This window comes from Brachypodium distachyon, chromosome 2, assembly GCF_000005505.3.
Source record: "Brachypodium distachyon strain Bd21 chromosome 2, Brachypodium_distachyon_v3.0, whole genome shotgun sequence".
NCBI classification, from domain to species: domain Eukaryota; kingdom Viridiplantae; phylum Streptophyta; class Magnoliopsida; order Poales; family Poaceae; genus Brachypodium; species Brachypodium distachyon.
In genome coordinates, this window is record NC_016132.3 from 26,441,817 (window position 1) to 26,502,764 (window position 60,948).

Here is a 60,948-nt window from a genome sequence, read left to right on the forward strand (position 1 = left end):
GAGCCGACCGACGGGTTGTTACCCGTCCGATCAAAGGAACAGTGGCTGTCCGATCCTACTCTAGGGGTTTTAGACCCCTAGCGGCGGAGGTGGCATCCATGCACGCCACCAGCTCACCGGGGGGAGTTGTATGCCTCCCCGCCCGACACTTGTAGCTCATGCACCGTGGCGCCTGTGGCATCCCCTTGAGTATAAAAGGAGGACCCATGCCAACGGTCAAAGGGTTCCGCGTGAGCTGAGTTCAGAGGAGGAGAAGGTGGTTCGGCAGAGGATCAGTTGGCTCCAGTAGACAGTGGGGCTAAGTTCGACCGGCTCGTAGTTAACTTCCTGCACTAGCGAAGAGTAGTGAGGAGTACCTATTCAGTGAGAGAAAGCCTGGGAACTTGCCCGGCAACTTGTAAACACCAGATTCTAAGCTAATACCAGCTCAGACAAGCAGGACGTAGGGTTTTACACCTCCGGGTGGCCCGAACCTGGGTAAAAAACGTGCCTGTGTCTGTTCTTTGGTTAGCGTGCACCCACCAGCACTCCATCGCGCCGGCCCAGTAGGGCCCCATCGGCCGCCCCGGCGATCGCCGGGGCTCTACCCCGATGCCCCTACCGAACCTAAAAGGGGGCCGTGGCCGCACACCCCCGGTGTCGGAGCACCGTGCGACGACACCTCAGAAGGATTGGCCGCTGAGGCTCCTTCGGTGTGAGCTGCCTTTTCCTTAGTCGGTTGGTCCGACCCATTCGAGTCCTGACCAGTCGATTGAGTCTTGGGAGCCGTTTTGCCCTTGACTGAGCCACCAGTATGGCTAAGCAAGAAGTTTTTAAAGGTTTAGATAAAATCTCTAGAATGCTGAAATAAGATTGCCAAAGTATTCACCTGGCACGGTTGAATCGAGCAAAATTGCCAAAGCGACAAGCCGTGACTGGTCCGTTAGACTTAGTCCTCTTGAACGCGGGTACAGACACCGACGGCTCGACATTCGAGTCCCTCGAGCCTATTGGTCGGGTCTGTACCGGCGGGTCATCATCCTCTCTGCCGCGCTTCTTTGCCGGTGGAGAAACGCTGCTCAACTCATTGTCGGTTCCCTGAAATAAAAGCTACAATCAGAAATAATTCATGTCAAAGACGGGAGGGTTTGTCGGATGATTCGATGATCACCTTTTCTCGGGGCCTGTCGGGTCTATAGGGAGCCACTGGAGGGTCAATCTCGCATGGCTCCAACTCGCCCAAGTCAGTAAGCCGCCAAACTCGTCGACACACTTCAGTCGAACGAAATTCCACGGTACTAATCCGGGTCGGGTCACGAACCCCCTGGTACGCCCACATGTGATGAGCTCGAGCCTGCAGAGGCTGAATTCTTCTCCGGATAAAAGAGGCGATGAGGTGAATTCCAGTCACCTTGAGCTGAGGAGTCTCCATGAGAGACAGGACTCGGGCCAACAGAGTCTCGGCCTCTTCGCCCTCTGTTCCTCCCAACTTATGACTCCAGGCCGTCGTCTTCTTCACAGATGCGGTTGCGGAGAATTCGGGAAGACTGAAGCCACGCCCTTCGGCCGGCACATCCATGACATAGAACCACCTTGATTTCCATCGAGAAGATGATTCCATCTCTCGGAGGTTGAAGAATTTGGCATCCGCCTGAGTTTGAATATCCACACATCCAATCACGTCCTTTCCCTGGCATTTGATTGTGAGCATTCTTTTGTACAGACCTATGTGGGGATTTATTCCAAGAAAGCATTCACACAGCATCACGAAGCACACGATGTGGAGGTAGGAGTTTGGAGAAAGATTATGAAGTTGGAGCCCGTAGGCCAAAAGTAAGCTACGAAGGAAATGATGGACTGGGAATGCTAAACCACGAGTGATGAAATCATAATGCACCACTCGCTCTCCATGCATGGGGCGAGGGATTACCTCCTCGCTGGGAAAATGCACATGCCCCGGCCGCGGGGACAACAGCCCTTCCTCTTGCATGCCGGCCACCCTCTCGCGATCCACGGAGGACAGCGGCCAAGCTTCCGTGCTTTTCCTGCTCTTCCCCATCTCGCTGGGTCGAAGGACGTGATTAGCAGGGAACACGAAGGGTTTTTGGCTATGGAAGCTAAAGTCTTGGGCGCCTGAGCTCTGGGTGCGAGGAGGAAGAAGGGTTAAAACTAATTTACCCCACCTCCATTTTTATCCTTACCTTGGCGAAAAATCCGGGACGCACGATCTCAGTCATGGCCATGTGTTCAGCATCAACCGGAATACGAAACGGCAAGGAAGAAAGTGATTGCTTATTTCATGGGTGCAAGAACCAATGAGATCATCATTGTGTCTCGTTTACAGCACGAAGTGTGATCGATTCTCCACTGACGCACGCCTACAGTGTGCCTAGCTGTCGGGCTAGGCTGTACATCTAGTCACATCGGCTGACCAAAACGGCTCTTCACCTCCAGCAGGTACGTCATTAATGACAAAGTCTAACTCGAATATCATGACTCGAAATTATCTTTTATACAGGATAACGGAGTTTACCATAAAAATGTTGAGACTCGTCTTGAGTCTCAATTATGAATACTAGGACTCTCATTCGAGTCGCTAACTAACGAACTGTTGCTTTATATTGCCTAAAGACTTCATACAGTCAGCTATTGTTTATTCTTTACATCATGACACAAAATAGTCGATTTCATATAGTTGACTCAATTTAGTCGCACCAGCTACATCACCTCGGTTGTTTATGCTCATTCGCATAACAGTAAGCATCTTGGATTTCGTCAAAAGAGCCTGGAGCCGCACCAGCTGTGTTTCTCTAGTTAATCCATGCTCATTGCATGAAGATAAGTCTCATGGATCGTTCCGAGCTGAAATCGTATCAGCTGCGTTATTTCAGCAAACCCATGCTCATTGCATGAAGATAAGACCCGAAAGTTCTCTATCGAGCCTGGAATCATACCAGCTACGTTATTCCAGTCGAATCCATACTCATTGTATGAAGATAAGTCCTAAAAATTAGGCCTGAATATGCATCGACTGCATCCCTCTAGTAATAATTCTCACTTCCCTCCAATAATAATTCTCACTTAAGGGTCACTCCCTACAACCATGTTCATTACATGAAGATAAGACACGTAGGCTCCTATAGGGCCTGGAAGCATACCAGCTGCGTATTTCCAGTACAAACAATGTTGACGAACGATTTGAGTACTTAAAAACTAGAATTCAACTCTACAAGACCCTAGCAGGCTAAGTCGAAATTTGCCAGTTGCCAGGTTCGAGCTTGTGGACTCGAATACTGATCAAAGCTAGTGTTGTATTCGCCCTAGGGCGATTAACTGGACTCAACTTCTTAAGTATCTAGGCACATTAAGTATATATCCCTATGACTCCTTCTTATTGGATATTGATTTGACCTGCTATCAAAATCATATGGTGAAACTGTTACTTAACAGTTGAACAACAAAACTTCGGCTCAGACATTCTTTGAGTCAAAACGCTTCTAATTTGAAGTCCATCTCGCTGAAATACCGAGTTTGCAGCACTATGCAACTGGCTCAACAGCAAAATGAGTTCACTCTTTACGGGGTAAGTCCCTACTCGAGTCTTCGAATCAACCAGGCACTTGGGGGCTACTGACGTGGTTATAACTAACCACGTACTCGACTCGAGTATACCCGGTACAGCCCAGCTAGGGCCCCACAAGGAAGCCTACTTCGACTCCAGGAGTCTACATACCAAATCTTGCGACTCAAGACTAGGAGGGGGAGCCAAGAGGACACCCCCCCCCCCAAACTTCAATACAAGTCGCCTAGACGCACTCGACGACTTGGTGCATATATACTCTACGGCACCCCATTGTAATCGACTCATCAATATAGATCCGACAAGCAGGACGTAGGGGTATTACCTCATCGAGGGCCCTGAACCTGGGTAAATCGTGTTCCCTATGTCCTTGTTAGCCGACGAGTTTGCCAACACACACTCGAAATCTTTCCTTGATACAAGTCCATCAATATGGACATTGTCGAAGTTACATCTTCGTCAGCTGGCATGCTCCTCCTTGTTCTCCTCCGGCTACCAATCATTGAACATGGTCTCGAAGGGGAACTCCGCGCTTGGTGGACCCACGGCAGGATGGTGCCGGCAACTTGAGACGCGGCAACGCTCACTTGCCGGTCCCCGAAGCTGCGGATGCGGTCCTCCACGGCTGTCAACCATCCCACAAACTCCGTGAAGAAGGGGATGAGGGTGCTGACGTCGCTTTCTCTGAGTTTTCCTCGTCAAGCTGTCAAAGATCATTCTGCGCGAAGTCCAGCTCGCCCTTGAGGGCCGCGTTGGCATCGGTCGTAGCCTTGAGCTGCTCCTGGAACTCGCGTTCCCGGGCTTGGAGCTGCTCCTGCAACTCCTTCTCTCGGACGCGGCTTCTGTCGCCGCAGCCTGGGTTGCCGTGGCCTGCTCCCCGAGTTGCTGTCGCAACTGCTAGATCTCGGTGGAGTAGCTGGAAATGAGCCTGCTTTTCTCGTCAAGGCGTTCCTGGAAGCCCCTTAACGCTTCCTGGTGCTCCCCCTCGGCTCGAAGGCGTGCCGCTTCCAATGACGTGAGCACTTGTTGGTGCTCCGTGCACATCTCTTGTAGCTGGCGCTGGATGAGCGCTTCCGGGACCAAGGGCTCGGACGCCTCGGCCCGAGCTTGCTGCGCCACCCGGATCTCCTCCTGAAGGCGCGCCCGCTCCTGCTGGCCCTGGGCCCCACCCGTACTTCCTCCCGCGCGCTATCTAGACGGCCCTGGGCTGCCGTGAGCTGTTGGCGCACCCAATTATAGCAGCTGACGAACCCCAGCTATTGCCGCTTGATGCCCTCAATGATCTCGTGCCCCTGGTCGAAGACGCTAGGGTCCCAATTCAGCGGACCCCAACCTGCCCCCACGATCGCCCCGGTACTTGAGGAGGCTCCCGCGGCCAGAGTCTATGACCGCACCACCTCCTCACGTGTCTCCGCTTGGGGGATGGGCGGCTGCTTGCGGCTGGCCTTTGTTGCGGCACGGTTGGGGGACTCGGACCCGGTGGCCGCCGCCTCCTCGGTCTGCACTGGGTCGGTGGTTTGGCCGCCGGAGGAGTCCACTCGGCCCCCGCTCTGCCCGGTGGAGAGTTGCTCCACCGTCACCTCAGGGGTGGCTTCCGCATCGGCTACGGGGCCACTTGGGGTGAGTTTCGCGGTCCCCTCTCCCGCAGTGGCGGTAACAGAAGGGGCTGCAAGAGGGGTCGTTAGAAAAGATGAAGTGCAAAATGGGAAAATGGAATGGGGAGGAGTACTGGGGCGAGTGTGGCATACCTTTCTCCGTGTCCCCTCCATCTGCGTGGGTCGCCTCCTGGCGCCCGCCATCGTCCGTTGCCAGGTCGGCCCCGGCAACACTTCCCGGTCCTGGATAACGAAGCGCGGAAGGAATATTAGACGCTGAAAGGAAGAAAAAGAAAGGAGTGGTAGATGACGAGGATGTCGGGCGCACCTGCTCCCGGGGCCCTTGCCTTGCTTACGGTGTGGGCGGCGCCGCCCACACCCACTGTCGCCGTCGCTGCCACACACCCCGTCCCGACTTGGGGGCTTCCCCCGCTCATGCCGCGGGCTGTGCGCGGCTTCTTGCTCAAGGTCGCCGGTGGCGAGCTCACCGGTCCCCTTTTCCCTGCCGGCCTGAGGAAAGAAGGGTTATTCATCGAGATGTTACTAGGAAAAACAGGAAATATAGTTCAAGGAAAAGAGCTTACTTCGCCGGATTCAGAACTAGACGGCAGTCGGCAATGATGCCTCCTGCAGGAGGTGCCTTCCGCGCTGATGGAGCATTCTCGCTTCCGCCAGAGCTCCCCACCGCGCTGGGGGTTGAGCCCCGGGCAGGTGAACTGCCCCCGTGCTGGCTTCGTTGCGTGGCGGGCAGGTGGGATAGCGGCACGACGTCATCGTCGTTGCTGTCCCCTTCGACGGAGCTGTCAGCAGCCAAGGACCCCCTTGTCCCCAGATGTGTTGACAACCTCACGGGAGACGTCGTAGCCGGCGGAGGCGACCGCCGGCTCCTCGCAATCCCCGTCCGAGTCGTCCTCCCCCTCGCTCTTGGCCACCGGTTGCTTCCCGGTCCGAGTCCTTGGTTGTGGGGGAGGGCTGCTTGACGGCGTCCCTGCCATGACTCCCCACTCGTTGTAGGGTGGGTACTTGCTAGCCCCCGGGTTGGCGACACCCACGTGGAGTGCCGTCACACCCGGCGGAAGCCCGGCAAAGGGGGAGTCATCGCCGGTGATCCCCCTGAGCCATGTTCGGATCTGCTCCATCGTCAGCCCACCTGGCGATGAAGCTCCAGGCCACATCTAGATCCATGAGCCCCGCGCGCTTCAGCACAACGATCTTGTCACAGATCGGCGCGAGCTTGGCGTCCCTGGCGTTACGGTCCCGACAGTCGTGGGATTTCTTTTGCAGTGCGGTGGGCTTGGTGTAGGCCTCGCCGTGCTCCTCGATGTAGAGCCAGCATCAGTCTGCACGCCACTCTGACTCGATCTTCCGGTCCTCTGTGACGATGAACTCCGACTTGAGCCCGTCTCGGAACCGGAACGAGACCCCAGAAGACATCGCCTCGCCCTTCTCGACGCAAGGGTAGTAGTAGTGGCGGAATAACGTCACGGATGGCATCACCCCCACGAACACCTCACGGAGATACTGGAAGACGGCCAGCTTGAAGAAGGAGGTGGGGTGGATCTACGCCAGTTGGAGACGGTAGGCGGAGAGGATGGCATGGAGAAAAAGAGAGTGAGGCGGCACGAACCCGAAGAGGATGAACCACATGAACACCCGGTAGTAGTGCTCGCCGGGGTCCGACCCGACGGGCAGGATGCGCATGGGCCGTGCTCGTTGTGCTTGGTGGCCACCGCCAAGAGTAGTTTCTCCACGGCCTCGCCATTGTAGCTGGGCTTGAAGAACGCATACTGGGCCCTATTCTCCTTGTCCTTGTGCTCTCGCTCGGACATCTCTTTCTTGCCGCTCTTCACCCCTTTGCCGTTGGCACCCTTGGGACGTGCTAGACCTTTGGGTGCCACTAGTGGAGGGAGGGGAAGGGAGGAGAGGGGAGGCTTCTCGGGAGCTGGAGCGCAAGGGGCTTGGGGGAGGCAATGGCAAGGGTAGTGGCGGAGGGGAGTCCATGTGACGCCGCCCCTGGGTATTTATACCCTGCAGGCGGAATTGCAACGGGCGCCCCCCACGATCTGCAATCAAGCACCCTAAAGTTTTGAAGGAATCAAGACAGTTTGCGCGACGTGGCCATAACTCCCCGTTTCGCAGGGGGGTAGTGGGGCCAGAAATCGTGCACCTGCTCCTCCCGTTCTGACGGGAGGAGGCGTAACAGCGGCCTACGTGGCCAGGTTCCCAGCTTGGCCTAGGGACCCACACATCGGTAGGGCGTCGCCCGGCAATCGACCTAGGATGACACTACCCGGGAGCTCAAGGTTGCCGGCCCACACCCGGGGGCTACTGTCGCACCAGTGGCCCACGGGGTCCCACTCGTACGGGACGCGTGGGTCGCAACTAACGAGACCCCACTAGGCCGGCTCCCCGGGAAGGGCGAACCCAGGAAGCTACCAGCTCGCTCCCCCGCAACTAGCCAGGAAGCGGTATTGGGTACCTCCCGGGTACTGGGCTTGAGGGGTTGCAGGTGGGGCCGAAGGAACAGTGGAGACAAGACGAGACAGCGGGCGCAGTGCAATTAATGCGTCGGCAGGAGTCACATCGGCAGGACTAGTCTTGCCCAGCAAGTCTAGAGCGGCTACCCTAAGAAAGATTTTATTTAAGATACATAGTGGCTTGAGCGCTGCATGAAGCGTGGATCTATAGTAGTGTAAGTTTTGTGGCAATGACACGCGCACCATCAACGTGTCGCGCTACATGCATTGGCACTTGTGATATCCCCTTGTCTATAAAAGGAGGACCAAGGGCACCGGTCAAAGGGTTCCAACCCTAGTCAGTAACAAGCAACATTGTGCTCACCCATAATAGAGTTCCTTAGAGGGACAAATAGCCAACCCGGGAACCCCCTGGGCGATCTGTAAAGCATACTTATTCGTGAATACAACCAAGAGCAGGACGAAGGGAGTTACACCTCTGGGTGGCCCGAACCTGGGTAAATCTAACTGTCCACACTACGTGTCTTTCTTCATGCCGGCGATCGCCAGAGCAATCTCCTCGCCCTCCACTGAACAACAAGGGGGTGTCCAGCATCCCCGGTGCTGGAGACGCGTGCTCCGACACTGGATGATGCCGCTCCAAGGTAGCATCGGTACGCTTGGCACGCTCCTGGAGATCCTGGGTGTTGGTGGTGAGCGTCGACAGGTTGGTGGTGACCTCGGCCAAACGTGTGGCCGTGTCCTTCAAAATGTCCTTGATGCTGGCGAGGTCTGCCTCCGCCATCACCATTCTCTCCGATAGAGTAGGTTTGTTGGATCGCCCTGTTGCTCCCACTTAGCTAGGGTACACGCGAGTGCGCAGAATCACCGAAGCAATTCCACACCCGTTGCCAAAGTTTGTCGGTGTGAATCAAGAGAATTGTGGAGACAAACGAAGAACAACCGAACATTTTGGGGATTTTTTGAGAAATTGGGATCGAAACGAAGCTCTGATACCATATGCTACAGACCAGGTAGCACTCCTCGTGTCACGCTGAGGATCGGACCAGGAAGAATCGCAAGATCTGAGAATTTGGGGAACAGAGAGCAGAGGAAAGTAGATAGGAGTCACGCCGTTTAGTGTTTGTACATTCATCGATAATCCTCACGCACGCACGTGCCGGAGATATGCGCCCAGCAGGTCGCACACACACGCCAACTTGGGCTCACAACACAATCGGCCCACTAGCAAAAGGCCCAACACGTAATTAGTCAGGATACTCCATCGTGCTGCTGCCTGTGTAGATCATTGCAGGGATAGAGAGCGAGTAGCGTTCCGAGGGGAAATCGGGAGTTTGTGACTCAGGAACTATCGATGGCAGACAGAACGCAACCCAACGGCCCAGATAAGAGCATCTTCAATGGGATCTTCCAAATTTCTCTCCCAAATGTCTTTTTTTTGTCCGTTTGTGGAGCAAGTGGACATGTGTCCGCCCAGTGTCCGCCCCAACGGCGACCCCAAACGGACATGTGTCCGCCCTCACCATCACCCAACAGCATCCCCCAAACGGACATCTACATGTCCGAAAATGATTTTTTTTTCATTTTCTGTTATTTGCACACATGCATACCTTGTTTAAATTTAAAAACATACAGATTTGAAGACAGATAGCATTGGGCGCTGGCGTTGAGACGCCCGAGTTGCAGAAGTATCTTTTTTTTTACGGAAAGCTTTAGGTCATAAGACCTATTGGCTATTGCTATAATTTTATTAATGAAAATATGTACAGATGGTCAAAATATATACAAGTGAAAGAGAGCTATCTAAAGCTATCAATCCATGTTTGAAAAAGCATGGTAATTCTTTCTTTTCGCTCTATGGAAAACCAAATTGAGCTCTACCTTAAAAAGTCTTCTACTTCTTTAGAGTGATGGAGTGATCCCATTGAAGATGCAATCATTGCGAACCTTCCAAATGCTCCATGCGGCAGCAGTTGTGATCTCCATGTGAAATGGCACGTGCAGTTCTTGCTTGATGGTTCTAATGTTGTCATGGATAGATTGTCCAGGATTGAAATTGGGACATATGTACCTCCAACAAGTCTTGGCAAATTGGCAGTGGAAGAAGAGGTGATCTCTGGTCTCCATAGTGTTCTGATTGCATAGAATGCATGAGTATGACTGAAGGTGGAAGTTCCTCTTGAGTAGCATTGCTTTGGTGTTTAGTCTGTCAACCATGAGGAGCCACATGAAAACTTTGTGCTTGAGTTGACAACAGGAGGACCAGATCCATGTGAGAGTGGTGGGGATGTCAATGTGTGTGACCAGCTTCTTGTAAAAAATTTATGCAGAGTATCCAGAGGAGGTCCATGGGAATCCCCAAACATCAAGATCTTCTGATCTGTCCATGTCTTCAAGTAAGTGGAGAAGATCCTGGAATTGGTTATGGGCTTCAACAGATAATGGGAGGTGGAATAGTTCTGTTGGGTCAGGGCAATTGACCATATCTTAGAGAGAAAGGTTCTGCTCAGTAGCAAATGAGTAGAGCTGAGACCAAGCATCAACTAATGGGTTTTCAAGCCATGTGTCTTGCCAGAAGAGGATGGTGTTGCCTTGATGAGGATTGCAAATGACCATATCTTTATATGTTCGCACAAGTTTAATTGTGTCTCTCCACCAGAATGATGCATCTGAATTACAATGAGGAGGCAATCCTTGGGCATAGTGTTGCTCCGATACCAGATTGACCCATGGCAAGTTGACTTTGTTGTAGAATTTATGAAGATTCTTCAGGATGAGTGCTTGATTCTGTAGTTCTAGGTTAATGATTCCAAGGCCACCTTCATCTTTGGGTCTGCAGATCATTTCCCATGCACCCAATGGAGGGTTTTTCTTAGTGAGGTCCTGACCACGCCAGAGACAATGCCTCCTGTATTTATTAATCTGAGTGATAACCCCTTTGGGAAGGACAAATGTGCTCATTTGAAATGTGGGAAGAGCAGAAAGGACTGAATTTACAAGCTAAAGCTTTCCACCGTATGATAGCATGCTAGAGAAGCAGGTCAGCCTATTTTCAATCCTCTTGATCATAGACATGAATTCAATAATTTTTGGCTTAGTGGTTCCCAATGGTAGCCCCAGATACGTAAAAGGAAGTGTTCCAAGCTGACAGCCAAGGAGTTCAGCAAAGTGCTGCCCTCTCTCAGTGGACATGTTTAGTGGGATCAAATTTGATTTCTGGAAGTTAACTTTCAGACCAGTAGTGCCATGAAACTGCTGCAGAATGTTCTGGAGAATTTGTATCTGTGCATCCTCAGCTTTCATGTTAATCAGAGTGTCATCTGCATATTGAATTATGGGAAAATCTGGGCATGCAGTGCTTTCAATTGGTCTTTCAATCATGCCTCTGTGCATAGCATCATTAAGTGTGGTTTGGAGGAGGTCGGCCACAATGACAAAAAGCAGGGGTGAGAGGGGGTCACCCTGCCTAACCCCTCTCTTGCAATGGATCAATTTATCAGGAACACCATTGAGGAGGATTTGTGATGTAGCAGAGTGAAGAATCTTGCTGATCAATTTATCAGGGCCTTGTATTCCACTTTATCAAATGCCTTTTCAAAGTCCAATTTCAGTAAGATATTTCTTCTTTAGATTTGTGGCAAGCATGAATGTATTCAAATGCCCATGCAAGGCAATCTTGTATGGTTCTAGTCTTGATAAATCCATATTGGTTATGGTGGATCAGCTGCATAATGACTGCTTGAAGTCTGTTAGCCAGCAACTTGGTTAGGATTTTCAGAGTACAGTTGAGGAGGGATATGGGCCTGGAATCATTGACCTTGTCTGCAGAGTCAATTTTTGGAATGAGTGCAGTGTAACAGGTATTGATGCAGGTCAGGTTGCGCTTGCCCTCATGAAATTGGTGCCATAAGTCATAGAAATCCTCCTTGATGATGGGCCAACATTTCTTAATGAAATTAGTGTTGAAACCATCTAGCCCAGGAGATTTACTTGAGGGCAGGTTCTTAACAACATCATCAATTTCTTCATTAGTAAATGGAGCTTCAAGGTTTGACAGATTAGTGTTGCTGTGGAATAATTCCTGGCCCGGGAGAATCAAATTCTCCCCCTGTGATGTACCTAGCCTATCCTTGAAGGCTAGCCAAAACATATTAGCTTTAATGTTATGATAATAAACCAGTGATCCATCTTCCCTCTTCAGACAAGCAATTTTATTTTTCCTGTGCTGGATAGTGGCAAGTGAGTGGAAAAACTCGGAGTTTTCATCTCCCAATTTGACCCATTTAATCTTTCCTCTTTGTCTCCAGTATGCATTTTGATTATTGAGACATTCCTGAAGTTTTGTTTTCACTTCTTTCCTGAGATTATTTTTAGCTTGTGTGAGGCCTCTGTTATCTTCAACACCACCTAGCAGTAGGATGAGTGCATTGAGATCATCAATTATTGAATCCATATCTCCTTTAACTTTCAGCCACTTTTTCATGTTGCCCTTGAGTTTCTTGAGTTTAAATGCAATTCTTTTGTCAGCTTGGTCAATACATGTGCTGCTCTGCCATGCAGCTTTAACCAAGTCAAGGAATCCTTACCGATTCATCCAGTGATTTTCAAATCTAAAAATTTGAGCCTTGGGGATATCAATGGCAATGTTAACATAGGGGATATGATCTGAGATGGGTTTAGCCAGTGGGAAAGCTTCGGTCTTAGGGAAGTTGATGGTCCAGCTAAGTGATGTAAAACACCAGTCAAGTTTTTCCAATAGGGGGGAATCCTGCATATTGCTCCAGGTATACTTACGACCTTTAAGTGGAAGTTCAATCCACCCAAACTGACTAATAATGTCATTAAATTTGAGCATATCATTTAAGTTGCCACCTGGTTTATTCCTGTCATCCGGTGATTGCAGTGTGTTGAAATCCCATGTGACCAGCCAGTTCATGTCCTCAGGCATGTCAATGTTTTGTAGCCATTTAAGGAAGTCACCTCTTTTCTCGTCCTGGCAGGGACCATAAATATTGCTAAGAAGCCATTGCTTGTGTCAAGTGAGGCAGGTGAACTCAACAGTGAGAGAGTACTCATTGTTGAATGCAAGATTGCCATCATATGCAAAACCAATCCATATAATTAAGAGGCCACCAGATCGACCTATAGATGGCAAGTATTGGAACTTGTTGAAACACCTTGGACAGAAGTTCTGGATGAATGACGAGTCACTTTCGGTTCTCTTAGTTTCTTGCAGGCAAATGATGGAGCAGCCACACTCCTGAATTTTCTTTCTCAGTTGTGTCCATTTATCTTTGCCATTCAGACCTCTGATATTCCAGGACAGAATTTTTCATTCTTTGCAACTCATTGGGAAACCATGGATATGAGAAAGGCAAATGATGCAAACATAGTAAATGTAACATCACATGACCAAATAAAAGTTTTAGAGGTAAGGTGTTCATAGAGCAGAGAGGACCTCTTATTACAAATATAGACGCAAACAAAATAACTGCAAGTGTGACAGGATTGTAGGCACCTCTGATCACCATCTCTACTTCTTCTTCTGCTTCGTTGTTGGTGTAGCGTCATTGGTCTTCTTCTTGTTCTTCTTGCTTGGATCGGTTGCATTTGAAGTGTTATCACCTGCAACTAATCCAAATCTCTCACTAAGACTTCTGACAATCTTGTTGTTGATTTTAGGAGCTTTGGCAGCACATGCAAGACAGTGTTTATTAATGCAGGTCTTGTGCTTATATCCGCCATACTTGTCAGCCAGCCTAGGAGTTCTCCTAACCTCAGTGATAACCAAGGGAGGTTTTCTAGCTCTCTTGACTCTGGCAGCAGATGTAGACTTGCGGTGACCCTCATCCATGCAAACTATGCCCTTAGGTGCTTGGGGAGTAGAGAAGCCCAGACTTGCTTCAATGGCCCTAGCAGTATGCTTACAAATAGGAGCCATCTTAGATGGGCAAGAGTCAGAAAGGACAAAAGGCCTGGAGTAATCATTGGTAGCTGCAAAGATACTCCACATATTTGACATGAGCACCTTCCTAGCCCTGTCAAAGTTATCCGGTGATGCAAGCATAGCAGTAAAGAAATCAATCCATGGGCCAAGGATTGTCACAGAATGAGTGTGCATGTCTGATGGCCTAAAGTGCTTCAGCCATATGTCCTAAAGTGCTTCAGCCATATGTCAGTGCCCTCTCCAGTAATGTGAATCTTCTCCATCTGAGGTTGGTGTATGTCTGACTCCATCTGGGGTTGGTGTATGTCTGACTCCATCAGGGCAGGGAATTCTTGAACACTATGATTAAACTGTGGAATGATTGCTCTCCCAACAATCATATTGTGCAGACCAACATCTTCATTACCCTAAATCACAGGGTGGATTTCATTTGCAGCATCATTGACTTCCATCTCAGGCATGACAGGCTGAAGAGCAGGGAAATGCTGGAGCTGATTAATAGATCCTTCTGATGCTTGTTCAGGAGCATTACTGCTGAGTGAGAGGGTGATAGCACTCTCATCATCTTGGTCAGGTGCCTGATCAGGAGTATGGTTAATCTCCTGCCCATCAGCCTGATTCTGCACCTCATTAAACAATTCCATGAGGTTCTGTGCCAAAAGTGATTCTTCAGGGATATTCTGCTGAGCATTGTTAATAGGTGGAGCTGGCCATGGCTGCCATTCCATCACATTATCATTCAGATCAGGCAGAACAGGGGCATGCTGACCATGGTCCTGATGAAATGGCAAAGCTGGCAGGGGATGAGGGGTATCACCATTATCAGGAGGGACATCCTCTTCAGGTGGTTCCATGCTCATTAGTCTTTGACTAAGAATGAAAATGTGCACATACCATGATTCACCAGTGAAACCATTGCCATGAGAAACTTGGATACTGAATGGGATATCTATGAGGGATTCAACCCTAACTTTGATGATAGCCCTGGTAAGGTTGCTACCAGTTTTATCCCAGCTAATAAGCTTTCCCCATTTGGCCACAACAGCATTAAACATGAGCAGTCTCCCACAGCATTAAACCTCTCGATTATATGAAAATGCCCTCCAATAATACCCCTATTATGCTCTGTGAAGACATATTGAGTACCATTATGTTGGTGTGGACCATGAAGAACAAGCCAATCTCTATCACTAGTAGCAGTGAATCGAATAATGGCACGACCTAAAGTTGAGCGCTGCATGTAATCGACTCAGATGCCCAGATGACCATCTAATAATGCAAGAAGATTATCTCTAGTAGCATGGAAAGGAGCATTCGGGTTGGGGGGTGGGAACATGGTAAAAATGGCGACATCCTCATTTTTGGAGGGAAGATTACCGGTGACGTGGTACCGGCATTGCTGAGGACGGCCTGGAACCTCGAAGATGTCAAAGCGGCCTGGGAGGAAGGGCGCTGGGTCGACGGGGAAGTTGGCCATCGCCCCGACCGTACCGTCATCGTGGGTGGTGAGCTTCGCTGCTACAGTAGACTGGGCTTTTGACAGCTACGGAGAGACAGAGGAAGGGGAAGGGTCTCCCTGTTTCTTCGATAAAAAAATCCCGTACTGAGTGAAGGAGGAGAAAATTGGTGGTGTCCCTCGGGCAGGTTCATTCTTAGCCGTAGATCTAAACCACGTGGCAATCTCCCCAGGTTTCCAATGCGTGATAGGAATGCTCGGAAATTTTGGCCGAAAAGCAAATCCCTGATCTTTCTTAAATTGTTCAGGATTGCCGCCAAGACAAACATTGAGGAGATTGCCAACCGATTCCTCGGTGAGTCGGAATTTGCTTCTCCCAAATGATGCAACCATGAAAACGTCCGGTTTTGGAGAGGCCGGAACAGTGATGGGCAGGTTCCATCGTCGCCACAGTGATTGGCGAAGCTGTTCTCCCGGACAACGGTCAATGGAGATGTCCATACCTTTGATCAAATCCTTTGATGACGGCACGATCCCTTCTTCTGGGTTTGGGCGAGTCACCTTCTTCGGAGCATCCTTGCTCGCTGGTCTTCGCTCCATGGTGGAGAGGTCGACATGAACCCTTGGCGGTGAGTAGTGCACGGGTCGTGGGGGAGGACGGGGAGAAGGGGGTCGCCGCTCCATGGTGGAGAGGTCCATGGCAGCCTCCATGTGGATCGCCGGCCGGCGAATCCTAGTCCGCCATAGCCGTCTCGCGAGAGCTCTCACCTGTTCTCTCACCTTGCAGAAGTATCTGAACTGAAAGAAATGGACCGGAGATGCCCTGTAGTTTCTGAACTAAAAGAAATGGACTGAAGATTTCCTGTATTTTCTGAACTGAATTTTCTGAATTTTGCCAATAGCAAAGTGTAAGTACCTAATATACACAGACTGATGGTCATTGTTTACAAGACTACCAGATATCAGTATGCATATCTTGGCAAAATGTCACTGATACATCCACAAGGTCATTGTTTACAAGACTACCAGATCATCCACAAGGTCATTGTTTACAAGACTGCCAGATATCAGCATGCATATCTTGGCAAAAATGAGATCACTGAACTGATGTGGGTTTTAGGTTCCAAATTTTCTACTAGAGGAAAATAGCATCAAATGGAAGAAATGAATTATCTGAATCAACAACAGTAGTATGAAGCCTATAATTTCCATACGAAGGACTGTGAAACATCTCTACTTATATTTCTTTACAAGACTACAATAGTATCAGACAAAGTCGCACTTCAGATTAGTAAAGAATTCAGTATACAAATAGTATAACTTCACAAATTTGCAGACAGACAAGCCTCACACGCCATCATCAACCAACTCTCTCTGCTCCCAATCCCCATCCTCTCCTTCACCACTATTCAGTCCAGTTCAAGACTATCGTGCTATCGGCAGCAGGGGAGGATGGCGCACTCTTGGGAACCTCCAGCGCTGCTGCTCCTGCTATGAATCCCGGAAGATTCGAGAGTATATCACCACCAAATGAGTTCACCTCCAGCGCTGCTGCTCCTGCTACAGATCCACCGTCATGGCCGCTGGCCAGTTCCGCCGCCGACAGCCACTGGCTCCAGCCCGCGAGGCGGCGTGGTGCTGCGGCTCCTCCTGGCTTGTGCGTGGGCGCGGCAAGATCCGTTTCCGCTGAGGAGGACGGCGACGAGCAGCGAGGAAATCGGGAGCAGGATTTGGGCGACGAGGGGAACCGGCCGGCGTTATTTATTTATTTTTGTTGTGGAGCGACGAGGGAATCGAGACGAGAGAATGGATCGGGGAGGAGACTGAAGAGTCGTCGGCGCGTGGATCGCAAACCTCTCCCACCCAAATTTGGTGCAGTTCGGGGATGTCGTTGGGATGAGTTTGAGATCAAAATGCCCATATATCTCAAATAAGACATTTGGAATAGATTTGGAGGATGTCATTGAAAATGCTCTAAGACCACGTGACGCCACGGACAGGGAATCAGATTCTCCGCTCTTTAGATAAGAAAAATATTTGTAAGGATATTTGGGGACTACATGGCAATCATAGTTCAATATGCAGATTGGAAAGAAACATTCCAATGACCGACTGCTGAACTATCTCTTCCACTTGTGTAAATACCACAAGGATAGACAGTTTATTGATTTAATCATGTAGCGAAAAATCTGGAATTTACTCCTTCCAGGATCCCCAACAAGAAAAATACTTATCATACGTGCTGACCCAAATTTGTCTGTTCGTAGCTAGCCAGCCATGCCAACGGCGTTGCACCTGAACTCCCGAGTTGATGGAGTGGTGGCGGAGGCACCAAAGACGACGAGGCGTCAGTGATGGACCTGCGAGCTAGGGCCTAGCGGATTCCAGGCGAGTCCAAGTGGCGGCCGGTGAGTTCCTCGGCAGCGGCGGCTTGGTAGCTCGAGCCTACTGCATCGATCACCGGCGGCCAAGCCGTGCCGCCGGTAGATGGTGGCGGTGCGCGGTGTGTTGACGGTCCAAGAGCTGGGTGCGGCGGGGTGGTCTCGATTGGAGGGGTCAGGACAAAGAGATCAAGAGAGGGGGCGCTAGTGGAGATCGTGAGGTGCCTCGCGGTTGGCTGGTGGGTGCGTGGACTGCCGCAGGCGATGGGACGGTAGAGGCGAGGACCAAAAATAAAAAGAACGCTTCGACGGACGACAGACGAAATGAAGATGGACGGCTTCAGGACCGGGGTATGTAGTGGTATAATAGACGTAATTTCGATGAATTGACGCACTGGCAACTCCAACTGCCCTCACCACCAACTGTAATTTAATATATAGTAATATTTTAAACAGTGGAGTTTTTTCTACATTTATTATGCATTTGCTGTTGATTTCCTATACCCTCCATGCGCCAACTCTTCTGAAGCCGACGATGAGGTAACTTTGTTTCCTTGCAATCAGTCAAGAGCGTTGCCTCATGCTGACCATCATTGAGACTGATGTAGGTCCTCTTTTCAGGACCTTGAGGACGGACGTCGGGACAACGCCAAACATGGTCACCCGCTGAGAGAGTCTCGTTTTGTTCTTACTTATGCTCGATTGTTGTTTGATTTTAGTGAATAAGGGGGGTTGATAAAATATCTTATGCTAAGGGAGTTGTAGATGTTGCGGTTTAGCAATTGGAGTCGCCTCTGATCATTGCTGAGCTATTCGCTAGGATTGTAAAGACATTATTTCGATATAATAAAACACCCTTTCCTCGCAAAATAAAAAAGAAATTAGGGAAAAATAAAATTACCAGTTTTTTTTGTCTCTTTAGCAATGTTATTTTCTCTCCAGGTTTCTACGTATATCTTGTGAAGCTTCCGAAAGGAAGTTTGGAACAATTATTGTGCTTTGTTATCTTGTATCACAACTGCATGGTTTTCCTATTCATGTGTTTCTTTCTTTCTGCCCAAAGGGCCGGACTCTTCGGAAGGCAGGATTCTAAAAGTATGGAAAAACGAAAAACATAGGATTTTGATGTCATGACTTCTTGAATCCTACTGAAAGAAATTATGGGAATTTACAAAACTGATTCATTGGATGATAAATTTGCATAGATTTGAAGAGAGAGTAAGCTCATTCATGACACAAATAAATTTGTTAATGAGGTTCAGAAAATTCCTCCAGAACTCTTACTCGTTTGGCAGCTCTCATTTCATTTGGTAGAAATGAAATCAAATTTTTGTAATGATTTCATTTGGTGAATATGATTTAATTCAAAAATTATGTTTGTGTATCACATGGATTTGTAAAGCTCAAGATAAATCTGGAGGAATGACGCGCAAGATAAATCTGGAGGAATGATGCGTTTTAGAGCGGAATTATTGCTAGGTATAAAAGCGACTATATGGATTTTAGATTAAATTCGTATACCAAACTATATATATACCAGTCAAACACGTTGGTTACTTCAATCCAACATGAATTTCAGGAGTCTAGGCACAAAGTTTTCGGTGCTTGGCCCGTGTGTCAGTGTCCTGGTTGCTACTTCGAATATAAACCTTGTAGACTACTCAATCTGTTTTTTAAGAGCTCATATATGCTTGTGCACTTGTTGATAGATCTCCTTTCTAATGCCTGGCAATTCATATTGCTTAAAAGTAAATATAAAAAATTATATTAGCTGTATAATTGAACGGAGAGGGTATATAATTAGCAAAAAACCAGGTGCTAATGTCTACCGCATGCTAACCATGGAGGATACAATCTTACGACAATGCATCTCACAGAGAACGGAGAAGATCTTCGCAGCATTTTTGTTTTGCCGCGTGCGCAAGAAATGATGCTGGATAAGGGCTGGGTTGTGCCCTTTTGTGTTTGCTCTTTTAGCACCTTTCACAGCTGATGGCGTAGAGAGGGTGGTGGCAGTAGAGAGGGCAATGTTCCACCTTATAAACCGGTCGTACATTCATCCAATTAGCGGAATGATACTAAACTAACAAAACTAGCTGGGTTAAGTCAGGGCACCTAGAGGTGGGGGCTGACTCCCGTGTCGACCCGGGAGGCGACTCAACCGCCGCCAACTAGCCCCGCCTTGCTGTCTCCTCCTCGCAGCTGCCGGCGGCATGGCGGTGGTGGGACTGCCCAGCTCCCGCAGCTTTTTCCACTCTTTCCCAGCTTCTTCTGCCCTCTTCATGTGGTTCCATAGGAGCGGTGGTCGGCGGTGGTAAGGCGGCACTCTCCGGCGATGATGGCGCAGCATGGTTTCTAGCGGACGGCGAGGCACAGCAGGCCGGGCACGGGGCCACTTGGGCCGCCCAAATCTGCCGTGAGTTCGGCAGGATCAGGGCCGTGGCGGCGACGGTCGGATTCATCTGACGGATTTGGTAGGCGCAGCCTCGTAGGCGCTCTAGGGCGGCGAGGCTGCTCCCCGAATGTGCGGCCTGCGGTAAGGGGGCGGCCGCATCTGAGGCCGCTAAATCCTTGAATGATTGATACGGATTTGCTAGGGATCAGTCGACTGAGAATCATTTTTCTCAGTCGATGGCACGAACCGTCGGATTAGTCCTCAAGATTCGTGCGAATACAGGTTCGTCTAATAACGAAAACAACTAAACATATCTAGGTAAAGCTGGGTGGCTCGGTGTTGAGCATGCTCTACTGTTATGCTGAAGTTGCAGGTTCGACTCCTACCCACTCCATTAGATAATATAAATAGTTTTAAACTAATTTCTTGTGTTCTATTTTTTGGCTGAGTCCAAAAACCATAGTTGCATGTGTGTTGCAACTTTAATTTTTCGAGTTTGATGAGCGTTGGCGCGTTGCAAGCGTAATTATTTCAGTTGGACAATGGTTTCAACTATAATTTTCTAGTTTCATATGTCGCTTACTCAATTGGGCCATGGTCGGAACTGTAATTTTGCTGCATAGAAGTTGCAACTGCAATTTTTTAAGTCACACCACGTAATTTTTCCCATTGCATTTGGTTTCAACTGTAATTTTTCCCGTTGCATTTGGTTTCTACTGTAATTTCCCCATGCATGAGATTGCAACTGCAACTTTATAGTTTTTTCAGCTGCAAAATAAGTGCAAATATAATTTTTTCAACTACAATTTTTTAATTTGATACGATCCAAAAAAAAATGTGTGCACATATATTTGGTCAACTGCAATTTCTGAATTGCAATAAAATTTCATGTGTAATTTCTAAAATTTCACATAAAGTTTTACGTGCAATTTTTTCGGCTGTAATTTTTTAGTTTGATACGATCCAAAAAAAATCGTGTGCAAATATATTTTTTCAACAGCAATTTCTGAATTGCAAATAAAATTTCACGTGTAATTTCTAAACTTTCACATAAATTTAAGTATTACTAACGTGAAACTGAAGTTAGTTTTTGTCTAATTTTTGTCTTTGATAGGGCCAAGACCCAAATACTCTAATAAAGCCTGTAAACAGCCCAGCCCACACACAAGAAGCCCATACTCAGCCTGAGCCCACGCACTCTGAAGGCCGACGGGATTGATCAGGAGGCGATCGATCAATCGATGGACTCATCGACTGAGAAAGAGCGTTTTTCAGTCGACTGAGCCTAGCCGCTCCCTAATTGATAAGGGGGTGAGTGTACGCTCTTGTTTTCCAAAGAAAAAACAATAGGTTAAAAAATACTCTTTCCGTTGACAAATAAGTGTAATTCTAAATTTTGTCTAAGTCAAAGATATTAGAGTTTGATCAACTATGCTAAATTACTATTATTAGATTTGTTTTGAAATGTAGTTTTATACTATACCGATTTGTGTTGCTACAATTTCAACAAAATAGGTCAAATCAAAAAAAAATCTGACTTAGGACAAAACCTAGAAATACACTTGTTTGTGAACGGAGGAAGTAGGATCAAGTGGTCTTGGTTGCGGATTCATATATGACACCAAAAATTTCAGTTATCCGACCGACAAAATTCAGTTAAACTTCAGTTATTTGGTTGTACCAAACAAGTACTACTGATTATCATCACGATTAAGATTACCATCATGAGTACAAAATGAGCCGAGCAATCGCCTAAAACCCTACCTCAACCCAAACAGAGAACGCAAACAATAATAACATAAACTAAGGTAGCGGTAGAGAGGAAGAACATATCGTACTGCGTGGTTCGCGCGACATCGTCGCCACCGACACTGACGTGTTCGAGGTGGGAGGCGAATCAATCACCGTGAAGGTTAAAGGGGTAGCAACAAAAATTAATGGAAACAGAAGAAACCAGAGTGCTTTTGTAAATTTGTGTCTGCCTCGTAGTGGGACATCTTGGGGACCTAAAAAGACAATTCTCCCGAAACAGACGTGGTTAAATGCAAAAAAACCTTGTCAGAGTTCGAGCGTGGCAGCCACATGCATGGCAGATTTGGACTAAGTCATGTCCGATAAGAATCCAGCTAACAAGTTATTGTTCCATTTTGACTCCATTTTGCAACTTGTTGCACTAAACTGCTCGTTCTACAAGTTATTGTATGACTAATGTTATTACCTCATTGATAAGCTCGAAAGAGTGGAAGTAATGTGCCTGCCATTCTGTTGCCAGGTGGTCACGACCCACGATCCGAAGATGGGGAAATGGGACGGGCCAGGCGATTCAAGTTAGAAAGAGAATTCTCAGCTCGAACCCATGAAAACGGGAAGAGAGTGTTTGTTTCTCAGTCAACTTACAAATAGTTATTTCTTAGTCGACAATCATATCCATCCGATTAAGATTTTCTCATCCTTTATACTTGCATGATTTTTGCACAAATCTCGATAAGTGTACCAGACGGTTGTTAGCATTTACTTATAAATAGCTATTTCTCAGTAGCCTTGGAAATAGCAAAATTGAAAGGGAAATGAGCTTTGGTTACCCGGTGTGGCTCGTGGGCATAATAGCTCACTCGATAGGGTCTGCCCGGCGGATCTCACATCCGGCATCTCCGAGCAAATGGTTAGGTAACAGTAGGGCGTCCGTGTAAAAATTACGCTTACAAAATGTTACGAAAATAGAGATTAAACTAGAAATGAGAGACACGAATTTTAACGTGGAAACCCTCTCGGGAAAAACCACGGACGCACGAAAGCGCAACTTCACTTATGTTGGAGTATTACAAGCACGAGACGACAGGCCGTCTTTAGGTGAGACTACATGGAGTATATATAACGGGCAATAAAGATGAGTTCTAGTAGGACAAGGAAAAACGAGTTCAACTCGTATACCAACACAAAGCCCAAACCTATCCTGCTACGTCTAGCAGAGTTGGTAACGGATTCGGATCACTTTTCAACAATCTCCACCTTGAGCCGAATCCCCTCCAGTAGTCGAAGAAAATAAACACCTCCAAACAAATGAGCATAAACACCGCGTGCGTCAAAGTTCATAAGACTAGTGAGTAATACCAACTAAGCCTGAGCAAACCTCAAACTTATTGGCAGGTATTGGCTTTATCATCATATCAGCTGGATTATCATGTGTACTAATCTTGCTGAGTGTAGCATTACCAGTAATTGTCGTACCTCGAAGTTGGTAAAGATTTGCAGCCTTCATATCACCTTTCATCACAACAAGAGAACTTTTTGTAACCTTGACGATCCCATCTCCACCTGAATATTTGTACCCTGTATTATCAAGAGTATTCAAAGAGATAAGATTTTTCTTCAAAATCGGAATGTTGCGAACATCCGATAAAGTTCAGATAGTGACATCAAACATCTTGATTTAAATGGTGCCAATGCGTGCAATCTCGCATGGAGAATCATCGCTCATCAACACAGAACCATTTGGCATAGCTTTGTATGTTGCAAACCACTCCCAGTGTGGAGTCATATGGAAAGTACTTGCCGTATCAAGAACCCAACATGTCTCATTTTGGAATCATCGGTAAAGACAACGAGAACATCATCATCAGAATCTTGTTTGCTAACAACGGTGACTCGGGCATCATCCTCTTGTTTGAATTTGCCATTCCTTTTCTCCTTGTTCTGCAACTTGTAACACTCAGAAATTTCATGCCCATCTTTCTTGCAATATTTGCAAAAATTGTACTTGTCTCTATTTCCATTATTTGAGCTCTTCTCATTTGTCCTGCCACGAACAGATAACACCCTAGGACGAACTTGAACCAACGTGAGACACATATGCTTCATCTTCTCCTTGGAGTGTAAAGCTTCATAAATCTCATTAAGGATGAGAGTATCACAGCTGTATAATATGGTATCTCTAAAATTGATATAAGAACTTGGCAGTGAACATAGGAGCATTAAACCCATATCTTCTTCATCATACTTAACTTCCATTGCCGTTAGGTCGGATATAATCTCCTTAAACTCGGTGATTTGACTTAACACATTACCTCCTTCTTGCAGTCGGTGGAGAAATAACTTTTGCTTCAGATGCATTTTACTGGGGAGATCCTTTGACATGCAAATCTCTTCCAGCTTCAATCATAGAGCGGCGGCTGTCTTTCCAATCAAAACTTCTTGCAAAATATTATTGTGTAGATGAAGTTGAATTTGGGCCATAGCCGTGCGATTCTTTCTCTTCTCCTCGTCAGTCTAGTCAGCAGATTTCTTTTTCACGAATCCATCCTGTGCATTTGCGCCAATAACGCCCGCATTTTGATTTGCCATAGGGAAAACCTTGTGTCGCGATCCAACAGCTGAAGATCATATTTCATAGATGCCATGAGTAGATTAAATTGTGTGCACAAAGTAGTACAAGCCGGAAACAATCCTTGATTGAATTAATTCGCGGAGCAAAAAACCTGAATAGATAACACCTGGTAGACACCGTGTGGACCAAGCAATTTGATCAAGAATGATCTCGTGGCTTCACGTGAGAAGAGCTAGTACTACTGCTGCCTTGGAATTGCGGTCAACGATCGATTTGACTGCTCGTGGTCTGCTAGCGTGGCCTTGAGACTTCGGTCCATTTGATGCTCTGCCTGCCTCTGTATTAAACGCACATCTGCTTATCCCCCGAAACGGCTGACGCGTCTTCAACTAGACGAAGTGAAAATCCCGTCGGTCTCGGCGGGACGGAACTTTCGCGCGGACTCGCCTAAAGTGTCTAGAAAATTTAATCTCAATAATTTGGATCTGATACCACTGGTTACGAAAAAGAAACAAAAGACACGAATTTTAACGTGAAAACCTTTACGGGAAAAATCACGGACGCACGAAAGCGCAACTTCACTTGTGTTGAAATATTACAAGCACGAGACGACATACCGTATTTAGGTGATACTACATGAGGTATATATAACGAACAATAAAGATAAATTTTAGTATGACAAGGAAAAACGAGTTCAACTCGTATACCAACACAAACTCCAAACCTATCCTGCTACATTTAGCAGAGTTGGTAACGGATTCGGATCAATTTTCAACACCAAACAACTGTATTTAGCTGCTTATTTGTCCATGTATATTGTCCTCCCTATATTTCCTCAACTCCCCGAGGTGGAATGGAAGGAAACAACGAAGTCATTAAATCTCTCTGATCAGGTTCCAATTTCCTCCCAAAATAACCTGGACCCTTAAATCATTGAATTCATAGGCATGTGGGCGTCCCAAGCAGGTCTAGAATGCCCGTTGATAATGATAGGCCTAACTCAGGCCTAAGTCCCTCTCCTAGAGTCATCGTCAGAGGAAAATCGGTAACCAAACCTACAGAAGCGGTATGATCAAGCCCTGTCGTAAGCCGGTGCTTGAACCGTGGTAATGGTAGATAGAGGCTGGCAAAGTATTATCCGCCCCGCGTGAGAGGGTTGAACTAATAGAATAGCCTCTCGTCGAGTCGATGATGGCATGGAGGCGAGGACAATAGTAATTTTTCATGGGTTCTTTTTTTTAAAAAAACTTACCGCTAATGTGATAGAATATGATATAATTTCACTGCTCCCCAGTTCGATACATATCTTTGGTTTCCGGTGGCAATGCACGGGTTGCTAAAAAATATAGTAGATAGATAGAAAAAACGCTAATGGTCGAGATCCAACCGTCAGCTTAGAAATAGTATTTCTCGGGAGCTTAGAAATTGAAGGTCTCCTGTATGTATATCACCGTGTCTTCATTTGTAAGCGAGATGGACGCTTGCTCTCGTAACGAGCCCGCGTTATTGTCAGAAGGAACCGAGGGACACATCCAAGCCGTACGTGTGCATTGGATACGACTTGCGAGGATGCCCATTTAAAGTACGTAGTAGTGACAAGATCACGCCGGTGCGATTCTGGCGTCGGCGATGATGGGGCTCCTTACGACGTGATCCTGCGACACCCATCGGAGACTCCCTTCGGCCACCTGCCCGCCGTCGTCGCCTGATCCGACGCTCACGGTGACCGCAAACGTCTTCTTCTCCATGGCCTCCTTGAACTCCAGCTCCGCCGGCTCCACCTTAATTTTCAGTCCCTTGGGCGCGTCGACGTGGGCCGTGTACCTCGATTCCGCCGGCCCAACATTGGTGACGGTCCGCTTCGCCGTGAACGGCTTCTCGGACAACGGCACCAGAATCGCCGGGTAATTCAGCTGCGCCTCCGGGATGGATCCCACCGCCTCGCAAGTCAGGCTGCTGTTCCCGGTGATTGTTCGCACGGCCCCTTCGCCTAGGAGCGCGCAGATGTAAGCGCTGTACTCGCCGACGCCGAGGTCGTAGACCAGGCCGGGGTCCACGACCTTGGACGCGTCCACGTGTCCTGCCCCCAGCGAGTAATAGCTCGCCTTCCGGTGCTCCTCGTCCATGATAGGCTCGCCGTCGTTGTCGACGTTGCTGGACGTGGTCATGATGGCGGACTTGACGGCCGACGGCGACCAGTCCGGGTGCACCTTCTTGACGAGCGCCACGACGCCGGCCACGTGCGGCGTGGCCATGGACGTGCCGGATTCCACGTTGTAGTTGTACGCCTCCTCCGTGCCGTCGATCGGCACCATGGACGGCCACGCGGAGAGGATGTTGAGCCCCGGCGCCATGACGTCCGGCTTCAGCACGCCCGGGCTGGCCATGTTGGGCCCGCGCGACGAGAAGGCCGCCACGATCGGCGCCGGCTTCACGTGCACCATGGTGCTGTTGAAAAGTATGGTCGCGTTGTGTGCAACGCCGTTTGAGGAGCCCACCTTGGCGTAGCCCATGATCTTGGCGCCGTCGGTGGCCGTCACCTGCGACATGGGGAGGTCATAGTACTTCTCCACGACGATGGTGTACCCGAAATCGGCTTCGTTGATGAACACCACGCCCGCGCCGCCGGCCGCCTGGACGGCCTCGATGGAGTTGGCCGGAGGCAGCGGCGTCTCCGTGTCGCACACGACGACCTTGCCCGTGATGTTGACGTCGAAGAAGTCGCAGTAGCTGGTGCCCTGAGGGTAGTAGAGCGGGTACTCCTTGGAGCTGAAGCGCTTGTCCTGCGTCAGCGACTCGCCGTTGAACGCCTCGCCGTCGCCCAGCTTGACGGTGGCCCGGTAGCTCCGGTCCACGGACCCGGCCCCCACGGTCAGCAGCCACGGCGCCTCGTTGGACAGCGAGGAGGGCGTGGGCCCGCTGTTGCCCCCGGCGCACACCACGAGGACGCCCCTGGACATGACCCCGAACGCGCCAATGGCAATCAGGTCCTTGTCGAGCGGCATGGAGGGCCCGCCGAGGGAGAGCGAGATCACGTCCACGCCGTCCTTGACGGCCGCGTCCATCCCGGCCAGTATGTCGGACTCGAAGCACCCTTCGGCGTCACACACTTTATACATGGCCAGGTGCGCGCCCGGCGCGATGCCGGCCGCGGTGCCCTTGCCGAGCCCGAACGCCGACACGCCTTCCACGAATTGCCCCCCCGCGGTGCCCGTCGTGTGCGTCCCGTGGCCGACCGCGTCCGTGGTGTCGTTGCCGCCCATGTAGGTCACGAGGCCCACGAGCTTGTTGTTGCAGCGCGCGGGCGTTTGGCACGTGCCCTTCCACTTGGCCGGCGGCGGCGGCATGTCGGAGTCCCCGAACGAAGGGTGCGAGGCGGCGATGCCGGTGTCGAGGAAGCCGATGACCACGCCTTCCCCGTAGCTGGAGGATTCCCAGACGCCCTGCTTGGCGTTCAGCCCGAGGAACCCCGGCGTGCGCGTCGTCATGAGCGGCAGCTTCCGCTCCGGGAACGCGCGCACGAACCCGGGCTTCCTGGAGACCGCCGCGAGCTCGTCGGCTGTGAGCTTTGCGGCGAAGCCCGACAGAACGTCCGTGTACGAGTGGCAGATGTTGGGCGTGCCGCTGCCGGCGGCTTTGCGGGCGGCCAGGCCTCGTAGGAACGACTCGTGCCACCTCCGGTGCGCGGCTTCGTCCGCGGCGTGTGGGTGCGTGGGTGGCTCTACGAGCACAACGTACGTTCGGGCGGTGCCATGGCGGAGGCTGCTGGTACTACTCCTCTGCTGCTTTCTTGTTCCCCGGTCAGTGACGATGCTCAGCGTGGGAGTCGCGCTCAAGAGGAAGAAGAAGAAGACAAGGGCGCATGCAAGAGGCAACACTGTCAGGTGATCCATGGCATCTACGGGAGAGCATGGACGTGGAGAACATTTGGTGTACAGCGATGCTTATATAGGTTCTCAGATACATATATACGAGTAGTGACTTAGTTTGGTCACTTTGGTATTCCTTGATGACTGGCATTCCTGCATGATCCCAAGAGGCAGCGCGATATTATGTCTCTCTTTGGAAACATCGACATGCAAAATGTGTGCATGATTTTGTTGCTTTCTGGACACCTCATGTAACTGCATCTGTTTGGTTTTGGTTGCATGTTTAGTGTGATGTGCCATTTCGATCTCATCTTGTTTTCGGCATCGATCTCAATGTATGCTTATTGTGATTTATGATCCTGTGCAAAGATGTGTGTACCTGGCCGGACCGGGGGTAGGTTTTGCCTCAGTCAACGTACGTGATAATGTGCATTGTAGGCAGCCCTCCCCATTTTGTGAAGTGAAATCCTTTACCTTGATTAATTTGCTATATACTCGGCATGATTGCAAGGTAATATTTGCAGATTCCCTGGATTTGCCGCAAACTCAACGATGTGAAATGCAACGCATCGAGGTCCATGAACTAGCTAGCTAGACGCACATAATTAAGTCATCACCGCTTCTCTCCTAGCTATCAGGCGGCGCTAATCAGCAATTCCTTATAGCTCTCGCCTCTTGCCCCTGTTTAATTCCAGGCCTGACTCGCTTTGGAGCCTTGTGGTGGCAGCGGTCTCAACGGCGTTTTTGCAAGCCTGACGCCGTCGTGGGCGCCGTCGCGTCTGCGCATTGGAGGGTATGTCACGACCAGGACCGCATCTGGCCTGCTCGGGCCCAGTGACTTTGATGAGGACACTAAAGTCAATGCCAGCAACTCTGGGCTGCATCCCTGACTAGACCTTGGGCCGTGTAAGCAAGAGGGATCAAGGGAGTGGGTCGTACTTCGTAACTGTTGTGCAGCTCCTGCCGGCTGGCCCACACCAAGATCGTAGTCAAAAGGATCGATCACAAACACAATTACGAAGTACAGTAAAGTAGATGAACATCAGGAAGTAGAGAGAACATTAACTCTTTATTAATTTCTGATCTCAACAGTATGTACAAGGTATGCCTCCTCTACTTTATATAGGCCCAATAGGTAGGGGATAAGAGCCCCAACTAACGTTAAGTGGAGGAACGAGTCTACGGGAGATGGAGGGGGGCGCACGTATTGGTAGCCCTCCCCCCATCGACCGGTTCCTCAACACTCCCCCTTGGGCACTTATCCGTATGTCATATGCCTCAAAAACTCCAAAAAAACCCAGTGGGAAAAACACATGGAGAAAGAGCACATAAAATACGTTGCTATGTTGCACAGATTGCCTCGTTAAAAACCTCATGCGAGAAACACAAGAAAACTCGCCGAGGGAAAAATAGTACAACCTACTCAATCTCCAAGATGAGTACTTGATCGCCATGATCAAGATTTATCGATGAGTATGTGAAGTATCTCCCACTGAACCTTGCATATCCCTAAGTCTCAACATACCGATTCCACGCACAAACTTATCAAAGGTGGATGCCGGTAGTGACTTGGTGAACGAATCAACAAGATTTTCACAAGACTTAGTATGCAAGACCTTTATCTCGTTCATCTTTTGAAACCCATGTGCATAGAAAAAAACTTAGAATTTATATGCTTGGTGAGATTACTCTTCACATAACCCGTTTGTACTTGTGCAACACAAGCTGCATTGTCTTCATAGATAATGGTGGGGGTTTGGACGGTGTTCAGCCCACAGGTCTGCTGAATGTGGTGAACCATCCGTCGAAACCACACACACTCACGTGATGCTTCATATAGTGCTATGATTTCCGAGTGGTTCGTCGAAGTCAATACAAGACTTTGCTTGGATGATTTCCATGAAACAACAGTTCCACCGCATAGAAAAACATATGCAGTCTGAGACTTGGATGTATGCGGGTCCGGCAAATACCCAGCATCGGCATAGCCTATAAAGATAGGTCTTGATTCCTTTTATAAAATAGCCCAAGATCTTTGGTCCCTTGCAGGTACCGAAAGATATCCTTAACACCTTTCCAATGCCTTTTGGTAGGTTCAGAGCTGTACCTAGCCAGCAAATTGACGGCGAACGCAATGTCCGGCCATGTACAATTTGCGAGGTACATGAGTGCTCCAATAGCACTCAGGTAAGGAAATTCTGAACCCAGAACTTCCTCCCCCTCTTCTTTCGGCCTGAAATGGTCCTTGTCTTGCTGTAATGACCGCCGAATCATGGGAGTCTTTGAAGGATATGTCTTGTCAAATCCAAATTTTTCCAACACCTTTTGAGTGTAGGTAGGCTGGTGCACTAGAATCCCATCATGGGAATGTTCTAGTTGTAAATCTAGACAGAACTTGGTTTTACCCAAATCCTTCATTTCAAATTCCGACTTCAAGTAGGAACTTGCTTCCTCAATATCCTCAGGTGTACCGTTGACATTCAAATCATCTTGTGAGATCGAGATAGGCAATCAGAGGGGGGGGGGGGTGAATGATTGCGCGGAAGCAAATTAAAACTTTTCCCGAAAGTTCAAACCTTAAATCACCTTTCTGTCCGTGATAGTAAAACAGCCATAACTTTTGATTGGATGAACCAAAAAATACGTATGAGTATGCAAAAGAAAGATATTGAAATTATATAACCAATGCAATAAGAATCAGATCAATTGGACTTACCAATAAAAAGATATGATCAAATCAGTAACAGCTGACAGAAAGTTACGAGAATTAATCTATAATCGATTTCGAGGAATAACAAGAAAGATGAAGTAATCGCGATCTTTCTTGATCTTGTGGTAAACCTGCAGAAAAGTATTATGAATTTGTGATAAACCTGCAGCAAAGTGTTAGAAAGATCTAGCACAAAGAATCCACGAAGATCCGAAAAGAACAGAGATGACACCGCCAACGAATCTCTTTATTGCAACGATGTCGATCGATTACAAAAGATGCAACCATGCATCCAAGAACTCTCCAAGAATTGATCTAGATCCAAAGCTCTGAGTTCCCTCACGTCCTTGCTGAAACCCTAACTAGGACGCCCTCTATTTATAAGGGAAAATTCGCGACCCTAAACCAAATCCGAATCCAACACGAACTCCTCTGTCCCGGTCGGTATTTTGCCCGTGGGGCCCGCATAACACCTCGGATTGAGATACTCCAAAAGAAAAGTTGTTCGCCTCGACGACGCGCACAACTTTAATGTGGACCACTTTTCCATCCGACGCCATCTTGATGACGCTACTGTTTAATCTTTAAACAGCTCTCATCCAGCCACGGCTGGACCTACATATTTTCACGTCGATGCCACTCCATGCCATCCACTCTTCTTGTGATGTCTTCAAAACTCGACCATCACGTATCAAACATCTCCAATACCGTGCATATCCGGTATAAATAACGTACGACAAACCACCGCCCTGCCGGATCATCCTAGCCTTCACTTCTATTGTTCCTTTGCACGAACATCCCGCATGACCTTGATCCTCGACCTCAGCTTCTCCCAAGCTTCGTCCCTCGATCCCGTCATCGACCACGTTCCTCTAGCTTCGGCAACACCTGAAAGCGAATACACAATTAACCAGTACGAGCACAAGTCCACGACTTGACTCAGGGTAAGTTTCACACAACTCACGCCATGTTTTCACATAAGAAACTAATGGATCAGCACACCACTAGCAAAGCACTAAGTCCAAACAAGATACATGTCATCACATAAATATCCATATTATCCAAAGTATCCACATCAATGTTTCATCTAAAACACTTGCCAATGTTACACATCACTTATGATTTCACAATCTCCCCCTTGATGAAAACATTGGCAACATCTCCTTAACAACACTAGACATTGAACATTGATGGCATACACATTCACTTAACTCTCAGATTTTCAAGGTTTTGAAAAGAAAATGAAAAACCTCAAAAAGTTGAAGAAACAGCAATAAAAGTAAAATATGGTATGTATATGTGTTGAAACCTCTCCCCCTTTGACAATGAATTTCATCAAAACCACATAAAAATATTTCCCCCGCTTCAAAAGTTTTTTTCTTTAAACTAAAAGCGATTTTTTTTGTTTTAAACTAAAAGAGATAATAATTCGGTAGTTATTGCCTTCTGCCAATCTTTCCAATCCGACCTCTTCTTACAATCAGCGAGTGAGTTAGGCTTGGGGTCAAGATCAATGATTGTGGTAATTTTCTTGGCAAAGTTTATGTCGACATTAGCAGTCGCTCGGTTTATTGATTCTCCCGTGTTAACATAATCTATGGCCATTTAGTCATGGGGCGCATCATGCGCATCCTCTGTCTCCACAGGATTTCCCATTCCTGGAGGGAGGTCCTTTAGTTTTTCCGCGCCGATGTGTGCGCTCACATCTCCGCTGGGTGCTTCCACTGTTGGAAGGTTAAAGTCCGGAATTCTTTGCGCTGGAGATTCCGTACTTGTGTCAGGTCTCAATTGGCTCCCCTCACTCTCTCGGGGCTTTTTAGTGACTGAGTGTGATAAATCCCCCTTTGTCCTTTTTCGTCGGGCGTCCCCGAGTACTTGGGATTTGAGGAACCGGATTTCTCGTCCTTTTAGGCCTTTGGACTCGAGCGGGTAGACCCACAGGATCTTTGGGTATCTCTACCCTTTCCGATACATTGCGCGCAGGCACATGTGATTTTGTCACACTTCTCAAGTCACTAAAGTGATCAGCCAGTTGATTCGCTAAAGCATGCAAATCTATTATATTTTGGACTTCTCTATGTGTCTCGCTTGTGCGCGGGTCATTTACGTGGATCCCCGTGGCTTGCGACGTCAATTCTTGACTTTTCTCATCAAGAGGTTGATTTCCTCCCCCTAAAGTCGGGAAGAGATCCTCGTCAAAACTGCAGTCAGTAAAGCGGGCCGTATGACAGTCTCCTGTCATGGGGTCCAGATACCTGGTTATGGACACAGTCTCATAACCAACGTATATCCCCAACTTACGGAGCGGTCCCATTGCTGATCGCTGAGGGGGTGGTATCGGTACATATACCTGGCAACCGAACCTACGAAGGTGGGAAATTTTCGGTGCCGACCCTTGCGCTAGTTGGATAGGTGAATGGATGTGGTACGCCGTGGGTCTATAGTTGATGAGATTAGCAGCGTGCAACACTGCATGCCCCCAACACGTGGTTCGTAAATTACAACCTCGAAGGAGTGGTCTGGCAATTAATTTAATCCTCTTAATCAATGCCTCCGCTAGTCCATTTTGCGTATGGACATGCGGTCTAGAGTGCTCAACCTTAATGCCAAGTGCCATACAATAATCATCAAACGTTTTTGAAGAAAATTCTCCAGCGTTGTCCATTCGAATAGACTTTATACGATGATCTGGGAAATTATTCCTCATTTGTATGATTTGCGACATCAACTTGGCAAAGGCATGGTTCCGTGTAGACAATAAGTTAACACAGGACCATTTAGACGAAGCGTCTATGAGCACCATGAAGTATCGAAACGGCCCCAAAAGGGGTTGAATCGGACCACATATATCCCCTTGGATGCGTTCCAAAAACGCAGGGATTTCATCCCTCACTTTCAATGGTGACGGTCGAATGATTAATTTTCCCGTTGCACATGCCGAGCACACGAAATCATTATGATTCGGGAAATTTTCAACATTCACCCCATGCCCATTTGAGTTGTTAATTATATTTATCATCATTCTAATACCCGAGTGGCCTAATCTATCATGCCATAAGCAAAATAGTTCAGAGCTTATAAATATAGTCTTTAAGGTAGTGTACACGGGCGATGCTACAATCTTAGTGTAGTAAAGCCCAGTGTCGAATGAAGTAAATTTTTCAACAACATGCTTACCGTGGGCATCACGCTTTGTGATAAGTAGGCACTCTTTGCCATTATCATCATCGGTCTCCACATGGAGGCCATTTGCGCGGATGTCCTTAAAACTCAAGAGAGTTCGAGTCGATTCTGGGTACAATAATGCTTCCTTAATGAGCAAAGTTGTTCCCATGGGGAGTATGATAGTAGCTCATCCAGAGCCTACTATTTTTGACTCGCCCCCTGCGATAGTCATGATACTCCCCGGAGTCTTTCTAATGGACTCGAAATAACGAGTTTCTCTCAAGATGGTGTTTGTGGTACAACTATCCACAAGGCATGTTTCCTCCATTCGAGCGCCACGTGTTCTAAAATATAGCATCTAATTAATTTATGAAGCGAGGAAGTAGCAACATAATTAAGTAAATGCATTACATATTTCAGAACATAACAAACCATCGATATTAAATAAAGGAATTAATGGATGAACTCACAAATCATCCAAGCGTTGAAAGAACAATGTTTTGCTTGCTCAGAGCATATACAACCACCTCAGGTGATTTTATATCATAGAATCATCAAAATCAATTGACAAATGAATCATTAGGAGGGCCAAGTGCACTTGACGATGGTGTCCTCATCCTCCGCATATGTCACAGTTCGGCATGGTCTCATCCCATTATCAGCTATCACGGTAGCGATAGTCGGGAGAGACGTGTGTGAAACCACACATAGCACAAACTCAACGGGGGTTGGCCAAGCTTAATAGAATCAGTTAGTGCTTCCATTTTTCGCCTCCCCCTCTGAGTTACAGCGAGGTTAAACCTCACGCTATTACATAGCCTGAAAATACTTATGACATGCGAGGATGAACAACACATGTGGAACCAGGACCATCTGGAAAAGCATAACATTTTCCCAACATGTATGTACTTGTCCAAAAGTACAAAGGGATGGTGCAATACCTAAATGTTCTCCTCGCAAGGTGATGGCGGTAGTCAACAAGACACCAAGCCGATCAACCTCCTCAAAAGCTATCAAGCTCCGAGAACAAATCCACATCCAAAAATCAAGTCCAACCATTTTAGGTCGGCTCCTCGAACTGCAGGTTCGTGATTCATATCATTAATGCGAATTTTTACGAGATTACAACATATAATCTCGAGGTAACCTCATGTAACCCATCGCATAAATGAGATAAAATGATATAGTTGTTCATAACAACGTTCCAATATTTAAAACATGCGAGTTCATGTCTTACTTAATGATTAAAAGCAATAAAGCATATTTACAATTAATCAACAATGGTAAAACATGGTAATACAAGCATGTGCATAGAGATGGCAAGTTAAACATTTCCTAAACGTGAAAATTAGCCCCAAAAACACATTCCCGAAGCCATTTTGAGCATAAATGTGCAGTTTCAGCAAAAACTGACACTTCCAGGGACTTACGCACAAAAATGCAGCACATCAAACATTTGTGCGTAAAATTCAGGAGCTAAAGCGCAAAGCCTTGAGCTCAGGCCGAATCCGGCCTGCCCACGCGCCTATTGGGCCGGCGGCCCCATTCCCTGCCTCGCCTGGCCCCGCCCAGCCGCGCCAACCCTCATTAGGGTTTCCCCCTTAGGTGGCAGCGGCCTCCACACCGGCAGCGGCGTCGCTCATGGCAAGGGCGGCGGCGGCGGCCCGAGCCGGCGACCTAGGCGGCATCCGCGGCGGCTCGCTCCCGTGGCGCGGTGCCAGCGCTCGCGCGCAACGGCAGCCTGCCCGGTGCGGCGGCAAGGGCCTGCGCGCACGCGGCGGCGGCACGCGCTCGTGCCTGGCGAGGCGGCGGCCAGCGCACACGGCAGCGGCGCGCGCGGCGGCATGTGCTCGTGCCCGGGCGGCGGGAGCATGCCCGACGCGGCGGCAAGAGGGCTAGCGGCGGCGGCCAGGGCGCCCGTGCGGCGCACTCTGCTGCGGCGATGGTCGTCCACACCCAAGGCCGCGGCTGCGTGTGTGCCAACGGCGGGGGCGACGTCCGCGCCGCTCGCGCCATCGGCAGGGGCAGCGCACGCGCCCGAGGCTGCGCACACCTAAGATGGCAACGTTCGTGCCAGGACGGTGTGCGCATGTCCGACATCGACGGCTCTCGCGGTCGACAGCCGCGTTCAGTGACGCGTGAGGTCAGTCCGTGGCGGCGCTCTCCAGCGGCTCGCACATGGCAGCGGATCGCATGTTGCACCTCCCAAAAGGCAGCTCACGCATGGCGGCGCCTGGCTGCGTGCTCGTGGCGCTCAACAGTGGCTTGGGACAGCTCGCGGCTTGAAGCCTGCGGTGGCCGGCAGTGAAGCACGGTGGTGCGACACCGTCTCCCCATGGTGATGGTCAACAAGTCCCTCGTGCGGCGAGGATGATCGGCATTGGCCGGCGATCTAGTCAGCAACATCTCGCGAGGAAAATCCATACCGTGGGTAGGAAAATCCGAAAAATAATCTAATCGCAGAAACGGAATCGTAACACAAAGAGGAATCCATTTTTGCAATAAAATTTCGGATCCAATACCTCCGTGATTTATGTCGAGAGCCTGCTTGGGGTAGGCTCGATGAAGGCTCGGGGTAGAGGCTCGTGCTGATAGCGTGTTGTGCAACTCCTGCCGGCTGGCCGGTCCCGAGGTTGCACACCAAGATCGTAGTCAAATGGGTCGATCACACACACAATTACGAAGTACAGTAAAGTAAATGAACACCAGGAAGTAGAGAGGGACATGAGCTCTTTATTAATTTCTGATCTCAATAGTACGTACAAGGTATGCCTCCTCTCCTTTATATAGGCCCAATAGGTAGGGGATAAGAGCCCACAACTAAGGTTAAGTGGAGGATCGAGTCTACGGGAGATGGAGGGGGGCGCATGTATCGGTGGCCCTCCCCCCCATCGACCGGTTCCTCAACAGTAGCAACCCAATACTAGAGTAATAGAGTTAGAGTTCCAGAAATTGATGCCGAGAATCCTAAGCTCTCGCGACAACACTCTGAGATGTACTTTGAGATGTTTGGAGTCAGCCCGCAATGCCCCATCTGTTCTTTGGCCACGGAAGATATTAAACATCTATTGTTCTGCTGCCCAAGAGCTCGCGAGGTATGGCGATGTCTGAAGCTTGATGAGGATATATATTGCACATGCTAGAAGAGTTGATCGGTCAGGCGAAATTGTTCTCGAATTTATCCTGGAGATGCATTCGGATGAGAAGAAAATTGCCCTATTTGCGACTGCGGCTTCTTACTTATGGTGGGAATGTAGACAGGCGGTCCGAGGGGAGCTTGTCCAATCCCCTGATGTGGTGACGGAGAACTTTGTTTGGGCAAGGAGCAAAAAGGCTGGCATCAGAAGACATGGGTGGGAGAAACTGCCGAGAGATTCTGTCAAATTAAATGCTGATGCGGCCTTTGATCCCGACTCTCTCGACGGAGTGATCGGTGCTATTATTTGTGATGATAAGGGGCTGTTCGTTGTAGCTGCTAATCAGAGATTTGAAGGATGCCCTAATGTCTCGGTGGCCGAGGGAATGGCATTGTGATTGGGCTTGGAGCTTTCACAGTTGGCCGGCTGCAATCGTCTTGTGGCAAATTCGAACAGCATGGAAGTTATTCAGGAGATGAACCAAGGAGGGCGATCGTCGAGCCTCGGTGCAGCGATCTTCGATGACTGCTTCTTCCTCTCCAATGATTACGTGAAAATCTCCTTTGTTCATTGCCCACGGGAGGCAAACGTCGTAGCTCATGAATTGGCATGTCTTGCCAAATTCTCTCCCCCTGCTGTGTGGCTTGAAAATCCTCCTAGTAGTATTGTACCTCTTATGCTCAGTGATGTAACCATGATTTCCAATGAATAAAGAGGTGCTTTACGTGTCAAAAAAAAAGAGTCCAGCCTAGCCCCCCCCCCCCCCCACCCCACCCACCCCTACATACACATCATGTTGGCTGCTCGCCGCGTCATGTGCGGTCCAGGCTGACTCCTTTTGTCTCTACATGCCATGGCCGTGTACCAGAATTCTACTTGTGATCCTGCCGCATTAGGGCAATTGGGTCGAAAGATGATTGGAATTGTTGGGTCGAAACCAGGCCTGGACAAAAAGATCAAAGTTCGACAATCGCATCGAACGCTCGCTAATGCGGTTCGTTAAGGGCTCGGTTCGTTAACTAAAGAACCAAACCAAACTTCTTTTTCAGATCGTTAAGCTTAACAATCTTAATGAGCGAGCGCTCGTTAAGCTCGTTCGCGAGCTCATTTTGCACATCACTTGTGAGTGGCTAGTGCAACTTATTTTGTTCCTGGAACTATGATGTTATTTCTCTTCTGTTGTGTTATTTCCAACCTTATAGGCATGTTCAGCTTCTGATATATTTGGTTTGTTGTCAAAATTTATCCTAAACAAATAGGTCATGCCAAAAAACAATTGTTGTATCCACCAAACAAACATCCCCAAAATCAATAAAATTTTAGTTTGAAGCCCGTCCCTCCTCTCCCCACATCTTCATAGGGCGACTTAGATGGCAGCCCCCAAGCCCTAATCTACCACTCCCTTTAAAACCTCCACTTCCCTACCTCGCTGCCGCTCCTGAGGACACCAGCAGTGGCATATGTCACGCAAACGGCATCGGTGGGCCAACTCACCTTGGGTGTGTGGCAGTATCTTGACCCTTGAAAGTCGGGATGGGGTATCATCAGCGTGGTGACTTGTGGTGGCGGATCTATACAGGTTTATGGGTAGTTGCCTCCTTGGGTCTGTCCTCTTGGGCATGTGTGGTCGGTGCCAATTCTTGTTAGGTCTAGAGATCTCATCTCCACATGCCATGGCAGTGGGTTCCCGTGGCGTGTTCCCCTTGGTTATAATATGCCGAGGGTTGCCATGGGCATGGTTGGTCATGTGGCGATGTCCACGTCAGGATTGTGATCAAAAGCGATTGCCTCTTGGTACGTACACCATGGATGGGATTGGAGATTCCAGATCTTGATTACGTGGCGTCTGCGTGCTCATACTGGCGATCGGGGTTTTTCAATAGTGATATCCTTTCCTAGTCATTTGATCGGGCCATAGTATGGCTATGCCCACTTGGAGATTACATGGCTTGGTTGGCGAAATTTCAAACTTTGTCTATCCCAAACACATCCACCTTTTCTGCAGATCTCGTTCATGAGGCCTATGGAGTGATCATTGTCAAGTTGTTCCTGAAAGGTGCATACATGAGTGTGAGCATTTAGTTCATATTTGACGCTGTCAAGGCTGGAAGCACCACTATGGGGTTAATCTTGGCCACATATGTGTTTGCGCAGCTATACTATCTTGATACCATGTTCTATCGTTGATTGGCCTCTGACGGTAAAATGATAAAATTTACTAATCTCTCCATTCCAAAACACAACTCATATAGATTTGTGCACTTGAACCAAGACAGCTCTTGTTTCTAGTGCGTGACCACTCATATTGGATTAATAATAAATGGATGTGAGTAGTTATTGGTCGGGTGCGGGTACCAAGAGAAAAATGAGGTGTGCTTTGGAACAAATGAGAAAAATCTATATGAGTTGTGTTTTGGAATGTAAGGAGTAGAAGACAAGACGGGGATATCGAAGATGCCTACGGCGATGAGTACTCCAATGGTGGTTCCCCCTCAAATCTTCTCCCGCCAGCGATCTGTATTCTGTTTTTCTTGTTCTATTTGTGGCGGCTATCTTGTCGCCATATGTAGGCACGTACCACATATAGAGTAGATTGGCTTCTACACACACGGCAACTTTGTACCGAGCCTGTTCTAGGTGCATGATGGCACATGTTCATGTCCAAACAACATTCCTTTTGGCCAAGGAAAATTTAATTAAAAAAATTCTCTTATTTGGAAGAGATAATATCCATTGGATATATAAAATCTGAACAACGTTCCTTTCAAAAGAGAGATACGACAGCAGCCATCAATAACAATAGTATCTGTAGCTGATGATCGATGCGCAAACCAAACAAGACCTAAAAGCCAAACCTAAGGGGCTGGCTCCTCTAAAGTTCGAAATAAGACGGCATACTTCGGTTTACTACCCACACGGCGCCTCTGTTGCGTAGACATCTCGTTGGAAGGACCCGCACCCTCGATATGAACATGCGAATCATCTGCATTATGAGCAAACACGCCAGATGCTTGTCCGTTCTCCTCTTGATTTCCACGCGTATTGAAGCTAGTAAATATTTCATAAACAGTTGGCAGCTCATTGATCATAGTGAACAAACTCATCCTGTGATAGGAAAAATAGAAATTGTTTTAGATCAAACCATTTAAACCTAAAGCTTTTTACGCTAAAATAAATATTTTTCTGCAAAAATGGAAAGGTAATTAAGGAACATTTCTTCAAAATATAGGACATAAATAATAGAATCAGACAATGTATTCAAGAGGAGTAATTTTCAGGTGGCCAAAACCATGATTATTCATGTTCACTCTGCTCTTAATTCGGGTGATGAAGAAACGCTTGATCATTTGTTCAGTCAGTGCCCTTTCAGTACGCATTGTTGACAGCACCTTCACCTCACCTGACCTGCCGGTACCACTTGTGATGAAGCTTTTACCGGCCGGCTCTGAAAGCCTCCTTCGGGTCAGTGGTCACAACCTTTTCTTCGAGGTGTTTATTTTGGCGTCCTGGAATATCTACAAGCAGCACAATTCATTCATCTTTGAGGGTGTCATCCCTTCTTTTGTTAATTGGGGCCAAAAGCTTAAGGCTGATCTTTCTGTTCTGGGCTTTAGAGTGCCTGTCTCCCTATCCTTCACTGTTCAGTCTTTAATCAACGCTATTTAAATTTGTCAGCTCGTAGGGTAGGGGCTTCTGCCCATTTGTAAATACAACCATTGCAGCCAAAGACATTTTACAAATACAAACACAGCTTTATATATGCACATTGAAGTACCTATAGTCACACATTTCTCGTTCATTGTCACTTTAACTACCAACAATTGGGTTATCTTCCCTTCATTTATTCTATTTGACTTAAAGGATTACAACGATGATTTAAAGGATTACAATTGTATAAGCCATCTAGAAACATACTTCGTCACGTGAGCTCTAAATACCTTAAAGAAGTGATTATTAAAAATCAAGAAGCTATGAAATTGTTTGATGTCATAATTTATAATACTTATATGAATGGTTGGATGGGTTCACTACTTATATATAATGAAAGTATTAGGGTATTATTTCCTAATATTATGTGCGTAGGAGCTGGAACACGACGTCTTCAAGTTTTCTACCATCAAGTCATGCATAAAATCACGATCGAGGAAATTCGAAATAGTTGTGTCCAAATTTGAAATAGTTGGGATATTTCAACGATTTGACACAATCAAATTATGTTGCAATGGTTTGTCAAGGAATCAAAATCTAGGTGTGGCATGTATATATTGCTGCAAACGTTATGGGGTTAATGTTAACTAGTTTCATCTCAAATAGTCACATCCCTTTGTAATGATAATAATAATTAATAGTCTTAGCTAGAGTTATTTACATACCACTGAAGGGAAACAAAAATAAACAGGTACAATACAGAAAAACATCATTAAATCAACATGGCTTTGTATTCTGGAACACAATAAAATAACTGCATGCCTTACATTCTGAAACACAACTACATAATTTATATGCATTATCTTCTGAACGGCACACATCATATCGGTCAGTAAGTGCACAAATTAGTCGACCATGCATGGATCCAAGAAGAACTCAAGGACCAAATAAAATTATTCAACCATGGTACCAACTAGGATATAAAATCATAATGGTATGTTTTGCAATATGCATGCACAAAAGTCACACCCCTAGAGAAATCAACCATTAGCTAGTTAATTGCATGTTAATTAATAGGTGTTCTCTAACAACTCACCCATATGCTAGCAGGAAGAAGGGTTTTTGTTGTAATATATTCTGGGAGGCGTGAGGGTTCCATCTATGCTTGGGAATCTTTTTTGCTTTTTTTGGCAGGGTAATCAAATTAATTTCGACCGTCTTCAAGTGAGCATTCGGTTCTCATAGGTTCTCTTTTTGGATAATGATTCATTAATTATTTGCATTGCATCTCTAGATGAAAGAACGGACAAGTGTCACATCAGTCTTTTCTTTGTCATGCCATGCGGTATTTTTGCGCATTGAAGCAACATGAAGAATTGAGACTCAGAAAGGAGAATTAGCTTGTCTTCTCTTATTAATGGTTTGATGCCCCTAAAATAAATGATACAAGACTCAACAACATTAATGTAAGAGAAATAACCTTCTCCACTATTCTAGACAGTACCACATATATTTGTATGGCCCCCAATTGTCATGGAGTAAAACAAAAGAATGTGTTCTTATCAACTGTACATGCCCTAATCATAGATGTGCGTCGTGCCCCCTATATATTGTTCGTTTCTTACTGTTTTGTTCATGTAAACCGAAAACTATTGTCAGAAAGCATGTAACTATTCATTTCAAAAGACTGAACCATGAGCCCAAAAAGGCAAAAACTAACAAATTACATGCAAAATATCAAACTTCTACTAAAAAATAGAAGCTTTTTAATCATGGCCATCGATCTAGCTTTATATTAAGAAATTAACTAAAATATGTTTACTCGAGAAAGATTGAGCATAAAGTAGTGTTCACAAGTCAAAACTTTTTGTACATCCCAAGGAGCAAGTTAGATCTTTTTCAAGCAATTTATAAATTTTTTTCAGATGTTCAATGTTAATTTTGACTGCAATATTTTAAATGTTTTGCAGCTGTAAACTTTGTAGTTTTATGTTATCAAGTTGATAGTTGATTCATTAGAGAGTCAACCTTTGAGTAGAAAGTTACATTGTCAAGTAAAAAAAAAGGAAGTGATTTCTCAGTAGAAAGGTTATATTTTTAGAATATTGTACATCTTGCATACATAGTTTGTTTTTTTAATAAAAATGGACATCTTCTTTTTCCACGTAGGGTACGCATTTTGTTGTATCAATCATCAATATAGTTTGTGTACGGTTTTACTCATTTTTAACTGAAACCTAAAAATTTGAAGAAACAAAATGACATTAGTGGATACTCTATAAAGATCTTGTTTGCCTTTCTATTAATTTATATCAACAGTTTTAACTCAATGAAGAAAACCAAGAAACAAATAGTGTCGAGGAGCGTGGGAGATATGAAGGTAGCAAAATGGCCAACTCAAGCAACACAAGCACGGCGATGTAAAAAAGAGAGAAGAAGCATGAATGTGAAGACGTGGAGGGGGCAAACTTAATTATTACCCCCTCGACATTGGAGGTTCAGGTTCTAGGTTTAATTTGGGAAATCCTGTGTCAACAAAAGTTGATCCATCTTGGTCAAAACCGTAGATTTATCTAGTACATCGTAGCAAACAAACATATATATAGGAATTGCAAAACATTAGATTCGAGACAAATGAAAGAAAACTGAATTTGTTTTATGTAAAAAAAATTGCATGCCTTGTGCTCCCTCCGATCCTAAATTGTTCTCGAAATATTACATGTATCTAGACGTTTTTAAAAATAGATACATTCATATTTAGCCAAATTTGAGTCAAGAATTTAGAATCAGAGGGAATACTTATTTATACTTAATAGTACTTACGCTAGTATACCTTTCATCAGAAGTAAGCAACGCCCCAAGGAAGAAAGAGACAGACATCAGCCAAGCGTCGGAGTGGATGGCGACGATTGAGAGCCAATCAACACGGCTGACGTCGTTCCGGCATAGGTTGATTCCGGTCATGGGCTCCGGCAGCATCGTAGGCACCATCGGCTCCGGAGGCTTCACTTCCCAGCTCCCATCGTCATGGCCGTATAGACAGAGAATTTCGGTCTCTGCAGCAAACAAAACATAGAAAACCTGATCAATCAACTCAGCTATATAGTCCTCACCTCCACTACCTGGATCTACCATTTCATGCATGCATATATCTGGGACTAGTAACAGCCAGCTAGCCAGATCTCTAACCTGAGTTGCAGAAACCGTAGAATTCATCCCTATCTGCATGGTACAGGGAAACAAGAGTCAGTCTTACATAGATATAGTGCAGCACGGAGTGATGAGGACTGATCGGAGGCCGTCAGGTTAATAAGCTATACTAACCGGTGGTCAGGGCGCGGATGAGGGCTGTTCGCCGGGTAGAGAAATCCTCGAAGACACCCTCCAAATTGAATAACACGGTCTTGGGCGTCTCCATGGGACGACGCAGGTGGTGAGCCGTAGGCGCGCGGCTACGAGGAGAGAGGGAGAGGATGAAGGTGGTGGAAGGGAGTAGCTGTTGCGGCGCCCGTGCGGGCAGAAATGGACCTGGCAGCCCTCCTTCGATTGCTGGTCCCTCTTTTATATTTTATTACACGTATGCAAGGTCCACACGTGGCACACGCTAGGCTGTCAGCGGGTCAACCCATAGGGTGGGACTTAGCTGTTTGACAGTTGTCACATTCTTGTGGAGTACCGAGAAGTAATTAGTAATAAGTTTCGGCACTCTCAAATTTGCTAGCTCACGTCTGTTGCATCCATCAAATCAACAGTTGTCATATGAGACCGAATCAATGGAGGCCAGACGAAACGGTGCCTCTACCCTCACCGGCCGTCCGAGTGCTCATCCTCGGGATCCGCGTCTTATGACAATAACAATTTGTATTCTTCTCATGTGGACCCCGTCACTTCACTTCATCCCAACCTTATCCTGCTAGTGCCTCTCACTCTGTGTGTGGGGGGGGGGGGGGGGGGAGAGGGGGGAGACATGCGGACTATTGAGAAGACCGATCCTAGAGTTAGCTCAACTTTCTCCCCATGTTCTCCTCCAATTTTGTAGGACTCACGTTGTACCCTTGCACTATATATATAAGGCAATACATGAGTTGCACCTTATGGTGCATTCCGAACTCTCTTGTCTCTCTTTGTTCCCTCACATGGTTCCAGGCGCTGGGTTCTAACCACCCATGTCCCCACTTCCGCTGCCCCACCTTGCCATGTCGTAAACACTATCCCCTGCCGGCCATGGTCATGACCTCGCAGCCGCGTTTGAAGCCGTCAGCGCAGGTGCTTGGCTCCTTGCCTCCCCGTCATTGGCTGCAAGACGACACCCTGATCATCTCATGGATCTACTTCTGCGTCACGCTGGAGATTCTTCGCCTCATTATCGTCCTACGCCGACGGCCTCCACCATCTGGCAAGCTTTCCACGGGCTCTTCCTCTACAACATGGAGATGCAAGCGATGTGAATTGGGAACGCACTCCGCACTCTCAAGCAGGGCAACTCGCATGTGCTTATGTACTTTGCTAAGCTCAAGGAGTACGTCGACTAGCTAGTGGCACGATCTCGGTGACCCCGGGCCCACACAGACTGTCAGCTGGTGATGCAAATGTTTTGCGGACTCGGCGAGCGCTTCCACGTCTACATCCAGATCCTCTCCGCCTGGACACCCCTCCTTCCTCTAGTGTCGTGCCTTTCTAGTCATGGAGGAAGCGTGCAAGGCCACAGTCACCCTGGCCTCCCACGACCACGCTCTGCATGCAACGACCATACTCAGCAGTCACAACGACGGTTTCAATCCGTCTCTGGCTCCATCAATCTTGGTAAGGGCAAGGGAAAAGGAAAGTGAAGAAGCAAGAGAATGACGACTCATCTCCCTCCACCGGCAACTACTCCCCCGCAACCGTGACAGCTCTCCTGGCGCACAAGACCCACCCCTGGATAGGCCCAGTGCATGTGTGGCCTGTGTCGTGGTACCCACATGCCCTCAGCTCGAGCATCCTTGGTGTTACCCCGTGGCGCGCACCGCCCCCTCCCTGATGTCACTGCTCTGTTAGTTGATCTGATTTAACCGGAATAAAGGCCATAAATCATGCCCTTAATCCCATTAATCGTGCCCTGATCGGGGGCACTAACCAACTTATGGTTTCAGCCCCCATCGCATAGCACCTTATATAAAGGGGAGTCCAGCTCCCTCGGGTTCTCACTGGTTCACGAGGATATCACCATACACGACAACCTAACGACCCCTACCGATCTAGGGAGGTGCTGAAGCGCACGAGAAGGCTTCTGCCACCGACGGCCAGTCCCATCAGTGTTCCTGCATATGGACAGCGCTGGTACAGACGGGAGGGACACCATTATCTATGTCGCTCCACTTGTACGACTACGTCGACTCTTCATCACGCCATGTCTACTACTATTATCAGCAAGCTGTCCCTCACATTTGTTAAGTGCTCTAATGCATGATCAGTTAACGGTCATTATTATGCTAAAAAGAATAAGATTCTAACATGCTCATCACCTGGCGTTGGCCCCGTATGCTGCTCCTCCAGTTCAAGCACCTGCTCCATCGGCTAACTTTGTGGGATCAACAGGGACTGATCCAGGCACTCAATAACACCTTGTCCATAGACACTGTGCCGCCCCCGCACGGTGATTGGTACCTTGACACCGGCACCACCGCACACCTGCAACGGATTCAGGTGCGATATATCTCCTCTCTTCGCCCGTTGATCTAATCATCCTCGTATTGTTTCCGGCAACGGATTGTCATTCTCGGTGACCCACGTCGATAACCTCTGCACACCCACCTCCTCCCCTCCCCTCTCTATTTAACATCCTCGTCTCCCCTCCCACGATGGCCGGGTAATTGACTTGTTATTCTGGGACGAGCTTGCCGTGATGGATTTCACCAGGATCCTTGCTTCGAATATCTTCTCTGGCAACCGCAAGCCCACGGTGGGTGCCAATTGCCGAGAGTTCTTAGGGACAAGGATCATCATGTGGGATGATAGATAGAGGGGCTCGATGGTGGAGTTTAGAGCTAGCGGGATAGGAACTCCGTGAGACAAAGATTTACCCAGGTTCGACTATCTCTGCTCTTGGAGCTTTCCTGCTTGAATAATATTGATGTGTAACACGGGTTATAGGAGATTATCTGCACTCGTGGTTGGCACCTAGCCCGGCTTTATATAGTCGGACGGCTAGGGTTTGACTGCAGTGTAACATGGGCACGAACTTACATATACCAAATATACTAGGTATCCTTCCTTTACAAGTTGTAATCTAAACCGACCTGGGGGACGGACTTAAGTCGGCCTTGGCCCTTGGCCGGCACATACCATCCCGTGGTTACATGGCTTGTATATCCTCGAAGGGAGTACATCAAGAGATTGGATACAATCTACTACCTCTATCAACGGGTGAACATCGAAATAAGGGATATGTGCAACCCCCTTTTAGTTGTCTGCCTGGGAGCTAAAAGCAAGCCAGAGTTCTTAGTGGATTATGGTGGAGGAGGACGCAAGATTTACCGAGGTTTGGGCCACAGGTGAAACGTACGTAATACCCTACGTCTTGCTTTGTGCTTGGACTATCGAGTGAACATTACAAAGATGCACGAATTAAGTGTTTCTCGAATGCCCTAGAGTTTGATCTCCCACACGTAGTTTCGGTTCTCCCCTTTATATTGTTATGGGAAAACCACGGTCCCCGAGCAAGGCTTACAGTACAAGGTAAGGCCCCAAGGAGTATGCTGCAACGAACGCTCAAAATGCGCCTGACCCGTCCGAGTGGCCGTGGCGCCCTCCTCTGGTTCCAGGCCGCCACCTTTTGTGTGGTCTTCAAGTTTCCTATAAAAAGTCGTTCCTAATTTTTTGAGATTTTTTCTCACACGTTAAGTTACCTAAAATAATAGACCAGCAACAAGGAAATTTCACGAGATGGTGGCTAAATTCATTTTAGTTTGAAAATATAATAAAATTGGTAAAAACCAATAAAGTATGGATAAAAACTCAAAGAATAGAGACGTTTGAGTTGCATTAGTTGTGTGTGGTCTATTTTCGAGTAATTTGTTAGGTTAAACATTGAGAAGCTCTCAATCGTGCTGGATACCATGCTAGGTATCTTACACGCTGCAGAGTTTTTGGTTCGTTTTCCGTACCACAACAAACCATCAGCAGGTTGTAGCTCTCTGGTTCAACATCTAACCCTAAAATACCCTTATGAGGGCTACTAGCATTCACAAACTCACGAGAAGATATCATTTGCTACCAACCCTTTAAGGCCTTGTTTGTTTGGTCTTCTACTTCCGCTTTTTATGCTTCTAGCCTTATAAAAATCACTTCATCCGTTTACACATGAAACTGAGAAGCACGTCCAGAGGTGCTTCCCTCAGAAGCTGCGGAAGTGCTTCTCAGCTTCACGTGTAAACGGGAGAAGTGCTTTTTAGAAGGCTAGAAGTATCAAAAGCTGAAGCAGAAACCAAACAAACAGGGCCTAAGTGCTACCGTGCTACCAACACGTGGTAGCATGACTAAAAAAGGTTCTAAATATTTTGAAAAAGAGTTAGTGGGTTTATAACATATGTATCCACAAACCCAAATTTTTTAAATCCAAACTTATTATATACATAGAGAAAAAAAAAGAAAAATCCAGATGTGATCAGGTCACAAAAATACAAAAACGTAGAAATATTCTAACATTATTCATGTTTGAATTTGTATTTTTCATTTCCTTTTATGTATAATGAATTTAGATTTGATTTATGCCATTGTAATCACATGTCTTATGAATTTATATTTATTTATTTTGAAAATTTTGAAACTTTTTAGTGATGCTACTGATATCACGGTAGCATCCTGGCGGACTCACATGGACGCAGTAAAAGAGTGCCTTTTTCTCGAGGCAGGATCAAAACCTGCTCAAGGCACTCCCACAGCCACAATCCGGTGTGAGTTTTCCTCTCTCCCTGTCTGGCTCGCTCAATCTCCTTTCTTCCTCACTGCAGAGACCGTCCTCATGGCCACAGAACCTTATCGATGCAAGGTAAGTACTAAGTACCTCCCCCATCATCTAGCTAGAACTCCCTGTTTCCGCACGCCGTATTACCTGCTCTTACTCTTCAGGTTTCCTTGTCTTGTTGATCTGTAGACTCTGGTTCTCCGGGTGTCCATCCACTGCGAGGGATGCAAGAAGAAGGTGAAGAAAGCTCTGCAGAGCGTCGACGGTGTGTTTTTTTAAGGAATTAAGAATGAATTTAACTTATTTTTTAAGGAACGTCCACGGTGTGTTATCAACTCTGTCTATCTACCACCATTTTTACTCCGTCTTTACTTGTCCGTTATTTATTTTTTCATGCTTTTGTCAAGAAATTTGCGCATATTTCACTTTTAGCCTCTCTTCAGGCGGGTCATAAACTGCTAGCTTTTGACTGATATTGTTGACCGTACCAAATCCAAGACAAAATTTGAGTCAAGGTAAAGAACCAGATGTGCAGTAACGCTGCAACCTGCAGGGGTTGATGCAGATCTGAGTGTGTATGTGTGTGTGTTTTGAGAGGTGCAGATCTGAGTGTTGCGTAGCAGTCGAGAAGAGGAGACGAAGCGGCGACCGCGAAAAATAGGGTTTCCCGGCGACGCCTGCATGGCGGCTGCCGTCGCTGCGGCTGGATCCACTCCCCACGGATCTGGGTGGCTACTGGACAAGGAGATATTCCGCCGCTGCATCTACGCGGCGCGATCCCGTTTAGAAAGCGGAGAAGACCTGGAAGAAATCTTGCCGGTGCAGGATGATCTCCTCCCGGAGGTTGCGGAACTGCGTCAAGCGATGTTCGACATGCTTCGGTCGTCAAAAAGTTCTCTCGCCGACCGGAAAACCTGTCCTGCAGCGGGACCGGCGGGCAGTCTCGCTGCCGATTGCCTTACCTCGTCGGATCCAGTGAAAACGGCGCAATCACAGCCGGTCATGGACGTGGTCGCTGGGCATACACATATCATCGTCAACAAAGAAGCAAATCTGCCAGAGTCGGCGCTGATCGCGGTGTCACAAATTGGAGATCACGACTCTGCGCATGCTTGGCTGTCAGAGGCGAGATCATCGCCCGTGAATGCTTTTTGCCTGATCTGCGAGATTTCCCCCCGTCCTGAGAATCAGGCACATACATGCTCCCCTGGCGCAGCGGCTAATCTCCACAACACCCACCAACTCCCAAAGCAGGAACTCTCCTCTGAACCACCTGATCCCACTTGGCGTGTGATGGCAGATCGTGGAAGGAAGCCCGGGGAGAGCCAAGGAAGCGCTGCCGGGGACGGTGCCTTCGAGTACACAGCAAAGATTCTGCAGGTGACGACGGAGCAGAAGGGTAAACTCAAGCTGGGCAAGAGAGGCAGCGGGGAGAAGGTGCTCGGGCCTCTCCCAGAGCAGGAAAAGAACAAACGTGCCAAGTCTGAAGGAAACGGCGAGAGCAAGGAAGGACAGGAGCCGAGGAAATTGGAAGGGAACGTGGAGGCAACCGGTCCAGCACTACTACAAAACGGTCTACGGCACATCAGTAACAGGTCCGGCACGACCGATACCGATGAACAAAATCAGTGTCGGTCGCGGCCGCGACCGTTACTGATGAACAGAGCAGGGTCTGCCCGTCCCCGCCCAGCCATACATCAGTGGCGGTCGCGCGAGACGACCGCCACTGATGAACCATCATACCTCGTGAGAGACATCAGTGGCGGTCGGTTAAGAGACGACCGCCACTGATGAATCACGCATCAGTAACGGTCGCCCTAACGCGACCGTTACTGATGTACCCCCTAGTATCAGTAACGGTCGCCCAAGTCCCGAACGCCATTGATGAGTGTCGCGGTTTAAATACACGGGGCAAAGCCGCAGCTGGTCGCGCTCACTACGCCAGAATGGGTTACTGGCGCACGAGCTCCAATGGCAGTACAGCTAGTCCAAAACATTCACCGCCACTGGACGTCATTGGAGGAATCCAAAACAAATACCAGTGGCGGTGAGCAACCACCGCGAGTGTTTTCACCGCCACCGGTGCTCTAGCACCCGTGGCGGTGGTCGTTCACCGCCACTGGAGCTCCTTAGTAGTCACCGGCGCACGAACACTAGTGACGGTTAAAGTGGTTGCAAAAACAAACTGCCACTGGTAAGTCGTTGGAAGAATCTGAAACGAGTACCAGTGGGGGTTAGGTTCCACCGCTGTTGTTAGTGGAGAACTAGTGGCGGTGCCAGCACTCATGCGGCTTTCACCGCCACTAGTGCTCCTAGTACCAGTGGCCGCATCAGTTACCTGCCACTAGTGCTCCTCAGAGATTCCCATCCCGTTTACCAGTGGCGGGCAGATTCTTTGAACCGTCACTGGTAAGTTATCTATAAAGCAAAGTTACTGTGGCTTATTTTCCTCAGCTCGTGTGTCTCTGGACCAACTGCGTCTCTACGACAGTAGCGCGTCGGCGAAGCTCTGCCAAAATTCCATGGCGCCGGCGGCCGAAAGGTTGCTCCCTTTCCCTCTCCTTCTTCATCCTCTCCCTCTCCTTTCCTCTAGCTCCTTCCTCTCTTCTCTTCTTCCTCAATGTGGTTGAAATGGCGCCGGCGGCCGGAAGAGCTCGATCTCTCTCCAGGAGCTGTCCCGGCCGGCCCCCTTGCTTGGGAGGTCCCCCACTCTTCCCCTAGCTCCGTTTCTCCCTCCCCTCTGCCGTCTCTCTGGTTGCTGCGTGCGCGCCCCCTCCCCTCTGTCTCTCTGGTCCCCTCTCTCTCTTTGCTCCCCTCTGTGATTAATTAAGCTGCTCTCTCTCAATAAAATATGTGTTGAATGTGCATGTTCCGTGGCCATCGTGCCGTGTTTGTGAATATTTTTGTTTGTACATGTATACGGGCCATCGTGCCATTTGTGTTCACATGTGGGTGTGGGTGGGTGTTTATTTGGCAACTTTTTGCAAAATTTGTAAATTTTCCAAAAAAGGTCATGCTGAAATTTTGTGTGATGCTATATGTAACTTGATTTATGTTTGTTTATCGTGTTTTGGCTCTGCTTGGATGTACGAGGAGACAAGAAATTGCGAAGAGTGGATAAGAAAACTGAAGGACTTCACTGATGTCGCCACGGAACATCTGCTGAGAAAAGGGGACGACATGACATGTTGTCCATGTAGCAATTGTCGTAACACAAAGATGCTTCTGCCAAGCGATGTGGAGTTGCACTTGCTCCTACATGGTTTTGTGTTGGGTTATTCACGTTGGACTTGTCACAGCAAGGATGCCATTGAAGTTGAAAGCGACCCAGAAATGGAGAACATGGAGCATGATGATCTATCCGACGAACCATGCCGCGGCGAATATCAAGAAGTTCCGCAAGGCAGGGTGGCTGAAATGCTAGATGCTGTGCACCTGCGTAAACAGTTAGATGATGCTGACGATGAGTTAGTGTCCCGTAAATTCCAGAAGCTGAGGGAGGACGCAGAGACGCTGTTGTATGAAAATGCAGGGCCGGACAAAAGTGTGTTGGAAGTAACGCTTGAACTTCTCCAAATGAAGGCAAAATATAACATCGTGGACTCGGGATTCACGGATATTTTGAGTTACCTTTCTACAGTTCTTCCTACGGGCAACATGTTGCCTAAGAGCACGTACGAAGCGAAGAAGGTTGCATGTCCCCTCGGGTTAGAGGTTGTCAGATACCATGCTTGTCTGTTGGACTGCATCATATACAAGGGTGACTACAAAGACATGCACAGCTGTCCAGTATGCAAAACATCCCGATACAGGAAGAAAGACCCCAATCATGAGGGCCTCCCGGAGGAAGAAGTGACTCGTGGTCCAGCGGCGAAGACGGTATGGTACCTCCCGTGTGGTAGCCGGCTGGAGCGTTGGTTTCAAAATGAGAAGGAGGCCATGTGGTTCATCTTCCACGATGCGACTCAGAAGGATATCGATCCTGATGGGGTGTACCGTAACTACGATGGTGTACTTAGACACCCCGCCGATGCGGCTCAATGGAGGACCCTGGACGAGGAATTTCCAGTCTTCAGTGCAGAGCCCAGGAACATCAGGTTCTGGATGAATACGGATGGAATCAATCCGTTCGGAAACATGAGCAGCAAACACAGCACATGGCCGGTGATCCTGTTCATATACAACCTTCCTCCGTGGCTTATCATGAAGAGGAAGTACATCCACCTATCCAAGCTCATACAAGGCCCTAAGCAATCGGGAGCTGATCTGAACGTGTATCTGGAGCTACTAAAAGATGAACTTGCAGAACTTTGGAATACGGGCCGAAAGGTTTGGGACGCTCACAAGAAGGAGGAGTTCACCCTTCGAGCAGCTCTGCTGACATGTGTGCATGACTACCCTGCGAACGGGAACTCATCTTGTCGACGCACACATCGGTACAAAGCGTGTACAAAGTGCAGGAATGAAACGAACTCACAGAGGCTGCCAGTTTCACAGAAGATTGTGTACATGAGACACCGAAAGTGGTTGCAACGCAATGACCCATGGAGGAAGGACAAGAAAAACTTCAATGGGAGGACAGAGCCTCGCCTGAAGCCCATGGAAAAGACTGGGCACGAAATCTATGAAATTGTTAGAAACTTGGAAGTTGTTGCCAGGAAAGCAAATCCGCAAGCGAAAGAGAAGGATGGCGATGGACCTGCGTGGAAAAGGAGGTCGGTGTTTTGGGACCTGCCTTACTAGAAATTCTTACAAAGTCGTCACACCATAAATGTCATGCACGTCGAGAAGAACGTGTGCGACAGCTTGTTGGGCTTGCTAATGAACAATGCAGATAAGACAAAAGATGGGCCAAAGGCACGGAAGGACCTGGAGTTCTTGGGCATAAGGAAGAAGCTGTGGGCGGTAGAGGAAGAGTCACCGGAAGACCACAATGGTGAAGTCACGGTAACGACATGATGTAAACCTGCGTGTTACACCTTGAGCAAAGCCGAGTTACACAGAATGTGCCAGTGTTTTCACAGCATAAAAGGTCCATCCAACTACTCGTCCAGCATCAAGAGACTCGTTGACATGAAGAGTCACAATCTTGTTGGCATGAAGTCTCATGACTGCCACGTGATTATCACGCAGTTACTTCCGGTTGCAATAAGAGGTGCCATGGAGCCATGGGTCAGAGAGACGGTGATGAAGCTTTGTGACTTCTTTGACAGAAATCGAGCAAAAATCCATCACGGTGGAACGCTGCCTCCAGCTGAAGGATTCAATGATACAAATTTTGTGTGAATGTGAGATGTTCTTCCCTCCAACATTCTTCGATGTCATGGTACATCTGATGGTCCATATCACCGACGAGATAATCCTACTAGGGCCCTCCTTTCTGCACAATATGTATGGGCCCGAACGATACAGCGGGGTGCTGAAGCGGTATGTTCGTAACAGAGGGCATCCGGAAGGCAGCATCATGCAAGGCTACCATGCAGAAGAGTGTGTGGAGTACGCCACTGATTGGTTGGCGGATCGCAAACCCATAGGAGTACCTGAATCACGACATAAGGGCAAACTAGAAGTTGAAGGTGGGCTTGGCCGGAAGGTTCTGGATGTGTATTCATCAGGGAGAGAGGACGACTATATGAGAGCACATATAATGGTGTTGCAACATATGTACGAGGTCCAGCCTTTCATCGACATGCATATGGAAGAACTTGAGAACCGGTACCCTAACAGGAGTGCTGATTGGATACACAAGACCCACAATGCAACATTCGCCATGTGGCTCAAGAGTTTTTGGTATGCCAGGATGGCGGCAAATGAAGAAGAAAGGACCGCTCAAAAGTTTTCGTGGCTACCCGACGGCTGCGTAGTGACTTATTACCAGTCGTACGTGTCAGATGGGCACGTGATGTCAGACAAGAAGATCATAGATTCACAACAATGACCCTGCCTCGTGAGGTTCCTCGTCATAAAGTGGACGTGAAGAAAATCCCGGCAAGATGGGAACCATGGCAGTTTGCTAAAAAATGCAAACAAGTTTCCTTCATCGACGACCCGACAAGCAAGAACCGTGTTGTCGTAAGGAGAGGGAAAAGAAGCATAGTTGACGTCGACAGAGTTACTTCACAAAAAGACTATGAAGGTTTTCCTGATCCAACGTCAAAGCAAGAAGAAGAAGAAGAAGCATCACGGACAATCCAAACAAGGAAAAAGTCAAGACCTGAGGTAAGAGAGGAGGCATACGCTAGAAGCGGCCATAGTGAGACCCTAACATATAAGAGGAAGGAGAAGACCGGAAAGAACAAGAAGGACGAGATTGTGGAATAGTTGAATATTTGTGTATCTTTTCGTAGTTGATGTTTAACGATGCTTTTGAATGGAAAATTGTAACTTGTATCATGTCAACTTTGAAATCCAAAGTCTTAAATATGTTCTGAATTTGAAATAACTTGTTCAAATTCAAAATAAAAAATATGTTCTGAATTTGAAATAACTTGATCAAATTTGAACTCAATTGTATTAAATAACTTGTTCAAATTTGAACTCAATTGTATTAAAATAACTTGTTCAAATTTCAAATCAACTGTATTAAATAACTACTTGTTCAAATTTGAAATCAAAAATTTATTCTGAATTTGAAATAACTTGTTCAAATTTGAAATCAACTGTATTAAATAACTACTTGTTCAAATTTGAAATAAAAAATATGTTCTGAATTTGAAATAACTTGTTCAAATTTGAAATCAAAATGTCTTAAATAACTTGTTCAAATTTAAATAAAATTTCTTAAATATGTTCTGAATTTGAAGAAACTTGATCAAATTTGAAATCAATTGTATTAAATAACATGTTCAAATTGGAAAAAAAATTAGCCCACCAAGTCAACACAGCTTTTCGGGTTCGGGCCCAGCCCGGCGAACCAGGGAGCTACCTACTACCAACTAGGGCAGGTTTGACTGGTCCCACAGGGCTCTGATCGAGCCCACCAATGTTCGGAATGACAACCGGGCCCAGAGGCCAGGAAGAGAGGACAACCGGGCCTGCCGGCCAGGAAGAGATGTGATTTGGAAGTGAGAGTTCAGGTGGAGAAGGCTATTTATGATGGTCAAATCCTATGTAAACTAGCGAGGTGGGACTAAAACTCTCAACCCATTGCGCGAAAGCTCGCACTGAGGAGCACTAGTGATGGTGAAAACGAACGAACCGTCACTAGCATGAAGCACTAGTGGCGGTGAAGACGCAGCAAACCGCCACCAGTGCTCGCGCAAAAATTCCCCTCACGCGGAGGAGCACTCGTGGCGGTGAAAAAGCAGCAAACCGCCACCGGTGCTCGCGCAAAAATTCCCCTCGCGCGGAGGAGCACTAGTGGCGGTGAATACGCAGGGAACCGCCAGTAGCATGGAGCACTAGTGGCGGTGCTCGCAAAGAAACCCGCCACTGGTATGATACACAGGAGCATTGGAGACCCTAAGTTTGGGTACCGCATATCAGTGGCGGTTCTCACAACAAAAACCGCCACTGGTGACGAATTTCCAATAAGCTATTAAATTCATAATATATTCTCTGGGTTTTAAATAAATACACCACCTGTTCTTTTATGTGTATAATAAGATTGTTTATTCTCAATAAACTTTTGAACCATAAATTCAAATGTTATATACCCTAATTTCTATAATTAAGTGTCATTATGTGTGGCTTTGGTGCTATAAAAATTCTATAAAATTCATTTTTTTTCTCAAAACATTGTCAAATTTGGTGTGAACACTTCCCTATTGCTATATAACACTCATAAAAAAAATTCAAGTTCAAACAAAAAAACATGTCACATTTGGTTCATGGGGTTGGATGGTTTCTGAGAGATTTACCCTAGATGGTTCCAAAATGAAGATGCAATGTGAAAAAAATGAAGAACCAAGGTGCATTATTTTGAATTTTTGGACCAAAATTTATATGTAAGATTGTTTATTGATAGAAACATTCCATGCAAAATTTCAGGTCATTTTGAGCAAAATTCAATTTTATAGCAATTAAGAACTTGAATATGAACAACATAATCATATAAATGGTTGATGATATTTCTGTATTTAGGTTTCAAACTTTGCATGGGACATGATATTAGTAGTTTACACTCAAAAGGACAGGTGTTTTAATTTTTGGATGTCCACAGAATTTAATATGAATTTAAAACTTGATTCAGAAATCGGTATCAGTGGCGGTTTTGCGGTCGAACCGCCACTAGTGCTGGATCCAGGAGCACCGGTACAGCACCCGTGGCCGGTTTTCGAATAGACCGCCACCAGTGCTCGCACCAGTGCTATAGGCACTGCGGAGCACTGGTGGCGGTTGGTGGCATAAACCGGCCACTAGTGCTGGATCCAGGAGCACTGGTGCAGCACCCGTGGCCGGTTTTGCGACTGGACCGCCACCGGTGCTCGCCCCAGTGTTATAGGCACTGAGGAGCACTGGTGGCGGTTGGTGGCATAAACCGGCCACTAGTGCTGGATCCAGGAGCACTCGTGCAGCACTCGTGGCCGGTTTATGCCACCCACCGCCACCCGTGCTCGCTCCAGTGCTATAGGCACTGAGGAGCACTGGTGGCGGTGGGTGGCATAAACCGGCCCCGCGTGCTGGATCCAGGAGCACTGGTGCAGCACCTGTGGCCGGTTTATGCTTCGGACCGCCGCTAGTGCTGCCTTGGTATAAATAGATCGCGACGGGATCCTTAGCGAAATTTAGAACAAATTGCCCGTGCGTCTCTCACAGACCAGCAGCGGCATAGCGAAACCCTAACGCGGGTGAAGCCCTGCCCTGCCGCCGACTCGCCGCTGCCGCCGTTCCCCAACCTCGCTGCCATTCTCCTCCGCCGCCGTTCCTCTTCCCCGACTCGCGCGCCGCCGTTCCCCTTCGTGTTCCCCGACCCGCCGCCGCCGTTCTCCTCTCCTCCCCGACCCGCCATGGTGCACATGGCTTCTCCACGGCGTCGGCCACGGCGGACCTGCCGCCCCGCGACGAGCCGACGGAGGAGGCGGCTCCGCCCCACCGCGCCGCCGACTCGGGCTCGCCGGATTTCGTGGACGAGGTCTGAAATCCGGCGGCCAAGCCCCCCCGCGACGACACACCGCCGGCGTCCCCGGCCGCCGGCAACGAGGGAGAGCCCGCCGGCGAAGAGGTCAGTGCTAGCTAGTTTTTTTTTAAGTTTACTGTTAGCATGCAATTAGGTTTACCATTAGCAATTAGGTTTACTGTTAGGAATTACGTTACTTGTTAGCAATTAGGTTTATTTTTTCTTAGGGTTAGGGTTGATAGTAGCAATTATATTGTTAGCAATTACTTGTTAGCAATCATATTGTTAGGGTTTACTGTTAGCAATAAGGTTTAATGTTAGCTATAAGGTTACTTGTTAGCAATTAGGTTTATTTTGTCTTAGGGTTAGGGTTGATAGTAGCAATCATATTGTTAGCAATTACTTGTTAGCAATCATATTCTTAGGGTTTACTGTTAGCAATAAGTTTTACTATTAGCAATTACTTGTTAGCAATCATATTGTTAGGGTTAGAATTTTGTCTTAAATATCCTTGCGCAAATATCCTTGCGCAAACATCCTTGAGTAGCAAATATGCTTGTGGCATATGCATGATGTGGGCCCGGCCATCGTGCCGAGGCCGTTGAAATTTAGGGGGCCGGCCATCGCGCCGAGGGGGTATATGTGGGTGGGTCATTTTTATGCAGGTATCATTGTCGAGTAGACCAATTCGCTAGCTTTATAGCACGGGTCATGCTGATGTTTTCTAGATTTACAATACGGGTCATGTCGAATTTTTCAATTTTTTAAAGTAATCCATTGTATAGGAAGCTCAGGGTCATTATGGAGAAAACCCTGAGGACTCACCTCAGGGTTCTTCGTCGTCGGGCAGCCCAATAGCCCATAGCCAAGACGACGAGCCTGAACACGGCGGCGGTGATCCTTCAGGCTTCAATGCCGGCTCTGAGGCTACCACGTCGCAGGCTACTTCTAAGAAGAAGAAGAAGGCGTCGCGTGGGTCTAACAAGCCGACGAAGGAGAAATTCATCGTCACCGCCACTGACGGCGTGGGGAAATCCAAATCATCGAAGAGGGCCGCGTCGTGTTTCGCCAACACTTGCAATGCAATCGTTCGCGAGTTTACGAACATCAACCAAAGATGGACCGAGGTGCCGTAGAGCATAAAGGAAGATTGTTACGCCAAGGCATAGGAGAGGTTCGAGGTGCTTGATCCCACGCTCCGTGAAGAAGTATTCGGAGCGATGAAGACCAAAATGCGTAGGGATCAGAGCAATTGGGGTACCAGGGCCAGAAAATTTTTGAACGAACATTGGGAGACGGTGATCCATAAGAAATGGCCGAGGATCACAGAGGAGGAATGGGAGGAGTTCAAGGAGAAGGAAAAGGACCCAAACTTCAAAGCAACCCAAGAGTGGTACGAGGCGCTACGTGCCAAGAGGAAGTTTAACCACCGCCTTGGCAGTTGGGGTATCGAGGGAAAGAAGCCGGTCTGGGAGAAGGAGGACCGCGAGCTTGTGGCAAGAGGGATAGTCCCTCCTGTCCCAAGAATGCTCCGTCATGACCGGTCCACCAGCTTCGTGCGGAGTACCATGACAAAAGAACAGTGGGCGGGCCTGAAGCCTATCCGCGATGACCAGAAAGTTTTAATCGTAAGGCCTCAACCACCACTTCTTTTTCAGTTTAGCTTCCAACACACTCACTTATAAATTGGCACCGACTTTGTCTTATTTCAGGACAAGGTCGCCGAGTTCGAGTCGGAAGGCTCCCACGACGAGCTCCGTGCATAGTGGGATTCACCACTAAGCTATGCTCTAGGAAGAAATGAGCACGGGGGTTATATTCGAGCCTTAGGAACCGGGGCCCCTTCGCCGCAAAGTCTTTCCTCAAGAGAAAGAAGCTCGGAGCCGTAAAAGAAAGGCCGAGAAGCATGAAGAAATAATAGAGGTGGCAAAAAGGGCGGCGAGGGAGGAGTTTTTCGCTTGCTTGAAAAAAGCAAGGGACTCCGGCCAGACTATGGAGGAGTTCGTGGCTACATATGATGGCAACCGGGGCGCGACACCGAGGCCACCCACTCCGCATGATCATCAGTCGACTCCGAATCCTTCGCCGCCACCGTATAAGAGCAGTGCTGGCTCCGGCACCGAACTATCGGGTGACCCTGATGGCCCATCTGATGACATCCCGGTAAGCTTCTTACTGGTACCATAGTGTGTATATATACTCAATTATGTCATTCTTCACACCATAACACTAACGTATGTATGTTAATTTGTTTGTGACGCACAGAAGAGTATTAAGTGCCGGATATGGATGCCATCCATCGGGAATCCGATAGGCGCGCGTGGTCTGCTGATGCCAAGAATGCCGGTTGTGCACAACACGCCCATGGCAACGGATCATGTCAGGGTGCAGGTGGACTCCGTGCTCCCGGAATTTGACAAGACGCCGGTCCCTTATCCTCTAGAGGAGAAATCAGTGACTCTAGGGCAATGCCGGGGCACGTACATCCAGTGGCCCAGGAGGTTGGTTGCCCTCGCTACCCAACCTTCTCCCTCTCCGTCGTGTCCCGGAGCGTCTCCACCGGCTTCCACTCGACGACTTCCCTCTCCATCGCCCCTTGGCCCATCCCCCAATAAGCCGGCACGTCCGAATTCTCCAACGTTGGGGCAAGGAGGCTTCGATTTCGAACCAGCGCAAGACTGCAGCGATGATGACGCTGCACCGGGTCATGTGCCGCCATCTAATCCGTCGCCGCCCCACCGTAAAGACAGCCAACCCTCACAACCACCACGACCTGCACCCGTGCCACGGAAATCTGTGGCGGGCGCACTGGAGTACACGTCTGGCAAGCAGGTCTCCCAGACCTTCATGGATCAAGAGGAGGCCAAGTTTCTGAAACGCCAGTGCACCAATAAGAGGGGGTCCAAAATCAGCAAGAGATCCAGTGACTCGAAGAGTAAAGAGTTGGACTCAACGGGCAAGCAACCCAGCAATCCTCCAATAATCGAAGGGAATTGGGAACACCGGCCAGAAATTTTGAATTGAAGCCCCCCCCCCCCCTCTAGCTAGTGATTTAGTCGGCGGAGCCTCCTTCGTGGCCAGGGAATTCGAAAAAGTGCTGATGTTCTACCCTGGACAACCGATGGTCAGCCTTAAGGACCTAAGGAGCTTGCCGCGAGAGATGCAAGAGCTACATGGCTACTACATGGCATCATCAGCTAATTCTGCACAACATGGCCAACAGATGAATGTACTAGTGCCAGAGCATTATGGCTTCTACGATGCCGAAACGGGAGACCTGCA

At 47.8% G+C, this 60,948-nt stretch overlaps 2 protein-coding genes and 1 long non-coding RNA gene across 3 annotated transcripts; 1 reads left to right on the plus strand and 2 right to left on the minus strand.

Moving 5' to 3' along the window:
* Positions 1–25,394: 25,394 nt before the first annotated feature.
* Positions 25,395–28,111, minus strand: LOC100824281 (subtilisin-like protease SBT1.7). The gene has a single exon (XM_003566273.4). The coding sequence runs from the start codon at positions 28,025–28,027 to the stop codon at positions 25,736–25,738; it is 2,292 nt and encodes a 763-aa protein (XP_003566321.3). The 5' UTR covers positions 28,028–28,111; the 3' UTR covers positions 25,395–25,735.
* Positions 28,112–42,879: 14,768 nt separating this feature from the next.
* Positions 42,880–44,081, minus strand: LOC112270730 (PHD finger protein ALFIN-LIKE 2-like). Its single transcript, XM_024458795.1, has 4 exons — positions 43,988–44,081; positions 43,853–43,885; positions 43,487–43,719; positions 42,880–42,900 (listed from the first exon to the last, which is right to left on the minus strand). Exons 1-4 carry the CDS (start codon positions 44,079–44,081, stop codon positions 42,880–42,882), a joined length of 381 nt encoding a protein of 126 aa, XP_024314563.1.
* Positions 44,082–48,544: 4,463 nt separating this feature from the next.
* On the plus strand, positions 48,545–49,000 carry LOC100825196. Its single transcript, XR_002963910.1, has 2 exons — positions 48,545–48,692; positions 48,798–49,000. It is a non-coding gene; the product is annotated as an uncharacterized LOC100825196 (long non-coding RNA).
* The last annotated feature ends 11,948 nt before the right edge of the window (positions 49,001–60,948 follow it).

Bases quoted from the DNA above. Each gene is read 5' to 3' on its own strand.
- LOC100824281 (XM_003566273.4), bottom strand. From the start codon at position 28,027: ATGGATCACCTGACAGTGTTGCCTCTTGCATGCGCCCTTGTCTTCTTC.
- LOC112270730 (XM_024458795.1), bottom strand. From the start codon at position 44,081: ATGGAGACGCCCAAGACCGTGTTATTCAATTTGGAGGGTGTCTTCGAG. The intron at 43,886-43,987 runs GTTAGTATAGCT...TGTACCATGCAG, and splicing joins CATCCGCGCCCTGACCACCG to ATAGGGATGAATTCTACGGT. The intron at 42,901-43,486 runs GTAAGTACTATT...TCAAATTTTTAG, and splicing joins CTGATGAAAGGTATACTAGC to GTTTCAGTTAAAAATGAGTA.